This window comes from Aphidius gifuensis, linkage group LG3, assembly GCF_014905175.1.
Source record: "Aphidius gifuensis isolate YNYX2018 linkage group LG3, ASM1490517v1, whole genome shotgun sequence".
NCBI classification, from domain to species: Eukaryota; Metazoa; Arthropoda; class Insecta; order Hymenoptera; family Braconidae; genus Aphidius; species Aphidius gifuensis.
In genome coordinates, this window is record NC_057790.1 from 13928055 (window position 1) to 14000143 (window position 72089).

At 29.2% G+C, this 72089-nt stretch overlaps 1 protein-coding gene across 1 annotated transcript; it reads right to left on the reverse strand.

The window, feature by feature from the left end:
* Positions 1 to 16204: 16204 nt before the first annotated feature.
* Positions 16205 to 59731, reverse strand: LOC122852019 (sonic hedgehog protein A). The gene is made up of 3 exons (XM_044151569.1): positions 58721 to 59731; positions 21830 to 22091; positions 16205 to 19346 (listed from the first exon to the last, which is right to left on the reverse strand). The coding sequence occupies exons 1-3, from the start codon at positions 59156 to 59158 to the stop codon at positions 18589 to 18591; spliced, it is 1458 nt and encodes a 485-aa protein (XP_044007504.1). The 5' UTR covers positions 59159 to 59731; the 3' UTR covers positions 16205 to 18588.
* Positions 59732 to 72089: the final 12358 nt, after the last annotated feature.

Consider the following 72089-nt stretch of genomic DNA (forward strand, 5'->3'; position numbering starts at 1 on the left):
TTATTTATATCATATACAGTATTCAATATCGCATCGTTGGTGCTACAGTATTCAATATCGCAGCGATGGTGCGCGCGCCATATGCCGTTGGGATAAAGGCGCGAATCCTACTCATCAGGAGTGCTAATGTGTGCTAATATACAACATACACATGCTTACTGATAAACGTAACCTTTTGTTTATACACTTTTTTGTCTTTATCGTGCCCTTGTTTCTTGTGCCTTTTGGAATATATTATTTGATTGATGTGAAAAATATTCTGTCTTCTGATCATCTTATAAATTAATTGAATCTTTTTAATAAAAATAAAAACAGATTTTTGAGATGTATACCTTTTTTTTAAACTTTAAAATCATTTTTAGAAATTGCGTTTTTCTTGAAGATTATTTAAAACTTTACTGCACTCTGACAAATATTATAAAACCAAATCAGATCAAAGCAATATGGTTTCCAGAGCAATTTGACAACATTATAAAAATGAAATTGTGCAAGGTAGTAGTAGATGGTGTGGGAAACCTTTATATTTACCACAGTATCCAATATCGCATCGATGGCGCAAATTAAATAATGATACTTTAAGCTATGTTCCCAAGTCACATGTTATTGTTTATTTTTTTTTCCATTAAGTTTAATGAGTTTTTTTTTTTACATCATGTGTAAACAAAAATATAAAATATTTTTATTTACGAAAGGATTTATTTTCGATTATCTAAATCAGCTGCCAGAAGCATCGGTCTGTAGAGCAAGAAAGCTAACATATTTAGATGGTGTGAAAAAACCTTTATATCTGTCAGTATAGTATTCAATATCGCATCGATGGCGCGAATCAAATAATGATACTTCAACCTATGTTCCCAAGTCTCATGTTGTTATTGTTTATTTTTCTTTCCGTCAAGTTTAATGAGTTTTTTTTTTTACAGGATATGTAAATAGAAATATAAAATATTTTTATTTACGAAATTATTTACGAAAGGATTTATTTTTCAATATTAAAATCAGCTGCTAAAAGCATCTGTCTATAGAGCAAAAAAACTAACATATTTAGATGGTGTAAAAAATCCTTTATATATGTCAGTATAGTATTTAATATCGCATCGATGGTGCGTGCGCCATATGTTGTTGGGATATAGGCGCGAATCCCAGGTCTGTAAAGTTAGCACATACATTTATAGCACAATCAAACCAGACTATAAAAAACAAAAAAAAACGCACAAAAATTGCGGATTCCACACAAAAAACGCATATAATTCGAACGTAACTCCTGATATAGTCCGGTTTGATTGTGCTAACTTCACATACCTGCGAATCCTGTCATGCTAATTATGCTAATATATACAACATACACATGTTTCCTGATGAACGTAACCTTTCGTTTATATATCTTTTCGTATTTATTGTGCTTTTGGGAATATATATATATTATTATGTTATTATATAAAAAATATTCATAATTATATATTTATTTGATTTGAATTTGGATATTAATTGTCAAGGTAATTAATATTATAATAATACAATAAATAAATAATATCAATATAGATTGATGCATATAGTAATTAAGTAAATTTTATAAATTTGTATTGTGTGCAATTGAGTGATATTTTGGTGACAATTCATTTACATTTACAAATGAAAAACAATAGAAGAAAAGAATGAAATTAAATGTAACCAGTGCAATAAAATTTTTAGTGGAAAAAGAAGTCTTCATGCTTATACAAGTTGAATTCATAAAATTGAGCTGGTTAAGACAATAACTGAAAACGAAACTTGTGTATACTGTGATGAAGAATATGCAAATAAAACAAACTTGTATTATCACTATTCACATTGTCATCAAGTCTCAGAGTATCAAACTATAAATTGTCCATTCGTAGGTTGTGATGAATCTGTTAATATATATGAGTATACTTATTTAAAACTGAGAAAACACATTTGAAACAAGCATCATTATCCAGTGGAGATGGAAGAATTCGCTTTTCTTAATGATGATAGTGATTACAATGTTATTTGTTCATTTATTCATTTCATTAATAATAATTAGTGTGATATTTTCTAATATAAATTATATTTATTCATTGTAAAACATATTATTTATACAGATTTCATGGATTGGAAGGGTAGAGTTAAAACTAAAAAGGCTGCACCTTTATAATAAAAGATACGAAAAGCAGAGTTTTGGTAATTCCAACACCAAAAGACAATACATCTGCAGCTGCAACTTTAAAAAATTCAAAACCACTGTATGTCCATCTATGATGGATGTTACAGGTGTTAAAGATCCTGACAATAATAATCAAAGTAAGGGTGCGAACTCACGACAAGCTAAAATTTCCACTTATAAACATGGCGGCTATAAAAATAACCAAAAAGTAATTAAATTCACTAAATTATCACTGAATTAACTACTATTTACTGAATTGACTGCAAATCCGTGGTGTCTCGCCGTGACTGCAGAACAAGCTTGACACTACCAAGCTTGTTCTAAAATCACGGATTCGCGATAAATTTAGTAAATTTAGTTACTTTTTGGTGATTTTTATAGCCGCCATGTTTACAAGCGGAAATTTTAGCTTGTCATGAGTTCGCACCCTAAAATTGATGTCAAGTATTGGTTATTTGATTGTAGAAAACCCTTAATTTTCGAAAAAAAACTGTTTTTGAAATATTTCCATGTTAAATAAAGTGTATTTTATATTTTGTTATTTTTGGCTTATTAATATTTTTTTATTATTGTTTTATCAATTATCGATATTTTATATATTTTTCTATTGTTGTCAAGTGTATTCAATTTTAGAGCTGTGTGTTCACACGCAAGTTTTTGCTGCAATGCTTTATGCTTCATGAATGAGTGCCCTCCCCAGGTAGAAAACTTCCGTCGGCCCGACTGTCGGCCGACTGAGTGTCCCGACTTATTAAGTCGGAGGAAAGTCGGGATTTCAGTGGGGCCGGATATTTCTGTTAGCCCTTAGTAAAATTTAGAATATTTTGAATAAATAGTTATAATAGTTGGTCATTGTTATAATTTTTTTTGTTTTACTCGAATTAACATTAAAATGACAGCTTGAGTTTATAGTCGAGAAACGAGAAAACGGTTCTCATCCAATTACTGTATATCGAAAATACTAAGCCAGCTGTTTTACCGGCAGGCTAGACGAGAATATGCAACTTTAACAATCATGTTCATGTTTGGATCGGTTTGGATTAAAAACAACAAGTTTAATAAATAAAACAATCGTCTTGAATATTGTATTAGAATATAATTACCGATTGTTTTAACATCTGTATATTGTATTGTTGACTCAGGTATATTACTATTATGATTATTATCATTACAATGTAGGAAATAAGGTAGCTAACCATACTGCTTTTCCTTGAATATTTTTATTCATTTAATAAATAAAGTACATGTAAATTTATTTAACAAAAATAAAAATGTCCAAGGAAAAGCAGTAGCTAAGGAAAAGATGTAGCTAAGGAATTGAGGTTGCCAATAGATTGTTTTTTAAGGAAATAATGTTGCTCAAAATATAATTTTTTGGCAACCTCATTTCCTTAGCTACATTCTTTTCTTAGGTACTGTTTTTTGTTAGACATTTGTATTCTTAAAAATTAAATTTACATGTATTATATTTCTGAAATAAATAAAAATGTCCAAGGAAACGCAGTAGCTAAGGAAAAGATGTAGCTAAGAAATTAAAGTTGCCAAAGAATTATGTTTCAAGGAAATAATGTTTCTTAAAATATAATTTTTTGGCAACCTCAATTCCTTATCTACATCTTTCTACTACCTTCTTCTTGGACATTTTTATTTTTTGAAAAAAAAATTACATGAAATTTAATTTTTAAGAATAGAAATGTGCAAGAAAAAGTAGTAGCTAAGGAAAAAATGTAGCTAAAAAATTACAGTTGCCAAGACAATTATATTTTAAGCAACATTATTTCCTTGGAACATAATTCTTTGGCAACCTTAATTCCTTAGCTACTGCTTTTTCTTGGACATTTGTATTTTTAAAAAATAAATTTACATGTATTTTGATTATAAAATAAATAAAAAATGTTCAAGGAAAAGCACTAGCTAAGGAAAAGATGTAGCTAAGGAATTAATGTGGCTAAAGGATTAATGTTGGCAAAAAATTATGTTTCAAGGAAATAATTCCTGAGTCACATTAATTCCTTAGCTACATCTTTTTCTTAGCTACTGCTTTTCCTTGGACGTTTTTTATTTATTTTATAAATGAAGTACATGTAAATTTTTTTTTTTAAAATACAAATGTCCAAGGGAAAGCAGTAGCTAAGGATTTAATGTGGCTCAGGAATTATTTCCTTAAAACATAATTCTTTGGCAACCTCAATTCCTTAGCTACATCTTTTCCTTAGCTACTGCTTTTTCTTGGACATTTGTATTTTTAAAAAATAAATTCACATGTATTTTTAAAAAATAAATTCACATGTATTTTATTTATAAAATAAATAAAAAATGTCCATGGAAAAGCAGTAGCTAAGGAAAAGATGTAGCTAAGGAATTAATGTGGCTAAGGGATTAATGTTGCCAAAAAATTATGTTTCAAGGAAATAATTCCTGAGTCACATTAATTCCTTAGCTACATCTTTTTCTTAGCTACTGCTTTTCCTTGGACTTTTCTATTTTTGTTAAATAAATTTACATGTACTTTATTTATTAAATGAATAAAAATGTTCAAGGAAAAGCAGTATGGTTAGCTACCTTATTTCCTACATTGTAATGATAATAATCATAATAGTAATATACCTGAGTCAACAATACAATATACAGATGTTAAAACAATCGGTAATTATATTCTAATACAATATTCAAGACGATTAAGTTTTATTTATTAAACTTGTTGTTTTTAATCCAAACCGATCCAAACATGAACATGATTGTTAAAGTTGCATATTCAAAATTACTCGTCGCTAGCCTGCCGGTAAAACAGCTGGCTTAGTATTTTCGATATACAGTAATTGGATGAGAACCGTTTTCTCATAAATGTCGTCTAAAATCTCGACTATAAACTCAAGCTGTCATTTTAATGTTAATTCGAGTAAAACAAAAAATTATGCTTAATTTATTGAAAAATATTCATGATTAGAATGATTAGAAACAAATTACAAACATAAATAGTCTATCTATCAACAATTTAGTTTATTTTGTAAAATGCAATTGATATTCTAAATTTTTTACTTTAAGGGAATTTAACAGAATATCCGACGTCGGCCCCACTGAAATCCCGACTTTCCTCCGACTTTATTAAGTCGGACGCGACACATATTTTTCTACCTGGGTCATCGGTAAGTTTTCTCGTCTCTACAACTTCACAGCTCTATGGTGTTATTCATTTTTCATTAGCAATCTACAATTGTAGCTACGAACAAAAGTATTTAGAAAAATGTGAATCGTGTTCATATGCAAATGTTTCCTTGTCACACGAATTTATGATAAATCTTTTAATACCAAATAAAAATAACACATCCACTTTACAAGAAACTTATCGATCAATCACTATCATTGTGGCACGAAGGGGTTGGTACATGTGTCGATTGTTTTAGATCAACGAAAATTCTAAGATTGAAGTCCTCAAAATTAATGATATCATTGTTTTAAGTCTACTCTACATCAATAAATTTAAATGGTCAAGTAAAAATGATAATTGCTCAATCAAAGGAATACCCACTTCTAAAATTCACATTTGTGGTTCTACCAAGAAGACTAGAAAGAAGAAGAGTCAACTCCGTACATTGGAAATGGGACAAAATATGTCCTGTACCTCGAGCTTCTTAAATTTGCCAATTTGGCGCTGATTGGGTTCTACGTATAATGTTAGTTATTCTGTCAGTTATTTCCGCAAAAATACTAGCTGGATAAAAATTGATAATTTGTTCGTTGCTAGCAAAAACTGGTGAAGTAATGCAAAAAATGCTTACATATTTTTTTTTTTAGAACGAACAAAAATTAATACGGATGGTACCAAGTAATTTTATATACTTCTTAATATTATAGTTTTTTCTATCGAATGATTGAAGGACTTTACAAAAAGATGTGATATCTAAACAAAAAAAGAAACACAGTTTTTTTTACAAAAAGGAGCGTCAAGTATTCGAAATCCCCACTAATTATATGATTATAGTAATTTTATTTTATATTTCATAATTCAAAAACGTGGTGTGTGTGTGACACGTTACTGATGTGCTCCCGCGTCATTCATCATAATTCTCTTTGATAATCTGCTATAATTATCATACTAAGTACTACATTACTCAATTTTGTGCACATACACCGGCTTGTTATATTATTTTACAAGTTGAGATTAATTAATCAGTGAATTTATTATTTTTTTTCGCATTCTTATTTGTGTCGGGTGCCTACATAACCTAATCGGCGTCTTTTTTTTTTTTTTTTTTTGGGCTTGCTCATCGGTCGTTAAAGTTGTAACTAGTGCCTTTGTACAATTTGATATGATAACGAATATTAATTTATAAATTTTAACTATATTATAAAAAACTTTATTTTGTATTACTCAACCTTTATTGGTTTGGACATTTAACATTGCTACATATCATTATTATTATCATTGTGAGGTGCTCAAGCGTTGTGCTACTACGATTCCGTATATATTATACCACACATTATCTAGTTTATTGGTGTGCAATTATAATAATTTAATTTGACTTTTTGTGATATAAATATATATCAGTGTACCATCTGGATCATTTTCGTCTACATTTAATTGCTGAGCTGTGCTATTTTCAACGTAAATCATCTTCTGGACCTGGTGCATTGCCTCGCTATAATAGTCACATATATATATATATATATATATTATAGCTAACTTGAATTTCTTCTCAACCGACACCATTTACCACCACCGCCATCTCTGTGCACATTATTTTATCTCAAGTTGTGAACAAGTTATAGTTGTCGCTATTGTCATCTTCCGCATACTATGTCTATACTGCGCTCTCCTACCAGACGCAGCCTGTCAACTGACCTGTCAGATATTATATCAATAAACTCTGACGATCTTGTCACCATGTCTCAACAAATATCAAACAATTCAACACTACACACATTGTCACAAGATATAAACAGAGTACTAACTGGTTCAGATGGATCGCTTAATTCAATTGATAATAAACGACCACCTGGTCGTCCACGTAAAAATACTGTTGTTGCTGATGATACTGTTGACCAAATCAAACAATTGATTGAACAACAGACTATATCCATTGATTCTAAACTTGGCGCACTTATCAACTCACTCAAGTCATTTTCTGGTGAAGTTAGTAAGAAATTTGCTACTATTGACTCTGAATTGAACTCAACAAAAAACACTTTAGCTAGTGTCAAATCATCTGTAGAGCTAAACACTACTCAAATATCAGACTTAACATCCAACATTAATGACAACAAACAGATCATTGATCGTATGTCTAATGTAATGGTTTTTGGCATACCAGAGGATCCTGTTACAAACTTAAATGTCAAGCTTCGTGTTCAAAACGACAGAGGTAAAGTTGACGAATTAATTAAATGTGTATTAAGCAGTTACAATAGTGTTGGTAATATTAAAGTCACGTCTGCACGTATTCATCCATTTTCTGGCACTGAGTCAAAGCCACGCATGACAAAAATAAAATTTAATAGCCTATTTTATAAGGATTTATTTGTCCAGAACTTCGTGGATATGAAAAAAACAAAGCAACTCACATCTTGGATGAGCAAAATATACATTTCCCAGGACTACACACCTGCTCAACTTGCTCAAAGACGTCAACTCACCACGGAATTAATTCAGTCTGGTGTATCCAATCCAAAGATACGCTTTGTCAATGGTGTCTTCAAGATGGTCAACAATATTCCACAAGAGGGCTAACCAGTGCATCTCCAGTTCATCTACCACTAAATAGTGATATTAATATTATTAATAATAATAATAATAATAATAAATCTAATGATAATATATTTTTACCAGTGATTAATTTGGACCCTATATTATCTAATCTTGTACTTCCTTCTACTTCTAATTTTTACTCTTCTTTCAGCAATACTCCTTCAACTGGTTCTAACCATACTGGTCTCAATTCACCTTGTGAGTCTACATTACTAAATGTATTCTACCAGAATACTCGCAGCATAAAAAATAAATCTACTGATACTTATTTAAATTCACTCACACATAACTACGACATCATTCTCATCACTGAATCCTGGCTTGAGCCATCTATCTCATCGTATCATTACTTCGATAGCCAATCGTTTATTGTTTTCAGGTCAGACAGAGATCAGAACTATAAGTCTAGAGGTGGTGGTGTTCTTTGTGCTTTTAAACGCCACATGTTTAATAAATTTCATGTTATTAATCTACCATCTGCTATTAAGGACATTGTGGAAATTGATACCCTTGGTATATATCTTGATTATCAAGGAACACCATACAGAATCATTGTCACATATATACCACCTGAAGTTGTAAATAGTAACAGCAAGTTATTTTCTAGGTTTATTAAAGCACTTCAGGAATATCTAATTAAATTCAAGTGTAATTTGATCATTGCTGGTGACTTCAACCTTCCTGAATTTAATTCAGTGGGCTCGTCACACATTAGTAAAATTTATTCTAATATTTCTTTGATGTTGTCTTCTCTAAATCTTCAACAATGTAATACTATACTAAACTCTCATGATAAACTACTAGACCTTATATTTGTATCCTGTCCTAACTGCATGTTATCTCGTGGCTCTGCCTTGGTTCAGCCTGATACCTATCATCCTCCCCTATTGCTACAAATTGTTCACAACTCTATTTCGTCCAACATTATTACTGGTCCCTCTATCCCAAATGATTTAAATACTAAATATAATCTTAAATATATTGATATAGATAATTTTAAGAATATTTTGAGATCTGTTAATTGGCATAATGTCTTGGGTGACAGCATGGCAACAGCTGATGATCTTTGTGATATTTTTTACAACACACTTTTTGGTATATTGAACAGTTGTTACCACCCTAAATCACCCAATCACAAGTCATTATCTTATCCATGCTGGTACTCAACTGAACTTATTAACCTCATTTTATCTAAACATAAATATTATAAATTATATAAACGCAACGCATCAGTCACTAATAATCTAAGATTACAAGCAATTATTAAGTCTATTAAACGTATAACTCATAGAGATCTTTTGTCTTACAACAATAGTATTGAGTCCAACCTCAAACTTAACCCTAAATTATTCTGGAACTTTATAAACGCAAAAAAAAATCAATTCTCGACAATAAACTGTCTGCTAATTAATGATAATGTAATTTATGATTCATCAACTATCTCAAACTCATTTGCTTCTCACTTTGCTGAAGTATTTACTATTAATAATAATGTTGATAATAATGTTAATATAGGTACTCTTAGTGACAAAAGCAATAGTTATAATAGTATGTCAATTGATAATAGTAATAACTATTCCAGCTTTGATCGGCTTATGTCTACTTACTCAAATAATAGTTACCTCATACACATTACCCTTGATGACATCGTTCGTGCAATTCTAAAAGTAAAAAATAGTAACTCATCCGGCCTTGATAATTTGTCTGGTGCTGTTATTAAGATCTGCCCTGATGCTCTTATTCTACCTCTACACTATATTTTTAACAAGTCATTGTCTACTGGTGTCTATCCATCAATCTGGAAACAGTCTCTGGTTAAACCTCTGTATAAAAAAGGAAATCCTCTACTCGCCTCTAACTACAGACAAATATCACTTCTTCCTGTATGTTCTAAACTATTTGAAAAAATACTCTACAAGGCTATCATGTCTTATTTTTCACCTTTTTTATCTCGTTATCAACATGGCTTCACACCTATGCGAAGTACATGCACTAACCTTGTAGAGTTTACACAATTTGTCTCTAGTCATTTAAATAATAACGTACAGGTTGATGTGATATATACCGATATGACTAAGGCGTTTGACAGGATTAACTGGTTAACACTCGTATCTAAATTATTATTGATTAATCTACCTTATTCACTCATTAACTTGATCTGGTCATATCTTGTCGATCGCCTTTGTTATGTATTCATCAATGGCATTCTTTCAGCACCCTACTCACCAACATCTGGGGTCCCCCAAGGATCCAATCTGGGTCCCCTACTCTTCAACATCTATATCAACGACTTATCTGAACGTCTTTCCTGTTTCTCACTACTATACGCAGATGATGTTAAGTTATTTTTGCCAATTAAATCTGCTCATGACTGCCAACACTTGCAAAAAAACCTACAAATATTTGTACAATGGTGCACGTTCAACAGTCTTGAAGTTAATGTTGCTAAATGCAGTACCATGTCATATAGTAAATCTACTCATCCACTCATATTCAATTACAGTATTCAGGGAATAATGCTAACTCGCTCGTGTATTACTACTGACCTTGGTATTGTATTTGACAATAAGCTTCTATGTAACTCTCAAGTCGAGAAGGTTGTTAGATCTGCGATGTCATCTCTGGGTCTTGTTTTTCGTCTCGCAAAATCTTTCAAAAATCCTACTACTATCAAGGCTCTATATAATTCATTTGTCAGATCAAGGCTGGACTATTGTATCTCTGTTTATTACCTACGTACTAATAAACAACTAGCATTATTTAACAAAGTTCAGAGAAGGTTTATGAAGTACTTACTTCATCGTACGCAAGCTTTGTCCTTTGATAGAGGGTGTGATGATGATACCTTGATTCGACTTGCGGACATGTCTAAAATTTCGGTTCATCGTGACACACTAATAATCATTTTTTTTATTAAACTTCTAACAGGTGTAGTTGACTGTCCTGATCTCTCATCTGATGTTAGGATAAGGATTCTATCTACTAAATTACGTAAGGTGTCACCGTTCTACACCGCATCCGGATCATATGTGTCATCATCTCAACCTCCGTTAACCAATATGATAAATACAGCTAATAACGTATGCAGACACACGTTACTATTCAATAAATTAATGTCGTTTGAATCAATTTCCCCCAAATTTATTCTTGATTGTGTCAAAGCATCTCATAAGGAGTCTAAATACTAAATATTAAATATTAATCATTAACTATTAACTTTACGACACTACTCTCTAATTTTAAGCATTTTTGTTTTAGTAATTATTAATTTCACGTATCATGTGATTATATGTATTTATGTATTATATATATTAGTTCATTACTGCATTGTAAAATAATATTTCCAATCTTATTATTGCTAAATTGTAGAATCTCTCTACGATTTTACTCTGTAACCCTTTTATGGCTGTCAAGCCGCTGGGTACATCAAAAAATTAAATAAATAAATAAATAAATAAATAAATAAATATTGATATTTATTAATTTTTTAGATACAAAAAGATATAATACCAAAATAAGTCAAGAAGGAAATATTTAACGCATATAATTAAGTCTTAATCTTTGACAAAATTTTATACTTGACCCCGCCCGGTTCTTCCCAAATAAAATTTAAAGACTTTCACACTAATGCAGATCTACTGAAATTTAGTAGTCGTTCACTTTCAACATAAATGTATGCGAAGTCACAACCTTGCAACTTTATTATAGTAGTTTCATATAAAAAAGACAAGAATAGAGCGTGACAAGTGTGATTTTTTTTGAAAATCTATGAAAAGTATTTGAATTATATTAAATTAATGTCTTAGAGCTCAAACGCACGACAAGCTAACTTTTGCTTGTAAACATGGCTGACGTAATTCTGAGTGATCTAAGCATGCGCAACACGTAAAATTACTAGAAAAACCACGATGGCTGGGGACATATTACTAGTTTCATGGGAATTAGGACGGCCATGTTTACAAGTTCGACACAACCCAACTTGTTGCGCGTGCTCAGTGCGATTTACAAGCGAAACTAGGCTTATCGTGAGTTTAAACCCTTAGCTTATTAGCATTGTAACTGAATTCATTTAGATTTTTTGGTGATATCTGGGAAAATTGCATAGTGGACACTGTAAAATATATATTCGGCGCTCGTGTCATATTGTGTCATACGCATTCATTATTGAATTGTTGATTGACGAAATAAGTATATATATATATGTATAGAGGTATATATATATATGTATATATATATTTTTTTAAACACGCCGGCAAGGTAACAAGATTGTACGCTGCCAGTCCTAAGCCTAGATAAAATGTGAAGGGTATATATATATAATAATGGATAATTGGAAAATACCATTAACTCTGTTGTCGAAACGTGTGTAGGCTTCAAATTTTATTTGGGAAGAACCGGGCGGGGTCAAGTATAAAATTTTGTCAAAGATTAAGACTTAATTATATGCGTTAAATATTTCCTTCTTGACTTATTTTGGTATTATATCTTTTTGTATCTAAAAAATTAATAAATATCAATATAAAATAAAATTACTATAATCATATAATTAGTGGGGATTTCGAATACTTGACGCTCCTTTTTGTAAAAAAAACTGTGTTTCTTTTTTTGTTTAGATTTATCTTAATCTAAATTAACTCAGAACAATCTAATTTAATGTAATTTAATTTTAAGTTCGAGTACATATTCAAATATTTATAATATGTCTATTAGACTGCGATTAATTACACAACTCATGTAATTCTACCTGTATCCCTATAATGGCTGCATTGCCGCTGGGATTTATAAATTTAATAAATAAATAAATAAATAAATAATTCTTTGGCAATATTAATTCTTTAGCTACATCTTTTCTTTAGCTACTGCTTTTCCTTGGACATTTCTATTTTTTCAAAATAAAATAACATGTATTTTATCTATTTAATAAATAAAAATCCCAAGGAAAAGCAGTAGCTAAGGAATTAATGATGCCAAAGAATTATTTTTTAAGCAAATATATTTCTTTAGAAAATAATTCTTTAGCAACATTAATTCCTCAGCTATATCTTTCCTTTAGCTACTGCTTTTCTTTAGACATTTTTATTTTTAAAAAATAATTTAACATGTATTTTATCTATTTAATAAATAAAAATCCCAAGGAAAAGCAGTAGCCAAGGAAAAGATGTAGCTAATACATGGTGTATGATTCTTCTTCTTCTGGATTGTATTTTTCACCCATATATCGGTCGTTGGCTTTTGCATACCGGTTCATACATCTAATAAATATAAAAAACAATACATTTGTCTTGAAAAGAAAAATAAAAATGTGCAAAATAAGCAAAAAATAAAAAGCGATGCATGATTAAGACAATGGATCTACAATGACCGTGCGTGCTAGTCGTCCGTCATGGATCATGTTTCGTTGCCTCGTTCAAATCATTGTCTTCACGTTAGACGTGATTTATAATATTTTAGAAAAATAAAAAATATATAGTTGACTTTACTTTTTTGATTACTCTACATTTTTATTATCTTTAAATACATTGTACGAGAATTATTTTTGTAATTTTATGTAGAATTGATATTCAAGTTAAAAAAAACTGAATGATAACGTCAGCTTTCAGTCTGATGTGAGTATTGATAAATAAATAAATAATAATGAAAAATTATTATTTCGAGTTAATTCATGCTGACAAGAAAAATTTTCGGGATTGGATCGGAAATAGAGAATGTTTTTGGAAAATTTCTGAAATTTTTTTTTAAATTTCTGAAAAAATTTCATCACATATTTGGTTGACTCAAGAATCTTGGTCAAATCTACTGTCGGTAAAGTAGGAATCTTCATTCCCGACCGCAGTAAAAGTTTCATGTGTTAACCGAATATACAATAAAATGTTTTTAATTTTAATGTTTTCCAGTTACAGCAATATTCAATTTAAAAATATTTATGTATGTAAGGCATGAGACAGGAGACTTGAAATCTGAGCTATGCCATAGGACATGAAACATGAGAAATCGCACGTTGAAATGACAAAGTTTTTTCAAATCTGTATTACTGAGACATGGCAATTGGGAATTCACACCATAAAATGATATATTCAAATTCCTTTACCATCTCTGCATTATCAACAACTGGGAATTCAAATGACAAATTTCTTTATCATCTCTGTTTTACTGACCGAGTTGTAGTCCCCTGTCCCCTCACTAATCTACCTTTTCTCGACCGCCCTGTCGTCTGGAACTCTCCTTGATACACTACTATTAATAAATAATATCTGGAAAATACAGAATTTAGTGTATTGCAAATTTAAGATTTGAAAAAGACTCAATGATTTAATATATCAATATAATAATATTAATAATTAATTTCATTAATTAATAATTGATAATAATTATTAGACACTTGTCGCATATAGACAAATTTCATATGCTTTATTATTATATTATTGTTAATAATAACAGATAATAATTCTGTTAATTCATTTCACAATAATATTTATTTACAATATAAATAAAGAGAAATCTCTTTCATTAGATCTTGAGTTGTCTCTTAACCGATCGGTAATAATCGTCTTTCCGATCGAAGTATAGGGCTCTAGTAATGCCACTGGGGACCTATAGATGGAGCGCGCGTCACCCCGAGATAAGGCAGAATCGGGTTTTGTGTCGCCTTAATCACTTAAAAAATATATATTCCTTTTTTTGACTCTGGTATCATATCTTGATTAATGTACTCACAATTGAGGGTCCGGATGCAATAACCAGTCGAGCGCTCGAAGACAAGAAAACGCTATGTTTCGGTGGGTGGAAAATAAGAAAAATTAAAATTGATAAATCAGAAAATACAGTCAATGAAAATGTTACATCGTCAAATAATTTTTAATAATTATTGTTCGTGATAAAAAAAAAATAAAATTTTTTGAAAAATACTTAATCATATAACTCGTGACAACTTCTTTAAAAATTAATAAATCGACTTGAATTTTTGACTGTAGCTTCATTATAAGCCGATTACAACAGAGCAAAAACTCATTTATTTATAGGCTTTTTATTTATTTGTTTGTCGAGGCCTGTCTAACTTTGAATGAGTCGAAGAAATTTAAAAACTGAGTAACTTGTCAGTGACAATATTATTGAGCAGTATATCAAGAAGTTTTATACGAATTTTTAGATATTTTTATTAATTATTTACCGAGTTATTAATTTAACAACAAATTGCGAGTTGCCGTTAGGACTATATATGCGTGGTCTTCGGCCCCTTCTCTCGTGAACGCCTAAGCTCGCGCGTCTGTTTATCCATATAAATACAAGCAGTATGCGCGCTATTTGTTGTTAAATTAATAACTCGGTAAATAATTAATAAAAATATCTAAAAATTCGTATAAAACTTCTTGATATACTGCTCAACAGTATTGCCACTGACAAGTTAATTAGTTTTTGAATTTCTTCGACTCTTTTTTCATTCAAAGTTAGACAGATTGAATTTTTCCTCGACGTTAAACAATCATATAATAAAAATTAAACAATATAAATAAATGAGTTTTTTGCTCATACTGTTGTAATCGGCAGCTTATAATGAAGCTACAGTCAAAAATTCAAGTCGATTTATTAATTTTTAAAGAAGTTGTCACGAGTTATATGATTAAAAAAAAGTATTTTTTTCAAAAAAAAAAATTTTGTTTTTATTTTTTATCACGTTAACTAATTATTATTTAAAAAAATTTATTTGACGAAAAATATGTATTTTTCAATTCTATTAACGACTGTATTTTTTATTTTTCTGATTTATCAATTTTAATTTTTCTTATTTTCCACCCACCGAAACATAGCGTTTTCTTGTCTTCGAGCGCTCGACTGGTTATTGCATCCGGACCCTCAATTACTAACAATTTCGAATACTTGACATTTTTTCTGTCGCGTAAATTATACAACAAAATATATATAATAACAAGAGTGTTCCGGGTCGAACCATATGTCTGTCGGTCCCAGACTGACCAGATTTTTATTCTTTTTATTTTTTAAACAAAATACAATAAGTTGATAAGTTTTAAACATTATTCTGTTTTTTATGGCTAGATCACGAGATCATACAATTTCAAATAACATATGACTAACAATTTTGGTTTATATTTTTTCTAAAATATTTTAAACAACGATTTAATTTATGTACTTTTAATAGCTTTTTACAAACTCGAATATTCCCACACATGGTCAACTCATGCATAGACTTTTGAGTAAAAATCACGTAACAAATAAAACCATAAACTCAAGTTTCTCTTTGGTACTATTACACGGAAAAAAATTTACATTTTTTTTTAATAGAATAGCATAGCAATTTTTGCGTTGTGTTACAGTAAGCTGGTACCATAAGAGCATCATATTAAAAATCGAGATGGAACATAGCAATTTTCATTGAAGAACGCCACCTATACTGGCCATGCGACCTTCCACGGTGTAACATAGTAATTTTTAAAATGGTCAAACGCAAAATTTGCTTTGTTTATAAACGCTCAAAAAAAATATTATAAATAAATATTTTTCTTTGTTTTTTTTTTTTACAATGAATACGTAGACTTAAAAAATCGGCCAGGCTCAGGATTTGAACTCTGTACCTTTCGAGTACAAACCCTACTCGGCATCCGTTGCGCCACGATAACGCACGTGAAAACAAAAATTTATTTGTTTTACATCAACAATCGGAAAATAAGCAAAGTCACGCCTGCGCAGTCGACTAAAAAGTGGGGGCAGTTGACATTTCTGAGTCCGTCATCAATTTTGCTATGCCCCATCGTAATTTTAAATATGTTGCTTTGTATTTGTTAGTGACACCTACAGGAATTCCAAGAAAGTTATTAAAATTACTATGCTACATTGTAAATTTTCAGAGGATCATTTTAATTTTTTCCACAACAACAGAGTAAGTTTTATAAATATACAAAGCAAAAAAAAAAACAAATATTTTTTGCTATGCTACATTGGAATTTTGAGGCTGGATTATTTTAAATTTTAAATTCGGTTTCTGTAAAAATTTCTTTATGCGTTGTAATTTTTTCATCGGGAAATAGCAAAAAAAAAAACATAAGAAATTGCTATGCTACATTTTAATTTTTCAAGACTACTATTGTTTTTTTTCGTTAAAATGATATTAAATATTTCAATAGTTAAAAGATAGTTCTTTGGTAATGTGGCAGCATAGTAAAATTTGGTGAAAATTTTTCTCCGTGTATAACATATTTTTTAGAATATTATTTGTCAAGAATTAGAGAAAATCTCACATCTGTCATACAACTGCACTAACGTATTTTCGATACACAGAATGATCGTAAAATCGACAATAAAAAAGTAAATTTGTAACTTTTTAAAACAAACTAAATTCATGAAAACGTCTTGGACTTTCCGGTCGTAAAATCTATGTTTTTTGTTTACACATGGTATTTTTTATGTCACCCTTTGGACCACACAAGGCCCAATTTTATGTCTAAAAATCCCACCACCTACACCTAGTTTTTTACCCTCTCTTGAACTAATTTTTGACCAATTAAAACTAATTTTTTAACTAAGTATACACCCATTTTTTGGACTTAACAATTTTCAACAAACTGAGAAATCAGTTGCTCTTCAACACTCGTTTACGTAACATCACTAATTAATATTGATTCGCGTACAACGGGATTTCTTTATACTTACAATATAAAATAGTAGTGTCTGTCCATGACAACACTTGTTAGAGTCAACTCAATATACAATATACAATACAATTAATTATAATTTTAGTGAAATAATAAAGTGAATATATTAATAGAATTTAAGCCACAGTGTTTGGATTTATTTAAAGTGTTATTCCTATTATTTCAATTTACAACCTATCCTCCACATCCTTTGATAGCCCTGTATCAAACATAAGGCCTTACAACCCTTGTGAAATTATCGTGGTATATTTGGATACGTGGTGCGATACAAAGAGCATATCAATTCCTTCACCTGAAAACGAATGTTGTAAATAACACACCTGCTATAAGTTATGGGCATTTTTTTTAATTTTACAAGAAAATACTTCGTATTGAACTTTTATAAAAACAACACTTTATAGATAGATTTTCAAATTTATTATTTCTTTTACAGATAATGGAATTAAAATTTACATTGACATCCATGATTATTAAATATTTTTGTATATTTTTACTATTTATATCTCATAAAAAATAAAAAACTATAATACATTTTAAAACGATCACTTAATATAAAACAATACAAAACTCCTGGCTGGAAAGTTATCAATCATCCAGCGTTGATCAGGTTTAGCATAAATAATAAACGTAGGCTATATACATTGGTTGTTTTGTTACTCTTCGTTCCGTGCCCTAACTACCATAAGCTTTTGAGAATAAGTTATTTAATATGAATTACAATTTTTATATTATTATTTATTTAATAAAATTAATCTTATAATATAAATTTAAAACTGAGTCAAAATAAATAATTTAATATGATCTACGCTACCGTCGTAGTCAAAAATGTATAGTTCGTAATTATTTATATGTCTTATTTTATGAGTGTTTATTTCGTTAAAATATTCACACTAGAAATACAGTACGATTCGATGTTTCAGTAAGAAGTTACCGGATTTTTTTTTAAATTGCAAGAAGAATAATCAAGCTTTTGAATTGTTTTCTAATATACCGGTCATTATTTTGCCATTGTTGACTCAGTGTATTGTCGATGGTACGACATAAGAGCCAATTATATAAAGAAAATTGGCATACCAATGGATACCTTGAGGCCCCTGGTATCGTGGATGATACGTTGTTTCCATATTTTGATCAATTTCCACTGTACTCATCAAATGTTTTTCATATGAATCATTTTGAATGCCAAAGGTTGCAAAGAATAATCGTCTAAGACTGCTATAACTTGACTGTATGGTAGCGATAATTCTGAGAGGCCAGAAAACTAAATGATCGAGTGTTTGGCTTTCCATAACAGCATAACATGATGCAACAACATTGTTAACAACTATTGTACCTTCTCGCGTCAATGGGGCGTAAATCCCATCTCTCGCAACTAGTTCAATCATCGTCACATAATCCCATCTTACTCTGAGATTTCTCGGCAAAAAATTATCTGAATCCTGTATCAAGACTTGGTCTCCAGATTTGATTCGAGAAGCAAATATCGTCCGACTAGATTGATGTTCTTTTTCCGATTTAACCGGTACTAAATGTAATGGTGTGAGTGTCAGTACTTTGCCGGAAAACGTCGTCAATTGTATGAACTGCCGCTTTTCCTGAGGGGCCCGATCCAAAAACGCTATAACCTCACTATATACCACATCACCAGACGAATCAAGAGATTCAACACTCTCGCCAACTTTGAGGTCTGACATCGGCTTCATGGTGCCAGAAGTAGTTTTAATCAAGCTACTACCGGAGAAGCACCCACCAGATTTTCCAGCTGAGAATGATTCTGAGAATTAAAAAATCACATTATAAATTTTTTCCCTGTATACCTTCTATCAATAGTTTAAGGTTTTGACCGTTAATTTATAGCAAAGCAAATATAAAATAAGAAGATAATCACATAATAATTTATAATTAATTAAGTAATAGTATATCGTTGATTTTGAGGTAATGCTGATAAGATAAAAACTGATAAAAAAAATTATTATGTTACAAGGGCAGTGGGAATAATGTGTGAATTTCCAAAGCGTAAGAGGGGTAGTGCGCTTTTTGGAAATTCACACATTATTACCACTATCCCTAGTAACATAAAATATGGTTCGTTACATGTGCCCAATCAGAGAGCCCGCTCACAACTCATTTGGAGGGGAAACACTCGCCAAGGCTCGTGCTTACCCCTCCAAATTCGTTGAGAGCACACTCTCTGAGTGGGCACTTGTAACGAAATATACTATTCTAAACGCATGCTTTTGCCCATTTCCACTCGGGAAGTTTACTTAAACACACTTGATTCTTTATGAAGCCTTATTACATATGTCAAGTAAAAATCGAAGTCAGTTTCGGATCGGAATTGGATTATGGTACTTGATTTGGAGTCCGATTAAGATCAGGAATAGATCAGAATAAAACGTTCTTTTCTAATAGGTTCAGATCTGGAAACGGTCATGATGCCTGACCAAATTGTGATGATAAAAAAGGAATGTCCAGTCATTAATAGATTCAAAACTGATCAGGAACAATTATTATACATTTCAAAAATAAACTTTTTTCAAAAGGACTCGTTAATTTACTAATTTATTTATTTGTAATAACGGTTGAAATTAAGAAATAGATCAAAAAAGTATTGTATATCTAAACCATCTAAATTATTTACCCCTAGCGTCATGCAAAATCGTGACTTTTTGATCAATACCGACGAGTCTTAGTACGCTCAGCAATTCCGAATAACGATGATAGGTTTGATTATTTTGCATTTATAAGTTACATCAGCTATAATGTACATCGAGTTATCGAAAATTCCGGTTGACGTCATGAATTTATAGAAAAAACATAACGATTGAAACTTTGCTGATCAAATCCGAATCAAATTTTAATCAGCTATTCGTTGATTTCTTAAAAAAAAAAAAACAAGATTTGGTAATGCCCGAGTGGAAATTCAGGATAGCACCTCAACTTGATTAGGTAACCTGAATTTAAATCAAGTTTCGGTCAGGCAATTCAACCAAGAATCAATAAAAGCATCATCAAAACGCAACGCAGAAATGGATCAAGACTTGATCAAGATTCCTGATTTAAAATTGATCAAAAGATATGATCAAAATTTGAAAAAAATAATTATTCATTAAATTTTTTTTTTTTTTTTTTAATAGCTTTATTTAATTTATTTAATTACTTATTATTGCAAAATTAGAGAGAGATGGAGGGAGAGAGAGATGGAGGGAGAGAGAGAGTGGGGTAAAGAAGGATGAAGGATATATAATAGACATTTATATAAATAACGTGCGCGTTTGAACCAACGAATTATTAATTTCTAAACGCATGCTTTAGTCCACTCGGCCACTACGTGATTGATGTACATGATAATTTCTATATTAATTATTCACGTTTTACATAAAGATGATCTGACTAAAGCCTGCGTTTAGAAATTGATAGTTCGTTGGTTCGAATCCTGCTAGTTGCGCGCACTTTATTTATATAAACGTCTAATATATATCCTTTATCCTTCTTTACCTCCCTCCCTCGCTCTCTCTCCCTCTCTCTATCTTTATCTCTATCTCTTTCTCTCTCTAATTCTTTCAGCAATAATAAGTGATTAAATAAATTAAATAAAGCTATAAAAAATAAAAAAAATTTAATTAATAATTATTTTTTTCAATTTTTGATCATATCTTTTGATTAATTTTGAATCAAAAATCTTAATCAAGTCTTGATTCATTTTTGCGTTGCGTTTTGATTAATTTTTGAACAGGTTGCTCTATTGCATTCCGATCAGGTCACCTGATCAAGTTTTTATCTATCTTTGCGTTATGCGTTTATCGATTCTTTGTTCAATTGCTTGACCGAAACTTGATTTGAATTCAGGTTACCTAATCAAATTGAGGTGCTATCCTGAATTTCCACTCGGGCATTACCAAGTCTCTTTTTTTAGAACAATTATTTTTTGTCAAAAATAATAATTACAAGGCGATTGCCAAATAAGTTCCCGCTTCTACGAATATATTATATGCGTTAAGAAAGACACATTTTTCAAACATATCGCCAATGTGAAAGAAAATGATGAATGGTACTCGAAATTAAAATAAGAGTATATATTAGAAAGCAAGCGATTGGATACAATTACTATGCTCCCCGGGAACTAATTCGGATTGTTTTTTGGCCATAATCCGCGTCAGGAACTGATTTGGTTTAGGCTAATTATAATGTATTGATAAAAATTTTCTCATTCTTGGTTCCATCATTCTGTTAGATTAGAAAAAAATATATACTAACCAGACTTGACTGAACAATGTATGTGTGACCTAGATTCGTAATAGACCCAGTCAAAGCCAGCTTCAACAGCGAGTCTTGCCAACATCCCATATTTGGAACGATCACGATCACTAGTCGTTACGTCAACAGCTCTTCCTTCGTAGTGTAGCGAACCAGTCGCATGTTTGCCTTCTTCATCCCAGCCTTCAGTGACACGAAGCCTGACACCCGGCCATTGGTTCATCACTGATATTGCTAGTGTATTAAGTTTCTCTTTGCACCTCTGAAAAGAAAAATTATGAACTGGTTAATGTATATTCAAACTTTTCATAATTTGAAAAAAGTATAATAAAAATTCTTTGCACTAGTGTTGCCGCGGTACTATATGCGTATAAGACGTATTGACGTATCGGATCGTCAATGTCAGGATTGACCTCGACGTTACTATATTCTCGTGAAAAATACGATATTATCGTCATATATTCTATTGGATTTGGTCTGTCTAGATTAAGTTGAGAATAAAACTATGTTTTTTGTACACTTATTGATTTTAGGATTAAATACTGAAAATTTATGCTTGTTATATTTATGTTATATTTGTTAAATAATATAAAATATTGATATTTTATTTTAATATAAATAAAATGTCATCTGTCGTTAAATTTCTTTATGGGAAAAAATTTTTTAGACATATCGAGTTATCGTTGTTATCGTGCACAGTGCACTCAGAGAAGGACATATTAACAGTTAACATACACTGAGAGAAATTTTAACTAAAAATTACAAACGTATAAGAAAAAATTACAAAGCGAATAGTAAAAACTGCGTTCCTCCGATTATTCGTAAGAATTATTCGTATATTGATAAATAATTTTCACAATAAAGTTATGTAAAAAATTTGGCCTTTGACTATATACAATACTAAGCCATAAATTTTACATAATTTTATTGTAATTTTTCTTTAAAAAAAATGACTAAATTCACGATACTCACAAGTAAATTCTAGCAGACTGAGAATTTACGCACTACCGGTTTTAGAATTTACTATATTTTATTATAAATTTTATTTAAAAGTTGGACATTTTTTGTGCTAAGTTCGGCAGTTTGTGCTAGATTCACGGAGAACGGCAATCAATTCCCGGCAACATTTTTTCTTTTCTGTTTACACGCTCAAAACTCGAAAACTAATTGATAAATAGAAAAAATTCATTCTTGATAAATTGTTTAGAAATAAATTACCAACAATAAACCTCGCTTAACCCCATACCTAGCTTCAACAGATAAGGCTGTAGAAATGCTTGAAATTACATGACAATTCAATCATTTGTTCAATCAGTCGGCCATCTTTGTATTATTTCGCCCCACAACCAGAATTTTTACAAAGCGATATAGTAAAAAATATTTAAGTCTATGCTAACTTTTATATGTGTACATGATAAATTTTATTATATATATTAGAATATGTATTAAATTGTTCAGTATTTTTTATTCGAATTTATAATATTTTTTATCGTTTCCACAAAACATGTATGTGCTTTATTTTAATTAACTCATAAGTCATTATCTAGGGGATTAATCGAAAAAAGTAATTCTTTATAAATTGTTTAGAATTGAATTCTCAATAATTAACTCCACTCAACCCTATGTCTATCTGCAATAGATAACGATGTACAGAGACTTGAAGTAGCATAACAATTTTTTGACATTGTGTGACATTTTACATAATTTTATTGTAGAATATCATCTCTCACGGCCAATCCCAGAAATAAAACAAAAATTACAAAGCAGTATAGTAATTTCTATTCAACATGAGTTTCAATTTTTAGTTAAAATTTCTCTCAGTGTACCTATATGTTTATGGACTGAAAAAAATATAAGTTTACAGTAAACATATATATATTAGCATTACACATATAAAAACAGCGATATGTTCGGCTAAAACAAATGTATATTAAAAATAAACATAGATATGTTAACAGTTAAGATACGTATCTTTACCCGGTAAAATTTTCATCATATAATATTGCGCCTGGGCCAGGATGTAAACATTGGCAATTGACATAACCTAAAATCAATATTATATTTTATGTTTTGTAATGTCATGAATAACATCATCTTCATATAAACAATGCATTTGTCATTATCAAAAAATCAAAATATATGTTTAATTTCGACAAATAGACATTTGATATACATACATATTTTTTTCAAAACTTATATTCAAATTTTGAATTTTGAATTACAATTTCTTTATTTGTTTGTAAATTTATTCGAATATTTGCATTGAATCTTGATTTCCTCGACGAAAAAATATATATCCTGGATATACACTATTCGGATATTTCCTGGATATATCTTGGATATATCGTGGATGTATCCAAAAGTTCTTAACAAATACATCCTCTATATATATATATTAGGGTGTTTTTTTTTTTTTCGATATTTTTTTTTCTCTTCACCCATCTTTATACAAGTTCATACAACTCTAAATCATGCCCAGAAAAAATTTGAACTCAATTGTGAAATATTTAGAGGTGGTTCAGGAGTCATTTGTTTTTTCCATTTGATTAACATGGGGTTAATACACTTTATTCACTATTTTGATCATGGAGGCTTTAATTTTCGACCGTTCAAGTTCACCTTGGTCTCATTTGATAGAGTATTAAATTCTATAGCATATAATATTCATATAATATTCAGTTTTGATCATTTACAATTAAAAAAAATAGTGAAATAATGCTTCAAAAAGGTAGTATTTACAATTTTTCTGAAAAACAAAATTGTAAATGATCAAAACTATGAATATTATATGCTATAAAATTCAATACTCTATAAAATAAGACCAACGCGAACTTGAACGGTCGAAAATTAGAGCCTCCATGATCAAAATGGTGAATGAAGTGTATTAAACCCATGTTAATCAAATGGAAAAAACAAATGACCCCTGAACCACCTCTAAATATTTTTCAATTGAGTTCAAATTTTTTCTGGGCATGATTTAGAGCTGTATAAACTTGTATGAAGATGGGTGAAGAGAAAAAAAAATATCGAAAAAAAAAAAAACACCCTAATATATATATATCCGGGATGAATCGCCGAATGGCGTATATTCAGGATATATATTTTTTTGTTGGGGCTTGACATATATAAATAACCTCAACCACACCCAAGTAGAAATAAGAGTCAATTTTTTGACTTCTCATACCAAATTAACGTGTAAAGTCAAAAAGTGACCTCAAATTGACTCTAATTTCTACCTGGACAAACCTGATCACCTTTAATTTTTGTCAATTATATATATATATTAATATAGTTAACATATTAAACATACGTATGTTAACAGTCAACATACGTATCTCAATAATTAAGATATCTCATTTCACGGCAAAATAGGAATCTCAGCTGTTAAAACATACCCATGTTAACTATTAAGATACGTACACTATAAAAAAAAAATAATTAGTTTCACTATGATACTATAGTATCAAGGGATGTTTCCGGAAATATCATTCAACATATTATTTTTTATAATTTTTTTTACTACGTGAACTTTAAATTTTACTATAGTAACATATTAAAAACTAATCTGCTGAGGAAAAACCCGTTTTTATTATGGTTCTCGTAAACTTTACTTGTTCAATAGATAGTCTTCTATACTATACCAATGATACGAACAATCATAGACTTGTTACTTTTTACTATTTTGTGTGTTAAAACTAACCATGACCGTACTATGGGAACCTTCAAAATGTGCTATGCAATTCTTAGTTGTTACTATATACAAAATGGTGAAAGTTATTAGGTCTGTAGTTAGTTTTATTGATTTTATTTATTTATTTATTTAACATGCCTCTGGCTAAAGCCAATAGGCCAAGTATACAATTAAGTAAATTAAATCAATCAATACAGTAAATAATCATCAAACATAAATCAAACATCTAAGAGTAATTTGAAGATATGTTGTCTCTTTCTAAATTTAGTAAATATACATATAAATTTTTTTGAAATGACTCTATTGAAGGTGATAATTTTATGGAAACTGGTAAATTGTTCCAAGCAGTGGGGCCAACAACTTGTAATGAATTAATATGAGGTCTAGATTTTGCAAATGGTACAGTTAAGTTATCCGAAGAATCATCACTTCTAAGATGAATTTCCATATCATCTTTCTTTTTTTTTATTTTAAATAAATCATTTAGAAGAACATCACTTGAAGATAGTAGTGATTTGTAGATAATACAATTGACAAAATAAGTCCTACTTTTTAAAGAAAGCCAACCAAGTTTTAAAATTAATGGCGAGATATGCTCACAATAATTTGTATTTTCAATAAATCTTACTGCTGAATTAAAGGCTCTTTGCAATCTTTCATGTTGTTGTAATGTGATATCAGTTAATGCAATTGATGAATAGTCAAATATTGGCAAGATAAAAGAACTTGTCATTTTTCTTTTCATATCAAGTGACGATAAATCTTTATCTATTGCAATGCTTTTTAAAGTACTATAAACTTGTGAACAAATCTAGGACACTTGATAATGCCAATGCAACGATTCATCAATTAATATACCAAGATATTTTACTTTATTTACAAAAATAATATCTGTGCCATTTATGTTTAGTGATGCCGCGATACGAGGCCTCATATAAGGCCTCATATCGTATCGTATCGTAATTTTCAAGGGCCATATCGTCTCGTATCGTATCGTCAGGTGGTCATATCGCCTCCATATCGTATCGAAAATTCATCATATCGTATCGTATCGTATTGCCTTCATATCGTATCGTATCGTCATATCGACGATATTGTAAAAAAAAAAATTCAGTTTCTGGGGTATTTTTTCGAAATTTTATATATTTTTCTTCTTAGTACAGAAATTCATGTATATGTATTTTATTTTTATTATTTCTACCATGTGTACTTCAGCATATGGATTTTCTAAAATTTTTTCAATGATCACCAATATATTTTCGAGCAAATACAAAGTTCTCAAAGAGATAGAATTGAGAAACTTTAATAGAATCTCAGGGTCAAGCGTTGCAAACTGGTTTTCCGGCAGGAAGGCCCATTAAAATATTTCCAAACAATGCTGTCTTATCTTTTTTTCATATATTTTTGTATACTGTGGTTGTGAATACCCTGCTGGTTTCTGTTTTTTTTTTTTTTTTTTTTCCTTGAAAAATTATTTTGTCAACAAATAAAACTCTGAAATGTTGCAGATACAGATGATTTTTATTTTTTTTCTAACGGTTTTTTGGAGGTCATTTTCTTGAATAAACTCTTCTGTCAATGCCTCATTTTTTTTTTTTTTCTTTAACTTTTCGACATGAGTTGGGTTGTTTTACATTCAAGACCTCTTGGTAATAATTTTTAAACCATTCTAGATTTATATATTTTTTTTAAATAGGCGAAGTGTTTTTTTTTTTTCAATAAAATGGTTCTTTTTTTTTGAAAAAAAGTGAAAAAAGAACTCTCCATTTAGTTCTTCGAATTTATTTTATTTTATAATTTAAAGTTATAATTTTTAATAAAATTTGTTAAATATTATGAAAAAATTAATGTCATATCGTCGATATGGACGATATATCGGATATATCGTCTTGACCATATCGTATCGTATCGAGTTTGACGATACGATATGAAACCCTATATCGTATCGGATATCGTCACCTCCATATCGTATCGTATCGTCATATCGTCATATCGCGGCATCACTATTTATGTTTATTTATAAAAATGACGAGATCATCAGAATAAAGTAGATGATCACAATATGTTAAAGCAGACTTAATATCATTTATGTAAATTGAATAAAGAAGTAGCTCAAGTACACTACCTTGTGGCACACGTTTTGAGATATATTTTAATGAAGAGTCCAGTTCATGCAAAGATACATATTGCTGCCTTTACATATTGCTGATAATAAATCAATTACACAAAATCAAATGATCATCGGAATCAAAAGCTTTGCTAAAGTCAAAGAAAACTGCAATTGTAATTTTATCATGCTCAATGCTTTTTCTAACAAAATCAAGAAAATAGGTAACTGTAGTTAACGTACCATGATGCTTTTTAAAACCACATTGACGCCTATCAAGGATTCCAGCTTTATATAAGTGAGTTATAATTTGTTTCTGTACACATTTCTCAAGTAATTTTGAGAGAACTGGAAGTATATTTATTGGTCTTATGTCTTTATTACATGATGGATTTTTCTTTTTAATAATCTTTTTATATACAATACACTTTTTAATAATCTTTTTACGATTATTATCTCTTATTTTACATTTAATGAAATTACGTAGCTTACAGTAATCTCTAAAGTATTGCACAGATTCAGTCTTTTTGTATTTTTTAAACAAATTCTTTCTTTTTTTTTTATTAATTGACAGACTTTATAAGTAATTCCTGGTTTTTTTTTAGTTTTAACACAAATTGTTTTTTTGAGAATTAAAGAATCAAATGTTCTATTAATTCTCTATGTAAATGTATCTACCAAATTATTAATGTTATGACAATAAGCATACAAGTCCCAGCTGAATACGTTGAATGAATCAATTGATTCCTCTGGTGCACAAACAATCCAATCTCTTTAAATAAATACTCTACAGCATTTAATTTCATAAATATGAGCAAGCAATGACTGTGCATTAAAGTGACAAAATAACAGAGATTCGTTTGAATTATTTACATTAGAAATAAGTGATAAATTATTGTTAAATGCATGATTAAAATTGAAGACTTGATGATTATCTATTTGTCAATTTCTTGAATTATTATGATTACGTGAGTTGTAATGAATATGACTTTGATTATTAAAAGCATATGATTGTTGTGGCATTGGTAAAAGATAACGATCATTTCTATCTTTAAAAGCAATTGGTGAGCCTGTTCCAAGACGAAAAAGCAATAAAAATTGAAAAAAAGTTATTTTTGCGATTGTTTAATCTTTAAATGCTTACATTTACTGTTTTATTTTGTTTTTGAAGTGAAACTTCTTTACGGAGGGTAGTGAAAAAAAAATAGTGTGTCGGCCATGTAACGCTCAGAGCGAGCCAACGCTCGGAACAAGCGAACGCTCAGACCGAGCAAGCGTTTGCCCATATAACTAATAAGAGTGAGTGAGTAAGTGGCTACGAGCGAGAAAGAAGATATGCTTTGAATGAATGTGTGTGTGTGTGTGTGCGTTGCCAATAGTGTAGCTGATCGGTTTGCAGCGTTTATGAAAATGATGAATCAAAAAATTATAAATGAATATACTCAATTGAAAATTATTGTTAGTATATCAATATTATTGATATTATTATTATAATAATTATTTTATTATCAATATCGATATTATTATTATTTATAATAATATTATTAATATCTATAACCATAGTATAAATGAAAATAACAACAATAATTTCAATAATATCATCGATAATGATAATATCGATTAATAATTATTAGTATTCATGTTTCAAATATTATTATTATAAATGTTATTATTAATATAATTAATGTCATTTATATTATGACTAATATATATTAATATTATTTCTAATTTATAATGTTATTAAAATTATTATTGACATTATTATTCCCTAGCGAAAATGGCGACACCGATCCGACACCAATCCGACAGTCGGTTTGTGCACTGATCTCATACAAAAACGACACAAAACCGACACACGACTATAAGAATTTCTAAGTCACAAAAATAAATAATAAAAAGCATTTAAAAAATAAAATATCATGTCTAAAAATTTCTAAATAATATTCTTATAATGTAAGACACATTAGAATTTTTTTTAAATAATTTTTTTATTGAAAAAATTTAATTCTGTTTATGTATTATAAGCGAGGTTAGCTGTCAGAATCATCTGTACACGACTGTGAGATTTTACAATTCTCACACAATTCCGACACACGACTGTGAGAATAATTGTAAATCCGACACAATTCCGACACGAATCCGACAGATGTACGACAGTATATTTTTATTTTGTATTTATTATAAAAAAAGAGCATTTTATTATTAAAAAATTTTTGTTCAATATTAAAGTTATAATATTTTAACAATTTTAGGCATATTAGATTTTTTTTTTTGAATAAATTTTGACAAAATAAATAATTGGGATCGTCTGTGAGAATTTGCAATTCTCACATAATTCCGACACAATTCCGACACACGACTGTGAGAATTGTAAATCCGACACAATTCCGACAGACGTACGACAGTATATTTTTATATTTTGTATTTAATATGAAAAAAAAGCATTTTATTAATAAAAATTTTTGTTCAATATTAAAGTTATAATATTTTAATAATTTTAGGCATATTAGTTTTTTTTTTTTTTTGAATAAATTTTGACAAAAAAAATAATTGGAAACATGGGAAACCAAATACATGGTTTCATTACAAATTACATTCGAGTTACAAAAATACCAAATACGTGGGAAACTGATTAAATGTATTAGTTTTGAAAAAAAAAACAATAAATGATAATTTTCTAATAAAATAATTTTAAAAAAATCTAATTTGCCTATAATTATTAAAAGATTATAATTTTATTATTAAACAAAAATTTTTGCAAATCGCAAATTCTCACAGACGATTCCAATTACTTTTTTTATGAAAATTTATTCAAAAAAAAAAAAATCTAATATGCCTAAAATTATTAAAATATTATAACTTTAATATTGAACAAAAATTTTTATTAATAAAATGCTCTTTTTTTATATTAAATACAAAATAAAAATGAACTGTCGTACGTCTGTCGGATTTGTGTCGGATTTACAATTCTCACAGTCGTGTGTCGGAATTGTGTCGGAATTGTAAAATCTCACAGTCGTGTACAGATGATTATGACAGCTAACCTCACTTTTAATACATAAACAGAATTGAGTTTTTTCAATAAAAAAATTATTTAAAAAAAATTCTGTCTCACAAATTGTGTCTCAAATTATAAAAATATTATTTAGAAATTTTTAGACATAATATTTTATTTTTTAAATGCTTCTTACTATTTATTTTTGTGACTTAGAAATTCTTATAGTCGTGTGTCGGTTTTGTGTCGTTTTTGTATGAGATCAGTGCACAATCCGACTATCGGCATTTTCGCTAGGGTTCTGTATAATATTATTGAAGTAATTGTTATTAATAATATTATTAATATATATATATTAATTCATAGTATGCATAATAATAACAATAATAATTTCAATAATATCATTGATTATATTAATATTATTAATATCGATATAATATTAATAATAATAATAATAATAAAAATAATAATAATAATAGTACTGTTAATAATATACAAATATAAATATTAGTAATTATTAGTATTTATATTTCGGCTATTATTATTATTATAGATATTGTTATTGATATCAATAATATTGTTAATAATTGATAATATCATTGAAATCATTGTTATTATTATCATCATTTATATATATTCATAGTATAAATAATAATAAAATTGATAATAATTTTAATAATATCAAAAATTTATAATACCAATGGTATTAATAATAATAACAATATCAATAACGATATAATATTGAAAATATTATCAATATTTATATTTTGAAAATTATCAATATCATTGATATTATTATTATAAATATCATATTGATATCATCACTAATTAATCGATTGTTGATATCATTAAAGTCGTTACAAATGTCTTGACAGACTGCGAAAGAAGTTTCACTTCCCTCGCGCGTACTGCTAACACACACATTTTTTTACATGCAATTGTTAATAACAATTAATTTAAAAATTATAAACAAAAAAAAATTTTTTTGTTTAAGGGAGTACCTCCGCGAGAATCGGAATAGAAAGTTTCGTTCACAGCGTAGTGATAATTGAAACAAAAAGTCTATATTGTAGTTTTAATTTTTTGCCTAATACTGTATCAATCCCAGCCAATCACAACCAAGATCGTTTAAATATATACTTGTGTGTGTGCAAATGTATGATGATTGTGTTGTGACAGCTGTCGAATTTGACTTTAATAAACGGTTAAAAATATTGAAAATAAATTCGTTAAAATAATTAATGTGTTTACAAATATAAGGAAAATTTGATTTAAAAAAATTTCAATTTATTTCCATAAATAAGTTTATTTTTATCAGGATGTATGTATGAATGTGTGTGATATATATGATAGGTGTAAAGCTGCGCTCGACGCATCATTGCCACTCACCTTCACGTTCATGTCAAATATTAATAAATTTTGCAAACTTCAATTAACAATATCACTGATTCTAGAAAGTTCAAGCATTTAATTTTTTTTTTTAAATTTTCTAAATTATATTAATTTCGACATATTAATTTTTTATTAAATTTGTAAGAACCGTTTTTTTGTTAGAACTAAAAATATAAAAAAATAAAAAAAAAAAGCTATACCTACAATGTTAAACCACGTGAAAAGTTCACCTGTTTAGACTCAATTATCTCTCATACTAGATTGTTCATGATTACAAAATTAAGATCATTAGATGCAGGGGAAATTCAAGATTTATATATCCAAAAATTAGGAAAATTGTAAGAAAACTAATCGATGGAGGTACTCCCTTAAATTTTTACAAGTTTTTTTATATTTTCTATTAATTTTTTTATAACAAAAATACAAATCTATCCTTAATAAAGTCCAAATTCGGTGTTGAAAGCCTGTCGATTCAGTGACAAAATATATCCGTAATAATGACCGAGTCAATTGCCGATGAATGGTCTGAGGCTTGACAGCTTTCTGACTCCAGTAAATAAGTCAATCTAACCTCTCTACCGTGTATAATTTGAACTCTTATTTAATATTAAATACATATAATAGTCAAGGTTTCATTCAGTTTAATTTGTTGTCATTATAATCTTATATTTATTTTCTATTTTTCCAACTCATTTTGATTATCCGGCGCTCGTGAATTACGTTTTATATATGCTGTCGAATGGCTTTCAAATCGCTGTCGACTGAGGGCTACATTGGAGAGTCGAGCCATCCGCTAGGGCCAGAAAAAAGAGTAAAAATAATTCCTTGTTTATATAGTGAAATTATTTTTTTTTACAGTGTATATTTAATGTTAAAATATTATATCTTTAATGTAAACTTATCAGCTACCACCCATTTAAACATACCATATGTTAACATCAAAAAAGATATGTTAACTGTTAACATTTTCTTCTCTGAGTGTGAGCAAATTATTGTACCGTATTGTCACATCGTCACGTTAAAAATTTAGGATACGGCTTTTGTTTAATTAAATAAAAAGCTATTGACAAATGGCTAAGGAAAGGATGTGGCTTATCTGGTAATTTTTTTGGCTAAATTAGTTCTTTAAAAATTCACTGGTAAGCCACTTCCATTCCTTAGCCATTTGTTAATAGCTTCTAATTTATTAAACGATATTAAATAAATAAATGAGAATAAAAATTATTAACTCCCCTGGTAGAAATCTTTCCAGTTTTGCTAATTTGAAACTAGTTGATAGCTAGTTGTGCTGGCTATTATCTGTATCCAACAAAACTAGACTTCAACTAGGTGGGTGCAACCTATTTTTACTATCGACAAAATATTGACTAGAAAAGCTAGGTAAAAAGCAGGCAGAAATTAGTTTCTGAAACAAATTTGTGGTTTTTTTTTCGAAAATACAGAACAAAATGTAACAAAAATCTTCAGGATATTTTTCTCATTGATACACATAATATTAATACGTCAAATGGAACATCTCAAAAGCACTTTAATACCTACTATAATATTATATTGTTAAAGATTAGAAAAAGCAATTTGCATAAATTACCCAAAAAATATATAGTATTTAAGAAAATATAATATGCATAAGAATTATATTAAAGAGGTTGGTCTCAAAGATATCGAATGGTTGGATAAAGCCGTGCAAAAGAGGTTGGCTTTAAGCCCAAGCTTTAGTTATCGCGATGGAAGATGGTAAATCCTAAGTGGGGATCTTTCCCCAGGTTTAGTGTAAGAAAGGGCCCCGCCTACACCTCTTCCCCTTGAATGGCAAACAAATCTGGATTTTACATGAATATTATTTATTAATAATGCTATTCATCTACAACTTCATACACATTGTCATTTTACATGATTGAAATTCAATATAATTTATAATTTTTTATATGATTTTACAAATTATTCAAAAGGAATGTAAAATATTTACATTTTCACTATAAGTACTTTACATTGATTCTCTTTCTGACAATAAACTGAACGCATTAAAAAAAATCATCTCTTACCACTAAAACTATTTGTTATAGTCGAACACCTAAGATATGCAAAATGTTTACTTATTAAATCTACTCTCAGTAGCTGCTCGCCTGTGTAGACGAATAGAACATGACCGAGCAATGACCCAAACCTGGCAAAGTTTAGTCAATGCTCGGTATATCTAATCTTGGTCCACGCTTGGGTCGAGGCTTGGAGAGTAGCACCAAATTAAGCTCGGCTACCAATACTAGGCCAAACATTAGCTGCCAATACTCGGCCAATGCTGCCAAAAATTTATTGAATAATTACAAAATTTTTTTTTATGATTGTTTAAACAATTAAGTTTATTATTAACACAATTAATGATTTATAACAACGATAGATTTTTACGTAAATTAGTTAACCTCATCTGCAGGGTTTAAACTCGGTGTACCTCCTAAGTATACTTCTTAAGTTCTTACATGACATCCTGCAACATTACTTACATAAACAGGACATGTTCCAGCTCCAGCTGCAGCTGTCCTATTTTTATTTTTTTATTTCCCGTAGCGGGATTTTTCAGGTCTTATAGCAAAATCTTTAAACAAAATCCCTCCCAGCGATTTTGTTTAAAGTCGACTCATTTTCAAAATTAAGATCTGTAGTATCAAATTTTTTTTTTTTAATTTCCTACCTCATTTAAGCGAGATAATGAGTATCAAAGTTGACAACAATTTAGCACTTTAACACACAAGCATGGGAAGCATCGGCACGTTTTCACTTTTATTTAAAAAACTCTCCCAAAAATCTTTTATTTTACTACAGTTTATACTTCTTTGAATTACGAAAATAATTTTCAAAAAATCATCAACTTCTACCACAGACTTCAAAAGTTATTAATTATTTGAGACGAAAATTCAGTGAGTGTAATCTCGACATATTAAACGGTGCACTGAATAAATTTTTCGTCTTAATCGTTATTTGTTAATGAGTTGTGAATTTTCAAACATTGATGAATTTTTTCAAATTTACGCGTCAGTTCAGTGCTTTCAGCGTAGAGACCCCCGTCGGAAACCTATGCCCCATCACTAACTATACACACATCTAACCATTTAATTTATGATTCTTTCAGTGTCGTTTATATATTCAAATACATTTTGACCACAATCGTTACTCTACAGTGATTATATCACTTGAAATATTAAAATCCACTGATAAATCTTTTTTTTATTTTTAATTATTCCTCAAAGTAAAAAGCTAATAACCTGACTTTGTATTCTGATAATCTATTTATAAATACGTGATTTTCGATTATTTGGTTCTAAGATTATTTTTCAATTTTAAAAGTCCAAAACTTGTACCAGAATACTTTTCAAACTGTTACGTGGCCGATTATGAAGACGACAGATATGTATAAAAAAATATGCATAAATATGAATATAAATTTTATTTTTGTTCGATTGGTGCATCCCTGGAAATACTTTCATAATTTTTAGAAAATTATTATTTATTGAACATATTATAAACATATCATAAATTATACATATGAATAATGAATATATTTTTTCTCAAGTTTCTGTTAATAGAAATAGAATTAATAAGTAAGTATAGCCGTATTATATCAATGAACAAGCAAATCTTCAATATTATCTTACATAACAGTGACTCACATGTATATACATCTCGTAAGAATAAAAAATAGTCACTCTTGGTGAACAGAAAGACAACCGAAACTTAACCGATGAATGGTTGATCATAGACTAGAGAGCCTTGGCTTAGACATCTATTCCGAGTCGTTACCAACGAAGAATTTATCAAAACATGATTGTGATAGCCTAAAAAGAACTGGCCAGCTCCTCTTCAACTAGTGGCCGGCTAAGCATTGGTACAAGATTCTATCCATTTGCATTTTAGATTTCCTAGTGAAGCCTGTTACATGGGAAGAAATCCACAGCAAAAAATATTGTAGATACTCAAGTAAAAATTACTGTAGGGTACAGTAAAATTTAGGAGTTGCGTAATTGGCCATTAGGATTGACTTAATACTCCGACTAAACTAAAAGAAAAACTAATCGAAAATAATAAAAAAAATTAAATTAGAACTCATTGTTCAATGAAGTACTGAGCCATTGGCTGTCAATAATCGCCCAATCATGATTATTGGCGCTTCTAAAAATTTAGTAGATTAATGAAAAAATTAAAAAAAAAAATATATCGCAATTATTTAAAAAAATTAACCTTTTCTTTGATATTATTGACAAACCATAACAACAACATATTCTCAAGAAAAATTATTGACTTTGCCTGGACGTGAGCCTGGGACTCCCACATGACATTAAAAATTAATAATAATTTTGTCTTGTAATTGTATATATATACATATTGAAACAATCAAGTGCTGGTTTTTCATCTAACAACGTTCAGTCTCTGGACCAGAGAGTAAGATAATTTTTTTTAATCTAAAATTCGGAGCGAGGTTGCAGAGACGTTTTAAAGGTTTATTCAATTTTCAGTCTCTGAGCCAAAAATTATAATAATTCTAAGCAAGACTGCAAATATATTTTAAGGGTCCATCAAATGTGCAATATTTAATAAACCCTTGAAACGTCCCTACAATTTCGATAATGTTGACTACATTTTTATAAATCTCAAGAACAATCTGACGATAGTTTCAGGATCAGTAATTTATAAGTAAGTATGCAACAAACAACAATTTGATATATATAGATTGCAGGAATAGTTAATCCAGAAAAGAGAGTGGAGGAAAAAAGACTGATGGGAACGAAAAACAAGGAGAAAAAATCAGAAGTGGACTGTGCAAGCCTCAATCTAATCTGATCACACTTTGATGCCAATCTACTGAACGGAATCTCTGATCTCCCCAAGTAGCTTTGTTTTGTCTCATACTCGTGTTAAGAGGATTTACATTTATTTTGTATTATAATAACCCGATTCTCGGGTCTTGGTGGTTGATCAGAAATACGATATCCATAGTGTTATCTTGAAAAGTTACCTTCAGTCTTGGATAACTGTTTATTTTTTACTAAACAAAAATGTCATTTATATCTATCAAAGTTATTGAGCTTTTTTTAATATATTTTGTTATTACTAAAATATATTGTGTTGAATCAACAAAAATCATTGACTTGAGAAAATTGTTATATTTATATATTTATTTTATCAAGTTTCATCTATACTTAATAATTAAGAATAAAGAAGTCTTTTTTAAATCACATTCAATACTTGTTTAGGATAATTTTTTTGTACTGCTTATAATATATTAGAGGCCACAATCGTCAAGAAAAGAAAGAAAAAATACAAAAACCCAGTCAAAATTGATATGCATTGTAAATGTTATTGCAGTTCAGCACGTACATATATTACTCATCAGACATAAATCTTTGTGATGAAGGTCAAACCGCAAATATATACTTTCAAATATTATTTTTCAAATTATAAGACTTGTAAGCTTGCTTACTTGTTTAAGATTATTTTGGATCATTACATAAGATTAATATGTGACTTCGTCTGATGGTAATAATGACTGAATAGAATTTTTCTGGGAAAACAGATCTCTTCTTTATTGAGGGAAAAGTTTCTTTTCTCACATTCTGAACCGTTTTTGATCAAGGTCCCTGATCCAAATTGAATCTGAAATCAAGTTTCCTGATTCAGTTCAGATCAGAACCTGAGGTGAATTTCCCTCTGGTAATGGCACGGCAAGATTCTTGTCTTAGTAATACATATTCCCATACACGTAAAAAGTTTGACCCACTCTAGTTAGAACTTTTTTGTCGCTTCAGTTTTTGAAACTTTTTTTTCAACATTTATACTAGTTGTCAGGCTTTGAATCACCTTTAATTAAGAGACATCCGTCTTTCAATGGTCTTCACATACATTTCTAGCAAGACTGCTGAGAAGATTCACTCCAAATGTTGGTCTCAAAAAAATCGTCTAAATCTATGGTTTCAGAAACAAACCGTCTGTCGATGTAAGACCAGTAATTGAATGTTTAAAAAGATAAATTTATGCACAATTTTTATGATATCTGCTATGGTTAAGTAAGTTACGTAATATACGTTCTAGAATATTACACAGAGGTCCCGAGTTCATTAAAAGCCATGATTGGGCAAATATTGGCAGTTAATGCTACATGGGATCAGTACAAAATTTTTTCAGTGTACAAAGACAAATCAGGTTTTGCAAATTCATGAATTATCTTTTTTAAACCATATTTCGTCTCTGTACAAAGACGTCTTTCATGATTTTTTTCGTCTTTTTCTTAGCTACAACTGTACGGTTGCCTCTTTCAGTCAGGTTCTTCAGGCACACTTGGACCCCCAAAACGTCTTTCTGTTGGAACTTATATAGCGAGGCGATTTTGAGAGACAAATACTGCCGTCTCGCATCAAGTTTTTCTTTAATATTAATATTTGCCAATGAACTTTTAAACGATGAATTAAAACATAATAAATTTTGAGTATAATAATTTTTACTTAGATAATTCATGTAATTTACTTATTGTCCTTAAGATAATTCTTCCTGCTTTTATAATGTTTTTGTATGCCAAAAATATTATAAAATTTCCCTGTAAATTATACTCAAACAAAAAAATTATCGTCGATAATGTCGATAATACACGATACGACACGACAACGCCTATGATGATACGATAATCCGATTTTTTGTCGAATTTTTAGACGATACGATAACGACAATCATCTTTCGTATCGTAATAATTATCGTATCGTATCGTATCGCGGCATCTCTACATAAAATCAATATATTTAAAACGTAAAGTTTAGAAAAAAGTGCGAATTTCAATTGTGAATGATGACCGCTAGGTCTTGCGAGTTGTACTATAGGTATAGCTTTGGATTATATTACATACCTTGCTTTACTGCGGTGAATGACGCCAACTAAAATCGTGTTATAAACGAAATCGTAAAACAAATATATGGCTAAAAAAAAATTGTCAGTCCGGTTATTTAGATCCCTTTTTTATTTTTCAATATTTAGATTATGTTCATTTAATAAAAACAGTTGATGTACCGTTTGATTCATGATTCGTACTATACCTAATCTATGATTTAGAACGTTCCCGGAAACTTAATTCAAAGTTCTGTTTGATTAAAAATAAATTTGGTTTATAGTGAATAAATATAAAAAAAAAAAATTCTTAAATTATTTCATCATTTATCAAGAAACAATATTACAATAGCAGTCTGCTTTAAAAAGAAAAAATGACAAAAGAACAACTTGTCACTCAGACAATATGAAAAGTTATGCAGTTAAGAGAAAGCGAAAAATGATTAAAAATATAACAGATATTATCTAACTATAAAGACATTATATTAGTTCAAGTCCGGAATTTATTTAAATGATATATTGAATTATTGATTTTTTTATATCTGGATCAGTTTTTTTTTGTTATAAGAATGAAGATAATATTCATGCATATATGTTTTTAGAGAACGGACATTTTTAAAATGTTAAATTTTAACATTTTTTTCGGATGTCAAAATCGGTTTACAATTTTTTAAATGTTGGTTTCTAAACGTTTTTTTTATGTTGAATTCAAACACTAAAAAAAATGTTACAGTTAACATTTGAAAAAAAATGTGTAGACCGATTGTGACATCCAAAAAATGTTAAATTTTACATTATTTAAATTATTTCCAGTACTGTGCTGTCATTTTCAAGTACGAAACTTAATGCATGGGACTGCACTGTGAGAAAAAATATTATATTCACGAGTTTCGTAAGTTTAAAAAAAAAATGGTAGAAATTCAAGTTTCTCTTTACTAAATTATTTTCCAATTTTACATAACTATTTTTGTAATTTACGATAGTAAATCACAAAAATAGTCATGTAAAATTACATGTATCGAAATAACTCAAAGAAGACTCGAACCTACTGGGCTTAACTGAGTGATAACTAAACCATCAGTACCCGAGTAGAAATTCAGGTCAGGTTCGGATCAAGCCCTGATCAGGCTTGCCTGATTTCAAATCCAATCTGGATCCAGATACTGGATCCGAACCTGATCAGGATGTAACGCTTTTTCGTAAGGTTTGGATCCAGAATGGATCAGGATACCTGATCAGGCTGTAGTAAAGATACATGATCCAATCTGGATCCAGATACTGGATCCGAACCTGATCAGGATGTAACGTTTTTTCGTAAGGTTTGGATCCAGAATGGATCAGGATACCTGATCAGGCTGTAGTAAAGATACATGATCCATAATGGATCCAGATACTGGATCCGAACCTGATCAGGATGTAACGCTTTTTCGTAAGGTTCGGATCCAGAATGGTAAAGATACATGATCCATAATGGATCCAGATTCCGGATCAAAACTGGATCAGGATACATGATTTATTCAAAAAAAAAAAAAAAAAAATTAATAATTTCAAATTTATTTTTTTTTTAATTTGAATTCTAACGCTTAACAGAATACAGATAAACTTTATTATTACAAACTGACCTAATTGATAATTTACCTAACTAATTATTGCTACGACCGGGGTTCGAACCCTTCGACACGGGATTACAACGCTAGTACTTGACACGCTCGGCCATTGAGGCATTCGATAATTCGTACTAACTTTTGGTCCTCATAGGTTCTACAAATTGCCTGATCAGGATAGCATCAGGCTATCTGTATTTTATCCTTAATAGGGATAGCCTGATCCATTCTGGAACAAGACTGGATCAAGAAAAAATTATTTGAAAAAAAAATAAATAATTTCTTGATCAAGATTTGATCCAGAATGGATCAGGCTACTCTATTAAGGATAAAATAGAGATAGCCTGATGCTATCCTGATCAGGCAATTTGTAAAATTCAAAGACGCAAATTTGATACTTTTTTCTTTATCCATTTTGGATCCAGCTAGCCTTACTCTATCCTTAATAGGGTAGCCTGATCCATTCCGGATCAAATCTTGATCAAGAAAAAATTATTTGAAAAAAAAAATAAATTCAATAATTTTTTCTTGATCAAGATTTGATCCAGAATGGATCAGGCTACTCTATTAAGGATGAAATAGAGATAGCCTGATGCTATCCTGATCAGGCAATTTGGAAAATTCAAAGACGCAAATTTGATACTTGTTTCTTCATCCATTTTGGATCCAGCTAGCCTTACTTCTTATTCTATTAGTATTTCCATTCTGGATCAAATCTTGATCAAGAAAAAAAAAAAAATAAATTCAATAATTTTTTCTTGATCAAGATTTGATCCAGAATGGATCAGGCTACTCTATTAAGGATAAAATACAGATAGCCTGATGCTATCTTGATCAGGCAATTTGGAAAATTCAAAGACGCAAATTTGATACTTGTTTCTTCATCCATTTTGGATCCAGCTAGCCTTACTATTTCATTAGAGTAGCCTGATCCATTCTGGATCAAATCTTGATCAAGAAAAAATTACTTGAAAAAAAAAATAAATTCAATAATTTTTTCTTGATCAAGATTTGATCCAGAATGGATCAGGCTACTCTATTAAGGATAAAATACAGATAGCCTGATGCTATCCTGATCAGGCAATTTGGAAAATTCAAAGACGCAAATTTGATACTTGTTTCTTCATCCATTTTGGATCCAGCTAGCCTTACTCTATCCTTAATAAAGTAGCCTGATCCATTCTGGATCAAATCTTGATCAAGAAAAAATTACTTGAAAAAAAAAATAAATTCAATAATTTTTCTTGATCAAGTCTTGATCCAGAATGGATCAGGGTACCTCTATTCAGGATAAAGTAGAGATAGCCTGATGCCTTCCTGACCAGGCAATTTGTAAAATTCAAAGACGCAAATTTGATACTTTTTTCTTTATCCATTTTGGATCCAGCTAGCCTTACTCTATCCTTAATAGGGTAGCCTGATCCATTCCGGATCAAATCTTGATCAAGAAAAAATTATTTGAAAAAAAAAATAAATTCAATAATTTTTTCTTGATCAAGATTTGATCCAGAATGGATCAGGCTACTCTATTAAGGATAAAATACAGATAGCCTGATGCTATCTTGATCAGGCCATTCCTACTCTATCTTTAATAGGGGTAGCCTGATCCAGTCCGGATCAGGACTTGATCAAGATGAAATTATTTAAAAATTAAATAAATTTAATACTTTTATCTTGATCAAGTCCTGATCCGGACTGGATCAGGCTATCCCTATTAAGGAAAAGATGTAGGTGCCTGATCCAGGCTTGATCAGGATGTGATAGAGTTACTTGAATAGGGATAGCCTTACGATATCCTGATCAGGCCTGGATCAGTGTTCAGGCTATCCTGAACAAGTTTCTACTCGGGTAATGCTGCAAAACGAGACGAGACCAGACGAGAATGTGCCTAAAACGAAGTGTTCTCTTGTCTCGTTTCGTCTCTATCTACGAGAAAAATATTGCTTTTCGTCTCGATTGTTTTTCGTAAAAAGCAACACTTTCTCGTCTCGTCTTGAATTTCCCGTACACTTCGAGAAATTTTAACTAAAAAATACGATCATGTTTGAATATTACTATGGTGATTTGTAATATTAATTTAATTTCTGTGACTGGCCGCGAGAGATGATATTATACTATAACATTGAGTACAAATTCGTATTCTTTAGAATCGCGTTGATTAGTACAGTAAATTTTCGTTGTGAGTGTATTAGTGTATATATAAGTATATATAAGTAAATTTTACAGAAAATGAAGTAAAATGACACACAATATGGCCACCCGACTAAATTTGTTATGTTATTTCAAGCCTCTCTACATCGTTATCTATTGCAGATAGACATGGGGTATAGCAAGGTTTATTATTGGTAATTTAATTCTAAACAATTTATCGAGATTGACGTTTTTTTGGCAATATCCAAATTCAGCCCCGTGGCACTCCCATGGTGAGGGACGTGACTTATCATCTATTCTGGTTTCCATCTAGTTTCGTCTAGTTTTGCCAAATTCAAAATAATGGACTTAGAAAAAAAAATGAAATTTTACAAAAAAAAAACTAAGTCCCTTAAAAAATAAAAAAACTTAGATATCTACATTATTCTACTTAGCTGTAATTGTAGCCACACAATCAATATCTACATCATTTTACCAGCAAAATTTTTTCCTCAGCTACATTTTTTACTTAGCTAGATTTTTTACTGAGCTTCAATTATAGCCAAACACACAATATTTACATAATTTTACCATCAGCTTAAGTTTTCCCTTAGCCAGATTTTTTACTTAGTTTTAGTTATAGCCAAACACACAATATCTGCATAATTTTACCAGCTTAATTTTTTCCTTAGCCACATCTTTTCCTTAGCTAGATTTTGGACTTAGCTAGATTTTTTACTTAGCTTCAATTATAGCCAGACACACAATATCTACATAATTTTACCAGCTTAGTTTTTCCCTTAGCTATATTTTTTAAAAACTTTTCACGAAAAAAAACTAAGTCCCGTATTTTGAAACTTGGCAAAACTAGCCAAAACAAGATGAAGGCAATGGGAAATACGGATAGTAGAAAGGCTAATAATCCACGATGAGCCGCCATGGGGGGCACCACGGGGTGCCACGGGGCTGAATTTGGGTACAGCCGTTTTTTTTTTTGGCAATTAGTTTTCGAGTTTTGAGCGTGTAAAGAGAAAAAAAAATGTTGCCAGGAAATAATTGCTATTCTCCGTGAATTTAGCACAATTGAACTACCGAACTTACCCGTGAAAAATGTCAAACTTTTGAATAAAATTTACAATAAAATATAGTAAATTTTAGTACCAATAGTTGGTATATTCTCAGTCTACTAAAATTTCTTAGTAAATATAGTAAAATTTAGTCTTTTTTTCAAGAAAAATTGCAATAAAATTACATAACCTTATAGTAAAAATTATTTATCAATATACGGATAAGTCTTACAAATGACGTCAGGAACTGTTAGCGACACAGTTCTTATTATTTGTTTTGTAATTTTTCCTTCTGCGTTTGTAATTCTTAGTTAAAATTTTTTCGCAGTGTAGTATTTATTTCGATTTTTAATTCAGCCTGTGATTTTTTTACAATTTTTTCCTTTATATGCGTACACATAGAGCTACTTGATCCAATAAGTACGATAAAAAACTATCTATTTGAAGAAAATTATACGTAACAGATACATATGTATAATTTACAGTAAAAACTAGTAGTTACGTGGGGAGGCCACCAGGATTGGCTAAAATTTCTTACTACACTACAGTAATAATTAATCAAAATAAAAAACAAAAAAAATTAAATAAGAACTCATAGTTTTAGACATAAAAATAAAAATGTAACGTGTTCATTGATTTAACAAAATTAAACTATTTTATCATTATCATGTGTTTCACTGCATTTTTATTGGAAATAATCATATTATTATTTTAAAATGAAAAGTAAATTATAAACGAAGAAATTTTCTTTTCTTACATTCACATGCTCATAACTTAAAAACTATTTGAAAAATGAGAAAAAGTCAGTCCACTTATTTGTTTGAAATTCAATTTGCAACGGTAAACTTCGTTTCACCTCATATCTATATTCAACAGGATAAACTGTAGGGAGATTTGAAATTACATTACGATTTAATGATTCGTTCCGTCAGTCGTCCATTTTATAATTATCTAATGATATTTTTTACCATTACACTGTAGTAAAAATTCTACACACGCGACCAGTCTCGGCATTACTGTCACATTTTACTGGAGGACTTTAGTACTTTTTACCGAACCTGGACTGTTCAGTTTATTCAAAACTTTTCTTTGTGTACTGAATGAAATATGACACATAACAAATGTAACGTTTAAAACCGCTCAATGCCTCTGTTTTATGATCCAACATTCCAGGCCTCCAAGTTGAGAAGAAAATAATTCAAATCAAATATTATTATCAATTTATAGAACAGTACATGATTGAAAATAACAGTGCCGAAACTTGGAATTTATTAATTTATTGGAATTTACTAGAATTATAGTGCATAACGTACTAGAAATGCGCATGAAGTTTCATGTTATTGAAAAAATGTACAGTGAAATTCAAGTATTACATGTAATACTGTAACTTTCCAGTACGGTAGTTGATTTTTAATGTCAATAATTTATGTTCTAATGCATAGAACTTTTATTACTTATTGAATTTCTTTTTGTTTATCATCAATTAAAAACATCTCATATGTTCCTTAAAATTCGTTAGGTCATTAAAAATGACTTTTATTGATTTTTGATGGTTCACCACTTGCAGGTATGTAATACATAATTACAAACGAAAAAAAAAGCTGGAATGACTAAACTGGATTGTCTTGGACAATAATAATTGACTCATTTTCTTTCTCAACAGCCTCGTTGTTGGAAAATTATTCTTTTTTTTTTCCGATGCACATTTTATATTCAAGTTGTAATTGTGTCTTCCAAGTCCATATTTGCATCTGTTTTCTTCTTTATAATAAACTATTACATCACTTTAAAAAATGATAAAATGAAACAAAAATAATTTCGGCCGGTCAGGTATGAACACGGAAATACTATATCACATGCTATTTTTAGGTCGTGGAAAAAAAAAAAAATCCCATACCTTTCCCATATCTCAATGGCATAGCGTATATATACGTATGGAACTATGAAAAAGTCCGGATTTTTCGTACTCAGTAAACAATCGTTACGGAAAAAAATATGTATTTTAGCAGTGAGCATTGATAACTTTTCTGTTGGAATTTAGAATATAATAATAGCAAATTTATTAGCTTTTTTTGTATTTCATTTTCTAACACGATTCAACCTTGATTCAAGCTCATTTCAACTTCGAAAAGTAACGTTATTCGACATTGAAAGTTAACGTTATTCGACGTCGAAACGAGGTTAAATCGAGGCTAAATCGAGTTACAAAATAAAAAACGTAAAAAATTATTAAATTGATTATTATATTTATTAGTAATTATAATATTAAATTATTATTATTATTATTTCTATTATGATTATTATAGTAAATATGGAATTAATTAATTAGTGATTCCTCGAATCAACTTATAAAAATGAATTGCGTTAATTTTATTCGTTCAATAAATAAAAATGTCCAAGGACAAGCAGTAACTAAGGAAAATATGTAGCTAAGGAATAAATGTAGCAAAGAAATTATGTAGTAAGCGACATTCATTCCTTAGCACCATCTTTTCTTTAGCTACATCTTTTCCTTAGCTACTGCTTGTTCTTGGTATTTTTAATTTATTTCATAGATAAAATACATGTGATTTTATTTTTCAAAAATAAAAAAGTCCAAGAAAAATCAGTCGCTAAGGAAAAGATGTGGCTAAGGGATTCATGTGGCCGGACGAATTAGGTTTTAAGCAACATTAATTCCTTAGCTACTGCTTGTTTTTGGTATTTTTCATTTATTTAATAAATATAATACATGTAATTTTATTTCTAAAAATTATAAATGTCCAAGGAAAAGCAGTAGCTAAGGGAAAAATGTAGCTAAGGAATTACGGTGGCCAGAAAAATTATGTTCTAAGCACTATTAATTCCTTAGCTACATCTTTTCCTTAGCTCCTGCATTTTCTCGGACATCTTTATTCTCTCAAATTAAAACTTTATGTATTTTATTCATTAGATAAATAAAAAATACCAAGGACAAGCAGTAGCTAAGAAAGAGACGTAGCTAAGGAATCACGGTGGCCAGAAAATTTATGTTATAATCAAGCAATATTCATTTCTCAGCTACATCTTTTCTGTAGCTACCATTTGTACTTGCTATTTTTTATTCGTTGAATAAATTAAAAACATGTAGTTTTATTTTTAGAAAATGAAAATGTCCAAGAAAAAGCGGTAGCTAAGGAAAAAATGCAGCTAAGGAATAAATATTGCTCAGAACATAATTTTTCTGGCCACTGGAATACCTTAGCTACATCTTTTTCTTAGCTACGGCTTGTCCTTGGACATTTTGATTGTTTAAAAATAAATTACATGTACTTTATCTATTAAATAAATCAAAAATACCAAGGACAAGCAGTAGCTAAGAAAAAGATCTTGCTAAGGAATTAATGCTTCTAAAAACATAATTTTCTGGACACATTAATTCCTTAGATCCATCTTTTCCTTAGCTACATGTAATTTATTATTAAAAAATAAGAATGTCGAGGAAAAGCAGTAGCTACGAAAAAAATGTAGCTGAGGAACTATCGTTGCTCATCAGACAATTTCTTTGACTACATTAATTCCTTAGCTACATCTTTTCCTAAGCTACGGCTTGTCCTTAGACATTTTCATTTATTCAACAAATAAAATTTACGCAATTAATTTCATAAGTTGAAATGACTATTGATTTTTCAGTATAATATCTATTATCTAAGTCTTTGTTTGTATCTTTTATTTTCTGTCTCGTTTCAACCTCCGCTCAACCTCGTTTCGACGTCGAATAGTGTAACATTTCTACATAGAATCGAGCTTGGTCTTCGACGTTGAAACGAGGTTTAGTGTCGAATTCCAAGACTTATTTCTACCTGGGATCTATTGTAACATAGGTCAGAGATAGTTTTTTTTAACTTTCATAGTGGGCTTATGAAATAGCTTATCTATATACTGTGTAATTGAAATGTATATCTCCGACTACTAACTCATATTCGAACCTTTTGTATATATTATCTAACAATAACCATTTAATATGTTGATAATAAAGTAAGCAGTATGCACTTACACTAGAGCGTGCTACTGGTCTTTTCTATGGAGACATGTTTAATAATCATTGACATAGTCAAGATATATCAGAAGAATAACTAATACACTGAAAAAAAAAATTGCGATTGCCAAAAAAAAAAGCTTCTTGAAAATAGGATCAGTTAATTTAATCATTATGTAAAATATACTTATATTTTGAATTAAAAAAAAAAAAAGCCATACAGTCTTAATAATACCTGGGACGTGATTAAATCAACTAATTAATATAATTAATATTTTTTTTTCCCAAAAAATGTTTGGTGTATATTTTATTTATTTTTAAATTTATTTGCAAGAAAAAAAAAGCAAGCAATTTATTTTTTAACTTTAGTTTTGACAATCATACACTTAAAAAATTCTAAATATTTTCCTAGAATAAAAGACCTCGTTTCTTCAAGTAGATAAAAAAACTTCGCTCATTCATATCGCGCTCGTGGCTACGTGGGTTGAGGCATAGGCTTAGAATTGGTTAGAGTTTAGGGGCATGAGTTCGAATACTCGGTTAGGCAGGCAAAAAAAAGATTTAAAAAAATATTATTGAAAATAATAAACACTTTAAATTAATTACGTTGGAAAATTTCTTTTTATTAATTTTTTGTTTCTTTAAATTTTTTAATTATTCAAGAAAAATAATTCATTAATGAAAAAAAAAAATTCTTGGCCAATAACAAATTTTTCTTGAATTAAGCCGTATATAGATTTGATTCATGAAAAAATAAATATTGAATCGAAAAAAAATTGATTTAAATTGTAACACTTTAGTCTTGAATGATAACATTTTTTTCATAATCCAAGCAGCGTAGTTCTAGAAAGGGGAACACGTCGTCTTGGACTATGACATTTCTTTTATAATCCAAGAAGCGAAATTCTAAAAAGAGGAACGCGTGATCTTGAACCATAACATATTTGTCATAATCCAAGATGCGTATTTCTTGGAAAAAGGAACATTTGTTCATGAACCAAGATATAGTTTTTCATAACCTAAGAAATTTATTTTTCAAATTATGAACATTTGGTCTGACCAAGATAACGTTTATACAATTTAAGAAATTTTTTTTTTTTTGAAAGAAGAACTTTTTAGTTTAAACCAAAACTTTTCTTTCATACTTTAAATGCTTTTTTTTTTCAAGAACAAAATTTCTTCTCCGGAGGAATTTTATTTGAAGTGAAACTTCTTTCTGGAAGGTAGCGACAAAATTCGAGGCCCCACTAGCGTTACGCTGAGCGTTACACACTCCATCACACGCTATGTCACAAGCTATGTCACAAGCGGATAAAGAGGGGAGAATTATATAGAGAACTCTCTCTTGCATGTACTCACATGAAACTACTCCGAAAGAAGTTTCACTTCCCCGCGCGTACTCGCAACACGCAAACTTTTTTTTCAATGTAGCTTGATTCATATATAGGATTTGCCGCAGTTCCAAAGTAGATAAAAATATACGGAAAAATTTCAATGATAGAATTAAAAGGTCACTTCTGCGGTTTTTTACGTTGAAAATAGATTGTTGGAATTGAAAAGATTTTCAACGCGAAAAAATTGCAAAAATCACCCCCCTCCCATCCTCGCTATAACCATGTTAGAATTTTTTCCGTATTTTTACCTATCAGCGTAATTTTATCTACAATGGGACTGCTGCATATCGTGTTCTTATCAAACACTGCGATTGCGGATGGTAAAAGAACGAAGACTCATCCCTAAAGTTAGGATAACTCCGTATCTTTCACAATATTAAGAAATTAGTTCTTTGAATTTTTTTTCTATTTGTTTTTTTTTCATAGAGAAATAGATAATAGGCGCATAATATGAGTCTAATACGAAGTCTTTATTTTGATTTCGTGTCGAGTTATTCATTGCGCCGTTTTTCAGTTTTTTTTTCGGCAAACCACACTGTTACAATTTTTTGTCGAAATTAAGACAAAAAATTCTGTTGGATAGAAATTTTTGTCTACGAAATAAAGACATTTAACAGAAGTAAAAAACAGTTTGGTTGAAAGAAAAAATGAATCTCGATTCAAGTATTAGAAACATCAAATACAGTCTAAAAAGATTTATTTTAAACCACGTATATCCTCCATTTAAAACTATCGGAGGAATTAAATTAATATTTTTTTTTCTTATTCAATAAATATAATTGTCTTGAAAAAAATCGAAAATATCTAAATTTTAAACACTTTCGTCTTGCTTCGTAACAAGTTTGGTTTTATTGATTACAAAAATGTCTAAAATCTAGACACGGTCGTCTTGCTTTGTAACAGATTTTGTTACTTAAAAAACAAAAGTGCGAGACGCGTAACAGTGTCTAGAATTTAGACATTGTTTTATAAGAGATTTAGTTCCCTTAAAAACAAGAGTGTCTAAATTTTAGACACTGTCGTCTTGCTTTGTAACACGTTCGGTTTTATTAATTACGAAAATGGCTAAATTCTAGACATTGTCGTCTTTCTTAGTAACAGATTTTGTTTCTTAAAAAACAAAAGTGTCTAAATTCTAGACACTGTCGTCTTGCTTTGTAACAAGTTTGGTTCTATGAATTACAAAAATGGCTAAATTCTAGACATTGTCGTCTTGCTTTGTAACAGATTTTGTTTTTCAAAAAACAAAAGTGTCTATATTCTAGACACTGTCGTCTTGCTTTGTAATACGTTTGGTTTTATTAATTACAAAAATGTCTAAATTTTAGACATTGTCGTCTTGCTTGATAACAGATTTCGTTTCCTTAACAACAAAAATGTCTAAATTTTAGACAATATTATGTCTTGCCTAATAGCAGATTTGGTTTAATTTAAAACAAAATTGCCTAAATTTTAGACTCTTTTTTGTTTTGCTGTAAATACTTGTACGCCTTGGTTTATAAATAAAGTCCCTCAATTTTATATACAATTTGTCTTCTTATATGCAATAATATTCCTGTGTGAAAATAATAACATTTTTTTTTCATGGATACATATTGCCTTGAATCAAAACTTAATTTTTTTTTTTTTCAAGGCTTTATTTTCCAAATTAAAAGCAATAATAGTATAACTCAAGACGTAAAAAGATATTTTAAAAATTTTTTAATAAAAAAAAAAAAAAATATATTTTTTATTGTTAATTACTCTTTGACCTAATTGTTTATTTTTATCGTAATTGTTTATCCTACTACCTATCCGAAAACCTAAATCTATTTTGTTTGTTTTAACCGTAATCCGAACCTACTATCTTATAATTTCTAGACGCATACCTTAGCCCGCGTGGCCACCGCAAGATTACGATTTGGTTTTGATTTTTATAAACTTAAAGCACACGTTGGCTACGATAGAATAAATTTGCAAAGTCTTGTAATAAAGAACGAAATGTTAGATGTTTAAATATAAATTTATAAATTTGTTTAATTAAATATTATTTCCAGAGTAAATTTTTTTTAGGCATAATTTATTTTAGAATCATAAATTATTATCATTGTTGAGTTTAATGATTTGTTAACGTTAAATTTGTTTTATTGTATATTTATATCAAAGTAAAAATTGTTTGTTTTATTGAATTTTATAATACTAAAAAAAATTTACACTGGAAATAATATTTAATTTAACGAATTTATAAATTTATATTTAAACATCTAATATTTCGTTCTTTATTACAAGACTTTGCAAATTTATTCTATCGTAGCCAACGTGTGCTTTAAGTTTATAAAAATCACAACCAAATCATAATCTTGCGGTGGCCACGCGGGCTAAGATATGCATTCAACAGAAATTTTTTTTCACAGTGTACTGCGGTGATATAGTTATTTATTTTAGAGTATATATATATATATATAAATATATAATCATAAGTTGACCTGCTTTTCGCTTTTTTTTATAAAAAATGAATGAAAATGATCAATTATAGTTTGAACATTCAATAAGAAACTAGATTTATATATGACTATAAACATGCAATATACAATATATATAAAATTCAATTTTCTATGGATATAGTATACCAAAATATGGTTCTGCCAAATATAATTCGTCTTACTATTCAACCATTAATTTTTTATTTTCTCGAAATTCATAGAGGAAATATGTGTGTTAGAAAATTTTACGATTGATGCTCATCAGGGACAGGACGTAGCTAATCGGCTCGACGTTGATCTAGGATCGAAGCATGTAACTAATCGGTGAACACAAATATTTAGGGTGGTCCATCAAAAATCAATAGACAAGAAGTACACTCTACTATATCTCAGCTACGGAGCCTTCAGCTGAGGCTTCACAGCAGGAAGTCTTGAAAGTTATTCAAAGAAAAAGACGGTGAAAAATGGATGAAATAAAAGTTCCTTCTGTTTACCTACAGCCATGTCGCATGGTAGTCTGGACGTGTACGCTTCTAAAAGCAGCATGCCTAATCGCTGCGCAAGCGAAGAATTTTGGTTTCTCGTGAACTTAAGATTTCAACTCTACACTATACATACATACACTTAAAAAAATAAAATAGAATAAGAGAATTCTTTGGGATGTCGAATAAAGGACTTTGTTTGAGTCAATAGGTAAACAGAAACTTCTGCTTACAATTTCAGGTAACATCCTACTACGTCTTGCATTTTTGCGGGGCTCATAGTTTTTATATTTGACTGATAAAAAAAGCGGTTTTTGCGGTTTGAACCATAAAATAATATCCATTATTAAGTTCGTATTCACATTCAGGGTTTTCTAGAGTAGGTAAAGAAATTAGAAACAATCAATTAGAAACAAGAAATTAGAAACAATCTATATATAGAGACAATCACATTTGTTAGCGAGTCATTGCAGAGAAAATCGTGTCATGTCCTTTGAAAGAAAAATTAAAATAGAATTGAAACACCTCTCTAATGGGACTCATAAAGATGGAATAAGGATACAAAAAATTCAAAATATCTCAAATAGATACACGGAGAAAAATTTTCACTCAATATTACTATGGTGCCACATTACCATAGAACCATATTATGATTATTAAAAAATTTACTGTCATTTCAACGAAAAAAAACAATTGTAGTCTTGAAAAATTAAAATGTACCATAGCGATTTTGTCATGTTTTTTTTTGCTATTCCCCGATGAAAAAATTACAACGCATAAAGAAATTTTTACAGAAACCAAATTTAAAATTTAAAATAATCCAGTCTAAAAATTACATTGCACCATAGCAAAAAATATTTTTTTCTTTTTTTGCTTTGTTTATTTCTAAATTTTACTTTGTTGTTATGGACAAGATTAAAATGATCCTCTGAAAATTTACAATGTACCATAGTAATTTTAATAACTTTCTTGGATTTCCTGTAGGTGTCACTAACAAATACAAAGCAACATATTTAAAATTACAATGGGCCATAGCAAAATTGATGAAGGACTCAGAAATGTCAACTGCCCCCACTTTTTAGTCGACTGCGCAGGCGTGACTTTGCTTATTTTCAAATTGTTAATGTAAAACAAATAATATTTTCCTTACAGATACGTTGTTGTGGCGCAGCGGATAACTCGTAGGATTTGCATCCCGATGATATGGGGTTCAAATCCTAGGCTTGAAAATGTTTTTTTACAATATTTTTTTACGAGCGTTTATAAACATAATAAATTTTGCGTTTGCCCATCGCAAGAATTACTATGGTACATCGCGAAAGGTCGTACGGCCAATAAGTGGCGTTTTTCAATGAAAATTGCTATGGCCTGTCTCAAAATTTAATATGATGCTCTTATGGTTCCAGCTTACTGTAACACAACGCAAAAATTGCTATGGTATTATATTAAAAAAAAATGTAAATTTTTCTCCGTGTAAATAACTTTAACTCTTTTCAACAATGAAATTTATCTATTCTTACCATTTAAAAAAAAAAAAAAAGGTACTTTCTTACTTTTAGCGATTCGTGTTATAAGTCATACTTCATTACTCTCTTGATATCTATATCAAAATTCTATTGAAAAATTGATTTTATTTCCGTGATAATCTCAGTATAGTACTAATCGAAAAATATATATTTTTTCCATCAAATAAAGTACGATTGCTATAATTTTAATATGATAAAAGCATAACAATTGTATTTTTTTCAGTCCTCACGTGAAATATTGACTTCAATAGCAATAATAGTCTACTATATAAATACGTGTAATTGAAGGATATTTATCTAATAGATAACTAGAAAAAAATATTTTTATTCATTTATTATATAGATCTTATTGTTTGATGTTACAAACTTACTTCGTTAAGATATAAGAGTATTAAGGTGAGGCTATAATACTGGTGCTCTGACATTTGCAAATATTATAAATTATATATTATTTTATTAATAAATAGTTAATATGAAAGTAAATGTTCAAATATTTGCTTCAAAAAAGAACATTTCTTTCTTATCCGAAAATTTTAACTCGAATATTGTTAGGTATTTGCAATATTAAGCTATATGAAAAAATTTGAAGCAATAGTCACTTTGCATTTGATAAATGCTACCAAGGATTTCCATCATGACAAGAGAAAGAATAAATTTAAAATATTCACAGCCGATTAGTCACACATTCTTTTCGAATAAATTTTCACAGTGTTCTGACGGTTTTGTTGTGCCGATTTAACCGTGGGGGTCACTAGGACAACAAGCATACGAAAACGTGTTAAGGCAAGTTTGAATAAAGAAAAAAAATTTTTGGTTTGTCTGTATTGTTATTTTTTTTCTATTTTCTTTCTGCATACGAACCTCCTTCGAAATATCACTTTTATTCTTCTTTTAGAAGAAAAAATAAACAAGGAAAGAAAAACGAAACCTATAGCACCGTTGTTCAGTGGTTCACGCTTAGTGAAATTGATTATGTGGAACAATTGTTGTTTCTACCATAACAAATCGAAACCAATTTTTCCTTCTGTGAGATTGGAGGTGACTTAAAGCCAGGAAGAGGACTTTCGACTCTTGATAGTATGAAAGAACGACAGATGTCGATAGATGAATGAAGCAAATGTGGAATTCTTATTTGTACGTTTATGAGCGGGGCACAGGTATTGCACCAAAAATCTATGTGCTGTATGGATATTTTATATATTACATATTACACAGATCGTATATCAGAAAATAATACATTAGTTTTTCAAGTCCGCCATTTTTTGAATACATTATCGAGCAAGTAAACTATGGGCCCGTCAGTGGTGGCAACGCAATACCATCATGATACAATCAGAGAAATACATAAGTGTCCCGAGATAAAAATTTCAAGTATGGAAAAAGTCTTGAGGCCTAAAAAAGTATTGAAAGAGGTCTTTTGTACCAAAGTATTATTTCGGTTGAAACTCTCTATGTCGGTCTGGAAATTGAAAAAGTACTGATTTTCAGGACACAGTTTTTTTTTTTTTTTAAGACATTTTATGTTGGTCTGGAAAAATATACTTCAATTGAAGACTCTTGTCTAGAGACGCCGTAAATACTGAATAAGTCTTGAAACACCAGACCCAAGCATTATTTAATAAAAAATCACAAATTTTTTATTTTGATTAAAAAAAAACTAAGTTTGTAAAAAAAAGACTTCGAAAAAAATTGCTTTCTTTTTAATTAGAAAATTTTAAGTATTTTATAACGATATCAATTTATTGTAAATTCCATATTATAAATTGTGCTCAATTTATTACATGAATAAATAATGACAAATCTAACAGATTTCGAAATAAAATTGTAGTAATCATCCAAACTTGTTATGTATAGTTACATGTGCTAGTTTCAGAGAAGTGTATTGGCTGAAGCAGTTACTTGTATAACATTATTTTTATATAACAATTTTTTTATATAATACACCCAAACTGTTGTATTAAAGAAAAAAATAAATAAGAATGATATGGTGATAGATTTTTTTTGCGCTGTGAAGTGAATATTAAATAAAATTTCTTTTTCTGCGTTTCCACAGAACTATATAGACGTTTCAGTACAGTGGAAAATTTTGTTGTTTTTTTTTTCATATGAATACTCAATATTTTCTATGAACAAAGCCCTATGTTGCTCCATGAATTCAAATAGCCTTCCAACCGTCCATGTTGCCTCTGGAAGTGGTCGAACACGCCCACAGGTCACTCACAGATAGTATCAGGTTATTACTCTAATTGTATCAGTATGTTTTATTACTCTGATCATGCGTAGATGTTCACATGGAGTGATACTCATTTTCTTAAATAATTTCTTATTATGGGTGAGAAAAATTTTTTCGACTTCACGGTGATATTCTTTAAGGTCAAAAACATTTCCTTATATTTTTTATCAATTGAGAAGAAAATATAAAAAATGGTAATTATTCGCTTCTTTTTTCCTGATATTGATGCTCGCTAAATCTAATATAATATATAATATGTAAGTCACGTCGCATCTTAATATTTTAAATTTGAAGGCTCTTTATACATATATATATATATACAAACATCTTCCTCCAGATGGAAATACATCCATACAGAAGGCTTATACTTTTATGTAATGTCAGTGATAAAACGTTACTATTCGGAAATATTCTTTTATTGAGCCCAATAAATGTTGTCACTATGAATATAAAACTTGGAGATGATCTTAATAATGCATATGGTGCATCCCCTAATAATTAAAAACACTTCAACCCTGACCTCTACCAACTTTGACACGATTTGAAAATATAATTGTTTTTTGTGATTCCTTTAATCTAATCAACAAATATGGCTCAAATTGATTTTATATGTAATAAAAAACCATGTCAGAATCAAGTAAAATAGCTGCACTGTCTATAAGTACTATAATAATAATATAATATTGATTACAAAATATTTTATTTTCATAAAAATTTGAACATTGGTGGGGTATTGGTATATTGCTAGGTAGAATGAGTAAAACTAGTTTTCATCTCGTTACGTTTCGTAACATCTGTAATTTTTTGACGGATTGCTTGAACAAAAAAAATTAAGTCCGTAAGTTGTTGGCATGAAGCAAAATTCATCGAATATTTTTGGATATTGTAATATCGATGTTTAAACCTGAAATTCGAAATTGGTAAAAGATTGAATTTGTTTGAAGTCGAATTGGTATGTGGTTATACCAGAATGAACTTTTATGTTCAATTCTTTCCCACGTCGGTCATTGTCGACCTCAAACCTGGTTACCTGATCCCTGAATTTCAAGAGGGAGGAAGTGGTCACTGAGATCACTTTACAGAAACTTAAACTCTAATTTTTCTGCTATTATATTACTTTTTTCACTAAAAAGATACCTTTGGAATTTATAATCTAATTTTCAATAAAATAGTCACTCAGTATTGTTCATATTGTAAATATAAGCATTTTAAATATATACGTGAAGAAGATCAAATAATTAAGACTTGTTACGAGAGGCTATTCACTCGTATTTTGAGAGAACGAAAAATTTCTCAGAGGAATCTTTTACATCATGATTTCTATGATTTCTTAAAAGAAGGAATCCTTCAAGATTTCACGAATTGTGAAGATTTTTCAAAAATTTTTAGAAACCATAAAAATCATTGACGTTTCGTATTAAGGTTGTTTGTAAATATTTGAGTTTCTACTTGATTTTTTTTTGATTAGGTTCATTTTTTAAATGAAATAATTATCTATGTTGACAATTTATTTCAATTTTTTTTTCCTCTGCTTTTTTTAGATTATGAACGTCAAAGTTGGCAACTTTTATACACGAGAATAGGGTTTCTTGAACAGCATATAGTAGATTCGTTGTCTACTCGAAAGCTTATTTTTTTCTATCAAATTGTAGATAAGAAAAAAACGAATATAATTTGAAAATAATAAAGTATGTTTGCCACGGATTTTGAAAGTTATTCAAGTTTTAAAAAAAAAAATATTTGCTTTCTCCCGGCGAGTGATGCACTATGAACTTTTACAAACAATCTTAATATAAACATTTTTTTTTTTCCAAATCTCTATATCATAATAAAAAATACACTTGAATCAGGTTAATATGAAAACAAGGACGTTATTTTATTACATACAAATAAATAAAAAATTAAGAATCACGACAATTATATACATGTATATCCCGGGATAAAAATTTTAAGTACGGAAAAAGTCTTGAGGCCTAAAAAAGTATGGAAAAAGTATTGAGAGTATGGAAAAAGGCCTAAAAACGTACGAATTTGAAAACGAAAGTATATTACTTTGATTGAAGCTCTTAATTTAGGTCTGGAAAAATTCCTGATATTCAGGACCGAGTGTTTTTTTGTCAAGGCATTTAACTTTGGTTTGGAAAACTTTGTCTAGATACGTTGTGAATATTGAAAAGTACCGGAAAAGTATTAAAGTTCCGTACCTTTCAGAAGTAATTTCCGAAAGTCTTATTTTTCCATACTTTTAAACGGTCCTGAAAAAGTAGTGATTTTGGCAACCATCATTATTGGTCTTATTTCAAAACTCTGAGTCTTACTTTTCAAGACTTTTTCCATACCTAAAATTTTTATCCAGAGATATATAAATACTATTATTTTTTCAAATTGTTTTTCATTAACAAGCGCTTACGCCAACACAAGCTCAAAAGCTTAAAATTTGAATGAACATTATGCATTGTAAGAACATTTTAATATTAGAAAACTTTTATAACAGCTATAATGCTCACGATGCATGCGTTGAACAAGAAGTTTAAAAAAAAAACAAAAGATACGTTCACGGCAAAAATTTATTTCAAATAATTAAAGTATTCTTTCGGTATTGTCACAAAATCACTGATATCGACTTCAAAAACTTTGATAAGTTTGTTTTTTTTTTAATCATCAATTTTTGGTTTCATTCATTTTGTAAATGTTTGAAATTCTTACACTTAACAGGTGCAGATATATTGAGTTGCTAGTATAGATTTTAAATTCACGGTGTGCACAAACTCATGTATGATTTGCAGATGTAATTTACGCATTGCAAGCTGATCTAATACATGGTAATGCATGGTACAAACGCTTGAGTAATTGAGCATGAAGATTTCTACAGAGTATAGTGAGTTGCAAGGTTCAATACGTTAACTGCCTGGTGAAAAGCTAGGCCAGTGGGAGGGAATTTTTAAATTACCTGAGTCATCAGCCTGTCAGCACCAGTGCCTTCTTCATCTTTGAAAATAATATCAGCATTATAGTTTGGTACCAAATCTCTAAATCTTGTGTCATGCCTTGAAACTCGTTCTTCGACAAGGCCACTAGCAGGCAATGTGTTTTCACTGACATTTGGTACATGCTGCTTGAAAACAAGTGGTGTAAGTTTACGCGAAATAGGTCTCCGACCACCACCTCTACCAGGACCACAAGCAAGTATTCCTGGTATTTCTAATGCTGGCAGCCAAATCGTCAATAAGACAATGAAAAGAATTCTATATGATGATCGTCGTTTGGTACGTATCCTTGACTGATAAGCTTCATGTGGGTGTTGTAGCTGGTTGCGAAGACGATGATGGTGACGATTAGATCGATAGAGGTATGAGACAAACCTCACCGAGTCTCTTAAGTATACCATAATATCACTTGCTTGCACTTTTCAGTCCCACTTCACGAAGGGAAAACCACCACCTCTTGGTACCACTGACCTCACTCACAACTAACCATAGCCAGGGCATCCCACCCCACAATATCACTGAAAACTGAAGCTTCACTTATTATTTTTTATTACTAAAATAACCTTAAGCTTTTTTTAAATCTTGACACGTAAAAATGCGCACTGTTATAGAAAAAAATTGAAACCACATATCACGTCTTAGCTACGAACAATTTATAATTCGCCAAAAACTGGCACAACCAATTTTTAGCCAGTTATATACTGATTATATGTAAAGACATTACTATGAAGATCTTCATATATTGTGTATACTTTTCATTCATGCAATAATACAACCACTCGTATAAATCTGACGTACTTTGCGAGAACTTGTAATGCACTCTAAAACTGAACGATTTTACTTTTTTTTAGCACTTTCGTGGCGACGTTATTGTGGAAGAAACGACTCACGGGTTGGTGAGAAGTATTGAGGACCAGGCTGGGCCTAAAGATCGGGTCTTCCCCTTCTTCGATCATCCGCATCGTACTCCCTCCGGCTGAATACGATTAATCTCGGGTGTATTTCCCCCGCTGCTCAGATACTTCTCTGCTTAAAGTCGAGATGATTATCCCAATGGTGGCATGTGATTGGCCGAAGGTGTGGCGTATTCTTGTTTCAAACGAGAAAAACAAGGACAGATATTGAAAGAAAAATGAAAATATCCTATTGTTGTTATTTTTTTTTTAATTCTATGGTCAATTTTTCTTGCTAGAGAGTTTGCTTGATTCTCTTTACTTTTTTTTCGTCTTTCATTAACTTTGCTTATTCTCAATTTCGATGGGTAAATAAGATGAAAAATGATTTCCTATGTACAAGTAGTAAAAGTAATTCAACCATCCCAAGATAAAAAAAAAAATCTCTGAAAAAAAAAATATCGTTATAACGAAAAATTGTCTCCCTGTTTGTGAACAGCTAGCTTAAAATTGAAACTTTTGATTTTGAAGGACTTCCTATAGTGTTATCGGGTGAATTATTGAGTGACTCCAAAACTCAACTATAATATAATATAATATAATATCCCGGGATAAAAACTTTAAGTTCGGAAAAAGTCTTGAGGCTTAAAAAAGTATAGAAAAAGTATTGAAAGTATGAAAAAAGGCCTGAAAACGTACGAATTTGACGACAAAAGTATTATTTTGATTGAAGCCTTTAATTTCAGTCTGAAAAAAGTCCTGATATTCAGGACAGGCATTTTTTTTTCTCAAGATATTCAAATTTGGTCTGGATACGTTGTAAACATTAAAAAAGTCCTCGAATCCAAGACCAAAGTACTATTTAATAAAAATCAGATGAAAAAAAACTAAGTTCTTTTTTTTTTAGACTTAGTTTTATTTAAGCAAGATCAAAATTTTCTGAGTCCTTCATTTTATAACACTTGAAAAATTTTTATGCGGAGTAAAAAAAATTGTGTGTGTTACTAGTACGCGCGAGGGGAGTGAAACTTCTTTCTCAGTCTGTCGAGTTATTTTATCATGTAGATGATCTCACAAGTGTATATAAGTGATGGTCTAGTAAAAAAAAAAACGAAAATCAAGTACAATTTCGTTTGGTTTTTTTAATTTTTTTTTTATATAAACCATCGGAATCTTTTGAACCCCCAATTTTCTTTATTGATTCTGCCATTTTTTTTCTCACGGATCTATTAATCTTCAAATTTGTAATAATTCCAATAATATTAACATCTATCTAATTAATAATGAAAACAATAATTTTGATAATGTTCATAATAATGTTACTAATATAAAGAATAACATCAATATCATATTAATAATAATAATTCCAATAACATTATTGATTAATAAGAACGAGATCAATCCTATCAGCCCATTTTGCTGTATTTTGTTTTATGTTTATTATGAATAATGTTTATTTATAGATTTATATGCAATTATAAATTTCAAAAAAAAAATTTCTCATAATTTCTTCATCTCATAAATTTCATTTTTAATTTATATTTATCAATATCATTTAAAATATATTTACAACCAAACAATTATCGGAAGAATCAAATCTGGTACTAAACAATATTTAAATTTGTTATTAAAGGTAATAAATATTTTGAATAATAGTTATTTTTAAATACACAATTTTATATATTCATTGACTTTATTAATTTCAAGTTTTTAATCCCACAGAAAAGAAAAACTCACTTAGCAACGGGTGAACAACATAAATGAATTATTAAATTAAATAAAAACGAATAAAATATTCTTTCGAGAACCAATTAAATGAATCGAAACAAGACTTTATTTTTTGTTTTTATAATAGGATAATAATAATATCGATATTAATGATAATAATGATATTATTTAAAGGATCCTTGGTAGAATTCCGTGAGATTCAATTAGTTTCAATCCATTTGTTAGCTAATTTCAATGGCTAAAAAGTGGATACAATATAAGTAGGCATATAATAGCTAATAAACAGCTATTTAAAATAGAAAAATTTTTGTTTCTAACAAAAGTGGCTAATAAGTAGGTAAATGTTAGATTCAACGATTAGATTCATTTTATTCTGAGTGCCCTCTGTAACTAGTACCACTATGATTATTTTGTATCTAAAATATGACCTATAAAATAGCTAATAAATAGGTAAAAATTGTACTGCTACATATTTGTTTAGTTTTAGTGCTCCAGAGGGCACTGGAGTAAATTTACAGACTTACAGAGGATTGTGTTTGAGAACTGCAAGAACTTAGAGTCCATTTACAGCTGTCAGTGAATAACATCAATTATTTTATTTAATTTACAATCAACAAGAAACATTACAAAATTATTCATTTTCTTTTGAAGGTGAAAAAATAGAGTAAGTAAATTTTTAATATGAATATTTTATTTAATGATTATTCTTTTGAATTTGTTTTGTAAATTTTTTTTGCAGTTACTTGAGTAAAAAATTTGAAGGTTAATTGTCGTACCTACACCATCATTTACCATAGTCATATTTTTTTTTTAAGTGAAATTATTTGTCATTTATTGAAATGTGAGTAAATAAAATATTAAATACAGTTCAATTATTTTGAGTTTTTTAGTAATGATGATTTCTGTTGTTTAGGTACAAAATATCTGGAAATAAAGATCCAACACCATGAAGCATTATTCAATAAAAATCACAAGTGAAGGAAGACTCCTAAAACTGAATCTATTGAGCTATTAGTAGTTGTGTTGGAATGAAATATGAATGAAATGCAGCAAAAAATCAAGTGAAATATTGTAAATTTTTATTATTGCAAAATAAAAAGAAAAAAATTATTATCAGTATTTTTATTATTATTTAACCCATATGAAATACGAATTATTAGCTGAGAAATGGCTATTTATGAGTCTAATAGAAATAGCGATCTGACGGGAAGATACCGCGTACATTTCACCTTCATAATCATCTAAGTATTCGTCTAAGAATTAGCTAACTGTGAGTTTGAATCTAATAAAAATAGCTAATTATTAGGTATGTATGAGACAGGATTTCTACTAGGGATAAATATTTATAATATTAATAAAACTATTATTATTAATTCATAATATTATTGGTGTGATCCAAAATTTTATCGAAATTATCACTGTTACTATCCATGCTATGAATATATAGATATTATAATAACAACAATAATTTCAATAATATTATGAATTAATAATAATATTAATAGTATTATTCATTATATCAATATTTATCCTTTAAATATTATTATTATTATTATTATTATTGTTGTAAATAATATTATTAATTGATAATATCATTGTCATTATTACTATCAATATTATTATTAAAATTATTTTCATTATTATTATTTATACTATGAATCTATATTATTTTATAATATACTATATATGTATTATGTAAACTATTTTATTTTTATCAGCTTTATTATTGACCAAATGTATGACACTTTTAACTGTATTCAAATACTATATACTCATACAACTCATACATACTTTCTCACAGACACCGTATATATTCCTTTCTCACTCAATCTTATTAATCATATGGGCTAACGCTTGTGGGCGAGAGAGGAGACTTACGCTCGAGCGTCAGTGGCGTGTGTCAGTGCCGAGCGTCACCACTGAGCGTTACACGGAGAAAAGTCCGCAGCAAACAATGCTGTAGAGTATCAAACAAATTTTACTGTAGTCTACTAGAAGTTGAGAAGTTGCGTAGGGAGGCCATCAGGATCGACTAGAATTTCCTACTACATTACAGTAGGTTTAATCAAAACAAAACAAGAAAACTACACAAAAAATTAAATAAAACCTTATTGTTTAAACATCAAAATTAAAATGTACCGTGTTTATTAATTTAAAAAAAATAAACCATTTTTTAATTTTCATGTGTTTCACCGCATTTTTATTGAGATTCATGAATAAAATAAAAACAATAAACTTTTTTAGAAGAGGTTAGGAACATACTTGATTTCCAATAAATATTCGTGTCATCTGGCGGGAAAACCTGCTGTACACTACAGTAATTTCTGGCATAAAGTATATTATTCCAAAAATTACGGTAGACTACAGTAAAAAATTGAGATGAAATATAATAATAATCATTATAATAAGTGGGAATTAGTCGCTTTAATGACGTCAGCTATGATTTTTACGATACCACTACAGTAATATATGCTGCGGATTTCTCTCCGTGTACATACAATTTTTTTCTCACTACCCAATGAAAAGAAGTTTCACTTCAAAAAAAAAACTAATTTATAAATAAAGGGTTTATAAATTATAAACCCGGCTCTGATTATAAATAATTGAATTTTTTAAATGCACAGCTTTTTTTTAATGTACAGTCGATTTTATTTCAGAAAATTACAACTAATAATTAATTAATTAATTAATACGTTTGTGTTATGTACAGAGCCGGGAAGTTCGTCTGTTATTTCAGTTTGCCGTAAATACCATGGCAACATGGTGAAATATAGTTTAAAAAAAATACGATCTGAACTTCGTACATGGAAAAAATGGCCTCAAAAAATGGCCTTATTTTTTTTGGCTTCTTAAAAATGGCTTTAAAAAATGGCCTTATGTTTTTGGCCTCTATTGGCCATTTTTTGAGGCCATTTTTAAGAGGCCAAAAAAAAATAGGGCCATTTTTTCCATTTACGAGGTTTAGATCGTCTTTTTTTTAAACTATATTTCACCATGTTGCCATGGTATTTACGGCAAACTGAAATAACAGACGAACTTCCCGGCTCTGGTTATGTAATATTGATTTGAGTATGATCTGATAAATTATTCCATCAAGTTAATAAAAAATGAATAAACGAATATAAATTATATTAAAAATAAATTTTATAATAAATTAATATTAAATAAATAGTTTATAATAAATTTTTTAATTATTCTCAGCATAATTATGATAATAACAATATTGTTTAATCAGGACCACAGAAAAAAGTACTGAAAAATTCTCGATTTCCAAAACCTTTATTGTATGGAAAAAGTCTTGAAATTCTGTACCTTTTAAAAGTAACTTCCTAAAGTCTTAGTTTCCCATACTTTTTCAGGACTTTTAAACAGTCCTGAAAAAGTAGTGATTTTGCAAACCATCAGCATTGGTCTGATTTCAAAACTCTGAGTCTTATTTTTCAAGACTTTTTCCGTACCTAAAATTTTTTTCCGGGATATAATATAATATAATATTATATTATATTACAAAGACAATAATTAACTGCATTATAGTCTGTTATGAATACCGGTAGGATCGCTTGCCAAGAAGACGCACAAGTCTGTGTTATAGAAAATCTTATAGAATTTCAACAATTATGTTCAAATAACTTTCAGGCCGAAGGATAAATTCGTCGACTTCATCATATTATAAGATAAAAGTATTTGGACTCTATGAAAAATTATAACTTCCCGTTTTATGGTAATCGAAAAGTATTTTTATACTTTAATTGCCAATTGTTTTTAAAAATTTATTGAATTTCACTGAAAAATTTCCGTCACTTAAAGCTATACTACTATAAAATAGTGATTATCCGCTACTACACCCCGAGATAAAAAATTTTGTATTCGAGACGTATTTTTACTCTTTCTGAGTCTTCATATAGTATTCGGTGATATTTTCTAATCGTTGTCGATGTTTTAAATGTATTTCTTGATTTTTTCATGAAGAGGACGAATACTCTCTGTCCGGGACGCTTATCTCTGATTTATATTTCTTGATATTCGAATATTTCAAATGTATTCGAGAGTATTCGTGACATCTTTTGAACTTAAAAAATTTAACATATCTTTTCATCGAAGACAAAAGTCTTCAGATGAAAGATTGCCACTTAGAATAATTTTTCTAAATTGATTTACTTTAATTAGTTAATACTTAATTAATTAATTATTAATATTTCATTTATTAATTTATTTAAAGTTTTTTAGAAAAGAAAAAAAAAAACTTGAAAAAAAATTGATAAACGCGGACTTAGAATAATTAGGTGCAGCAATAGAATTAATGATTGAATCATTATTTTTGCAATAATTATTAACAAATATGAATATAGTAAATTATAATTTATTTATTTGGCTATATCCTTTCCTTAGCTATTTCTTCCATAATAAATTGGAAAGCTATTGGCAAATGGCTAAGGGAAAGATGTAATCAAATAAATTAATTAGTAATCTTCATTAATTCCTTAGCAACATTTGCCATAATTAATTAATAAAAAAACTATTGGCAAATGTTTTTAAGAAAAGGATGTTGCCAAATAACATAACTATATAATAATTTTACAGGTCTTTTTTAATTTTTTAAATCAAATAAATTCGTGTGGATTGCCTCGTAACTTATGTAAACAAAAATTCTTTATTTTGCAGCATGTAAAATTGGTATCGCGCGTTAAGGCATAGGTTTCGTGGTTAGGAAGTCGTAGGATCGAACCCGGGCAAGAGAAGAATTTTTGTAAAGTAGGGCATCCCAAAATATATCAAGTACCCTTGTATTTCTCTCGTCTTGAGACCGCGAACACAATTATATTTTTCACGCTTTGTGACCGCGAATACTATCGTATTTTTTTAGTTTCGTTTGTATTTCCCAAGGATCATATGGAATACAATCAAATATCTTTGAAAGACTAAAGATTGTATTCGGAATGTATTTTTAATGGCGCTGAGAAAGATAATATGGAATATCGAATACAATTGTCTCTTGCTAAAATACTTCAATTTTTTCATCTCGGGACTGTAAAAAATATTATTTGATATTATATTATTTGATTGATGTGAAAAATATTCTGTCTTCTGATCATCTTATAAATTAATTGAATCTTTTTAATAAAAATAAAAACAGATTTTTGAGATGTATACCTTTTTTTTAAACTTTAAAATCATTTTTAGAAATTGCGTTTTTCTTACCACAGTATCCAATATCACATCGATGGCGCAAATTAAATAATGATACTTTAAGCTATGTTCCTAAGTCACATGTTATTGTTTATTTTTTTTTCCATTAAGTTTAATAAGTTTTTTTTTTTACATCATGTGTAAACAAAAATATAAAATATTTTTATTAGCGAAAGGATTTATTTTCGATTATCTAAATCAGCTGCCAGAAGCATCGGTCTATAGAGCAAGAAAGCTAACATATTTAGATGGTGTGAAAAAACCTTTATATATGTCAGTATAGTATTCAATATCGCATCGATGGCGCGAATCAAATAATGATACTTCAACCTATGTTCCCAAGTCTCATGTTGTTATTTTCTTTCCGCTCAAGTTTAATGAGTTTTTTGGATATGTAAATAGAAATATAAAATATTTTTACGAAATATTACGAAAGGATTTATTTTTCAATATCAAAATCAGCTGCTAAAAGCATCCGTCTATAGAGCGAAAAAACTAACATTTTTAGATGGTGTAAAAAATCCTTTATATATGTCAGTATAGTATTTAATATCGCATCGATGGTGCGTGCGCCATATGTTGTTGGGATATAGGCGCGAATCCCAGGTCTGTAAAGTTAGCACATACATTTATAGCACAATCAAACCAGACTATGAAAACAAAGCGCACAAAATTGCGGATTCCGCACAAAAACGCATATAATTCCCATAACTCCTGATATAGTCCGGTTTGATTGTGCTAACTTTTATACCTGCAATCCTGTCATTACTAATTATGCTACATATACTACACATGTTTCCTGATGAACGTAACCTTTTGTTTATATCTTTGTATTTATTGTGCTTATATATATATATTATTATGTTATTATATAAAAAATATTCATAATTATATATTTATTTGATTTGAATTTGGATATTAATTGTCAAGGTAATTAATATAATAATAATACAATAAATGAATAATAATATATAGATTGATGCATATAGTAATTAAATATAAATTTGTATTGTGTGCAATTGTGTGATATTTTGGTGACAATTCATTTACATTTACAAATAAAAAACAATAGAAGAAAAGAATGAAATTAAATGTAACCAGTGCAATAAAATTTTTAGTGGAAAAAGAAGTCTTCATGCTTATACAAGTTGAATTCATAAAATTGAGGTGGTTAAGACAATAATTGAAAACGAAACTTGTGTATACTGTGATGAAGAATATGCAAATAAAACAAACTTGTATTATCACTATTCACATTGTCATCAAGTCTCAGAGTATCAAACTATAAATTGTCCATTCGTAGGTTGTGATGAATCTGTGAATATATATGAGTATACTTATTTAAAACTGAGAAAACACATTTGAAACAAGCATCATTATCCAGTGAAGATGGAAGAATTCGCTTTTCTTAATGATGATAGTGATTACAATGTTATTTGTTCATTTATTCATTTCATTAATAATAATTAGTGTGATATTTTCTAATATAAATTATATTTATTCATTGTAAAACATATTATTTATACAGATTTCATGGATTGGAAGGGTAGAGTTAAAACTAAAAAGGCTGCACCTTTATAATAAAAGATACGAAAAGCAGAGTTTTGGTAATTCCAACACCAAAAGACAATACATCTGCAACTGCAACTTTAAAAAATTCAAAACCACTGTATGTCCATCTATGATGGATGTTACAGGTGTTAAAGATCCTGACAATAATAATCAAAGTAAGGGTGCGAACTCACGACAAGCTAAAATTTCTGCTTATAAACATATATAAAATAACCAAAAGTAATTAAATTAACTAAATTATCACTGAATTAACTACTATTTACTGAATTGACTGCAAATCCGTAGTGTCTCTCCGTGACTGCAGAACAAGCTTGACACCACCAAGCTTGTTCTAAAATCACGGATTCGCGATAAATTTAGTAAATTTAGTTACTTTTGGTATTTCCGCCTTCTAGCAGAAATTAACTGTCATGTTCACCCTCAAGTAATGTCAAGTATTGGTTATTTGATTGTAGAAACCCTTAATTTTCGAAAAAACTGTTTTGAAATATTTCCATGTTAAATAAAGTGTATTTTATATTTTATTTTTAGCTTATTAATATTTTTTATTATTTTTTTATCAATTATCGATATTTTATATATTTTTCTATTGTTGTCAAGTGTATTCAATTTTAGAGCTGTGTGTTCACACAAGTTTTTTTTACAATGCAATGCTTTATGAACATGAATGTGCTCATCGGTAAGTTTTCTCGCTCACTGACGAATCGAGTCTCCGCTCGGTCTCTACAACTTCACAGCTCTATAATGTTATTCATTTTTCATTAGCAATCTACAATTGTAGCTACGAACAAAAGTATTTAGAAAAATGTGAATCGTGTTCATATGCAAATGTTTCCTTGTCAAACGAATTTATGATAAATCTTTTAATACCAAATAAAAATAACGCATCCACTTTACAAGAAACTTATCGATCAATCACTATCATTGTGGCACGAAGGGGTTGGTACATGTGTCGATTGTTTTATATCAATGAAAATTCTAAGAAAGATTGAAGTCCTCAAAATTAATGATATCATTGTTTTAAGTCTACTCTACATCAATAAATTTAAATGGTCAAGTAAAAATGATAATTGCTTAATCAAAGGAATACCCACTTCTAAAATTCACATTTGTGGTTCTACCAAGAAGACTAGAAAGAAGAAGAGTCAACTCCGTACATTGGAAATGGGACAAAATATGTCCTGTACCTCGAGCTTCTTAAATTTGCCAATTTGGCGCTGATTGGGTTCTACGTATAAAGTTAGTTATTTTGTCAGTTATTTCCGCAAAAATACTAGCTAGATAAGGTATAACAAGATTGTACGCTGCCAGTCCTAAGCCTAGATAAAATGTGAAGGGTATATATATATAATAATGGATAATTAGAAAATACCATTAACTCTGTTGTCGAGACGTGTGTAGGCTTCAAATTTTATTTGGGAAGAACCGGGCGGGGTCAAGTATAAAATTTTGTCAAAGATTAAGACTTAATTATATGCGTTAAATATTTCCTTCTTGACTTATTTTGGTATTATATCTTTTTGTATCTAAATAATTAATAAATATCAATATAAAATAAAATTACTATAATCACATATATAGTGGGGATTTCGAATACTTGACGCTCCTTTTTGTAAAAAAAACTGTGTTTCTTTTTTTGTTTAGATTCAAGTATTAGAAACATCATCTACAGTAGAAATAGATTTATTTCAAACCACTAATATCCTTCATTTAAAACAATTGAAGGAATCGAATTTATATTTTTTTTTCTTATTTGATAAATATATTTGTCTTGAAAAAAATCAAAAGTGTCTAAATTTTAAACATGTTCGTCTTGCTTTATAACATACTTGGTTTCACTAAAAACAAAATTGTCTAAATTTTAGTCAATGCCGTCTTGCTTTATAACGGATTTGGTTTGTATTGAAACGAAATTGTCTATATTCTAGACAATATTACGTCTTGCCTTATAACAGATTTTGTTTCCCTGAAAAAAAATTGTCTAAATTTTAGACAATATTACTTCTTGCTTTATAACAGATTTGATTTGTATTAAAACGAAATTGTCTAAATTTTAGACACTATTGCGTCTTGCTTTATAACAGGTTTGGTTTCATTGTCAACAAAATTGTCTAAATTTTAGACAATGTCGTCTTGCTTCATAAATAATTTGGTTCTATTCAAAACGAAATTGTCTAAATTTTAGACAATACTGCGCGTTGATTTATACTATAATAGACTTCGTTTTCAACAAAAGTGTCTAATTGAATTGAAAAAACTATTCATTTATGATAAATTATAAATATTTAGTGCAGATTTCTTTTGCTACGTTGGTAACAACTTTTTGTGAAGTATGTGTGTCAAAACATACCAGTATGTGTCAAAATTACAAATCAGTAGTTTAAGGCTGGATTTATTAAATTTTAGATGACCAAAAAACTTTACCAAAAGATGTGATATCTCAACAAAAAAAAAAAAAAAAACTAAGTTTTTTTTACAAAAAAAGTGTCAAGTATTTGAAAATAATTGTGAGTATATTAATTAAGATGTGATACCAGAAAGACAAGAAAGGAATATATATTTGACGCATGTAATTAAATCTGAACTATTGAGAAAAAAAATTTTAAACTTGACCCCACCTGGTTTTTCCCGAATAAAATTGCAGTATTTTCACTGAACACATTGGAATATTGACTTTTGAATACTGCAGTCGATAACAACGATCATCGCGACAAGTAGCAGATAAAAAATTGCTATGGTGCATTGTAATTTTTAAATAAAGACATTTGAATTTTTTCAACATAACTATTGTAAAAAATACATTATGCACAGCAAGTTGAATGATGTGATCAAGCAAAAATTAGAAACTTATAAAAATTACTATGGTACATTGTAGTATTTGAAAAGATGCATAATAATTTTTTCAACTTAAATTTGTAAAGATTTCATGTTACGTTGCAGTTTTTATTTTATACAAAGTAAAAAATCGAAATCTTAAACATTGCTATGGTCCATTGCAATTTTTCAATCATCACATTGTTTTTTTTCGTAATATTTAATGTAAAAAATATATTAGTTGACCTATGTTTCTTGAATACTGTGGGACCATAGTAAAATCTACGGTAAATTTTTTCCCGTGCAGCTAAAAAGATATATTTTCAGATGAATTATAAAAATAAATGTCAAAATGCATGTCTCATAAAAATAATTTCTCACGACTTGATATGATTAGGATAACTACAAATTATTCACAAAAGATAAATATTATTAAAACATAATATAATTAAGAAGTAATATATGCAGCTGAAACGTTTAACTGACTGATGTTTATGAAAAAAAAAAAAAAATTTTCATTGTCTATTTACAAAAAAAAGTAAATTGTAAATAAATTTCAGTTATTTCTGTTAGAATTTGTATACAATGTCATTTTTAGATTTTTTAAGGAAAAAAGTATGTGTTTTATAGTTTAATTGAGCAAAAAAAACAAAAAGTTATGTTTTATTCATTATTTCAAAAAATTTACAAAAAGAAAACGAAAAGTAAATTTTAAAACAATTTTCATTAAGCCTGTACAAATAGGTAATATATTTTGAATTTACTTAAGATTTTTTCGAAATATGTATAAAATGAATTTATTTTGTATTTTCATTAAATGAAACATTCAAAATTGCCTCATGGTAACAGTTACCGACCACTGGATAACCTATTATACTATACCATTGCGCTTATTATAGTAATGGAGTCAGGCTAACATCCGTCAAAAGATATGACGCTCTTTTTTTGGTTTTTTCATTTCACTCCAACTGTCACCCGCGCCTAAAGATGTTAACACATTAAAAACATGAAATTTCAACTACGTTATGCACAAAAATTCTACACTGTAAAAAAATAATAATAACATAGTTTCACTATGTTACTATTGTATTAAGGGACGTTTTCGAAAATATCATTCAACATATTGTTTTTTATAATT

Bases quoted from the DNA above. Each gene is read 5' to 3' on its own strand.
- LOC122852019 (XM_044151569.1), bottom strand. From the start codon at position 59,158: ATGGTATACTTAAGAGACTCGGTGAGGTTTGTCTCATACCTCTATCGA. The intron at 22,092-58,720 runs GTAATTTAAAAA...TTTTCTTTTCAG, and splicing joins CTGACAGGCTGATGACTCAG to AGGTGCAAAGAGAAACTTAA. The intron at 19,347-21,829 runs GTTAGTATATAT...TTTAATTCTCAG, and splicing joins ACATTGTTCAGTCAAGTCTG to AATCATTCTCAGCTGGAAAA.